The following is a 72,089-nucleotide window of genomic DNA, read 5'->3' on the forward strand; positions in this document are numbered from 1 at the left end:
GGTGCTTTATTTCTGGCCTCTGCCTTTTGATAGAATGGCCCACAATAGTCCACTCCTGTGATATGAAAAGCTGGATTGGGCTGCACTCTATTTGGCAGGCTACCCATGACGTGCTCCCATAGGCTTCATTCGGAAATATCGGACGCATTTGTTGATAACGCTAGCGACGAACTTGCAGCCTCCAATCGGCCAGTACCTTTGCCGTAATGCGGCAAGCAGCGCCTGCGATACTCCTCATGATAATAAATGATGCTCGCCTTGGTGACTGGGTATTCCTTGAGCAACAGTATCGGATGCCTCGTAGTTTGCGTTCTGAAGCCTTCCACCCACGCGAAGTAACCCATCGGAGCCGAGTATAGGCCTAAGCGAAACCAGCTTGCTTTTCTGTGGAAACGGCTGGCTAAGAGATCCATACTCCTTCGCAAAGTTAACCTGTTGGATGCTCCTCAAAAGAAGTACAGTTCCAGAGTTGATCTCCTCCACCGAAAGACGACCTTTTAACGGCGCAGATTTGGCTCTGCAATGTGAAATGAACCGATAAATGTATGCAAATACGCGCTGCAACTTACCGAAAGAGTTGAGGAATTTGCAGTTTGATGAACTGTCTATGCAAACGGTCCAATTAGAGCCACAGAACGGAGCTCTGGAAGATCCTTTACTGAGTCTAGCAGGGACCGCCAATTCGACGAGCTTTGCAGAAGGAATGGAGGCCCGTTAGCCCAAAGGGAATGTTCCAACAATTCTCTTGGGGTACATCCTCGCGATACGACGTCTGCCGGATTCAAGTTTGTAGGAACGTGATGCCAAGTCATGTCTTTCGTCATCTCCTGAATTTTCGCGATTCTGTTTGATACGAAAACGTTAAACTCCCTCGGAGGTTGCCGAATTCACGCCAACACAAAAAACGAGTCCGACCAGCAATGAAAGGTGCAATCAAAATCTATGGCTTCCTTGGCGTTTATGATTAGCTCAGCCAATAAAAGCGCTGCGGAAAGTTCTAATCTTGGAATTGTTAAGGCCTTCAATGGAGCTACCCTTGACTTGACACAGAGCAGATGTACTTTCGATTTTCCATTGGTCTCCGATCGCAAGTATAGACACGCTCCATAAGCTGACATGCTAGCATCGCAGAATCCGTGCAACTCAACGGAAGCCCTTGGTTGCAGTACGAATCGTGGAAATTTTAAGTTCTGTACGATCGATAATTGTGAGGTCAACTCCCCCCATGACGAAAGAATGGGCTCTGGCAGTGCATTTTTACAATTCACGTTCGCACTCCATAGGGATTGCAGAAAAATCTTAGATTTTGGATAATTGGAGTTATTAAACCGAGTGGATCATAGAATTTGGCAATCTTTGACAATGCAACCCGCTTAGTGGGTCGTTGATTGGTTGGCAGCTGAGAAAAATGAAATAGGAGTTGATCAGAAGATAGATCTCAGATCCATCGTGAAATTTGATTAACTGTTCCTTGTCGCATTCAGACTCTCCTTCCAGGGCTGCTGACTCATTCGAACACCATTTGCGGATTGGAAAGTGGCCTCGCGACAGTAGTTCCTTCACCTGACGACAAAATTCTCGCACCTCCTCAACTGAGTGCCCACTAGATATTAAATCATCCACATAGAAATCTCTACGAACAATTTTTGCTCCAATAGGAAATGATTCCATCTCATCGTAAGAGAGTTGATGCATGGCCCTTATACCCAAGAAGGCAGCTGGCTTGGTTTCATAAGTCACCGTGTTCAATTTAAAAACACTCAACTCTTCCGTGGAGCTCTCTCTTAAAACGATGCCCTGCAAAAAATCATCTGGGTACGAAACACACACGCAACGGTACATCTTGCAGATATCTCCACAAAGGGCAACTTTAAAAAATCGAAAGCGAAGCAGTATATTGAAAATTTTTTGTTGAATTGTTGGTCCTGCCAGAAGTATGTCGTTCAGAGAGCTACCAGAAGTTTTTTTTAGAGATCCATCAAAAACGTCACGAAGCTTCGTACTCGTGCTCTCCTGCTTATGTACGCAATGGTGGGGCAAAAAGAATTGTGCTTCTGACGGTTCCTTTGTTACAAGAGACATGAGACCTAGATCGATATACTCCCTCAAAAATGCTGAATACTGAGCTTTCAGGGCTGGGTTTCTATCTAGTTTAGCTTCCAAACTCTTGAAACGACGACGAGCCAGGCAACAAGAATCACCTAGAGACTCGAATCCGGAAGTGGACAAGAGACGAACAGAGTATTGGCCGTTTCCAAGTCTAGTGCAATTTTCAGTGAAAAGGTGATCACATCGCAAGTCTTCTGACAATAAAGATGGCTTAGACGAAGTGAAGTCCTCAATTTCCCAAAATCGCTTTACTATGGCGGCAAGTGTGTCATCGGAATGATCAGCTGGGTGCTTGATGCTGGCTTGTAAAACTGATTTATGAGTTGGCATGTTCGATGATAGCCCTCCAGAGACTATCCAACCAAGTTTGGTGTTCTAAAGAGTTTGAAAAGCCCTAATAAAATGAATTTCTCCCATAGCAATTATTTCGAAAAAAACCCAGCGCCGAGTTAAAGGTCAATTTGTTGTGATTGATTGAAATGAGGATCAGCGAGCGAAATGTTTTGCGGTATGCTCCATGATGTTGCATTTATATTGAAATGGGGCTGGTAATCAGTAATACTGTGAGTCACAACCGCTGTGAATGCCGCACGATAGCTTGCATCCCGTGATTGCACAAGAATATCGACAGCCTTATCAGAGATCATGGAAGATTCTCCTGTCCCAGAAATCGAGGTTTGCGATCATCTATGATTCAAATTTAGTTGGCTAGCTTCGCGAGAGGTTATGAAGCTTAGCTCTAAAATTGCTCCAATTCTATTTCTAACGTAGATAATAGCAGTTGAAAGCAACACGTAGTCGATCGGCAAAATATTTGAGTTTTTTTTTGGGTGGAGGGCTTAGTAAATGATGATCAGGATGCGATGATGTATGCGAACATGATACTAATGCTGATGATTTAGATGGTAATGGCTAAGAGTTCGAGGATGGATCGCATGATGGAGTTGAAAATGAGGTGGATGTTGCGGTTTGGTCATGGTTCATGTGTAATAATGAATGGTGCTTCATGCGACAATATTTGCAGTTAGTTGACTTGCATCGCTGCAAACTATGTCCCTTGCGCAAACAGTTGAGGCAAAGGTGAAACTTCTTTGCTTCTCTATATCGAAGATTCGGACTCAAATTTAAAAATCGATAACACTTTGGCAAATAATGATCCCGTGCATCGCATAAGCATATAAAATGATTTGAGTTAGTAGCAGAAGCAATAAGTGTATTTTGGTTATATTTGTGCAAGTTTTTTCCCACCTGCTGGCCTGGTGTTTGAGTTACCAAGGCTTGATCCAAGTTTTCCATCATCCTGCACCTCTTTTCCAAAAACGACTCCATAACATCCCAGGTAGACAGCTCATTGATTGACAAATTTTCTTCCATTTTTCCCGCGTCCTCTGATCCAGTTTCCGAGTGACGATGTGATTTAAAAGTCCATCCACAATTTGTTGCGTAGTGGTCAGGGTTCGATTTGCTCGCAGATGCGAATTCATGCAATCACTGAGCTCCCGAAGACCCAGTATTGTATTGACGGACAGACTCGGCTAGTTATCCTGATCAAGAATATATATACTTTATGGGGTCGGCAGCTCTTCCTTCTGCCTGTTACATACTTTCCGACGAATACAGTATACCCTTTTACTGTACGAGTAACGGGTATAAAAACGGAACAATACCCGTTTGATATTGTCTCCTCAATTTTCACATATCACCTTTTACATATCAAATTGAATTCATATCAACATGATACGGATTCATATCAACATTTCTAATTGATATGATTTTGCATCATATTAATATACATTCGTATCAATTTGATACGTTTTTCATATCAAACGTAACATCGAAAAGTCTTCGAAAAACAGTATGACTGTGCTTTCGTATTTTTTGTGTATTTACGGTATTTAGTATGGGAGGGTTGGTATGGTATGACTGAATTGCCGCGGTCACTCTAACATTCGACGAAAAGTTATTTCCGTCGAATTAGCATCGATCTAGGTAGGTTTGGGATACATCCAAAAACTCTCCTACAATGTAGCAGGGAAGACATCTCCACTCTCCTAAATGCCCTCACGGGCCACTGTCTTATAGGGACTCAGGCTGGGACTCAGTAACCACGACTTCTGCCGCAGCTGCAAACAGATAGACGAAGAGGAGAGCATCGAACACCTCCTATGCTTCTGCCCAGCGCATAACCTAAAGCGCTTTCAAACCCTAGGTAGTTACACACTTCCGAACCTTGCGGCCATTCAGGGCGTAAGCATCCAACAACTCTTATGTTTCTTAAGAAGAACAGAATACTTCGAATACTGTTCAGAGATCATGTGGTATCACAAGGGGCCCAATGTGGCCTAAGTGAGGGGATTAGTATCTAATCTCCAACCACTCCTACCTAACCTAACCTATAGCAGTATTTACACTTTTTTTGCTATTGGGACTGCCACTAAATATTAAGATAAGTCACATATTAATGTGACTGCATTTAACTTTTCTGATTTGGGTAAGGGCCCAATTGTATCTACGTTAACACAGCGAAATGCACATATTGGTGTGCCTTTGATAGTTAGGGCTGATTTTGTAAGTGTAGTTATTTTTTATCTGTGGCATTTAGACATTTACTTATGTATTTAATTTATTTGGACACACTGGTGTGGTCAAAACAGAAGGTGTAATAAGTATACTTGGCCCTCGCTTAACACGGACTCTTTTAGCACGAACTCGGTCTTACACGGTTACAAATTTGCTCCCATCCCCCTTTTAACACGCTAAAAACCTCGTTCTTACACGATTGCAAAATATCGACATATCATTTTTTTCGGAGATGACATATTTTTCGAAAAGCCACCAAAAAGATAAAAAAAAAATGTTGAAACAAACTGGCTTAAACTATAAATGCCACCAAATGCATTTCAAATTTGATATGAATAGAGACAATTGATCTCCTTACTTCTTAACATTTTTAAGTTTCTATGAAGTTTAACCTGTTAATTAATTATATGAAGCACCATTTTTATTTTTTACCAACTTTTAATTTTAAATATATGAATATTTTGCATTTAATAAAGGCATATACATAATAACTTTTGGTTAATTCTTTACAAATTTATGAGTCTTTAATAAAAACAGACCAAATTTGAACAATAAAAAATTTTTTTGCTGCCAATTTTAAATTTTGAGAACGTAACCCCTTATTTTGTACTGAATCCATGTTTCGCTTAACACGATTTCGCTTAACACGAGGATTTCTAGGAACGTAACCCCCGTGTTAAGCGAGGGCCAAGTGTAGTCATTTTCAATTTAAACCGCGCAAGCCTAGTTGGTCGGCCTACTACTTTTTTTTGAGTCGTCAGGTCTGTTAATGAAATCTGGGCCAAATATTATGCCAATGTCATTATGAGTCATATATTTACGCTTGCGTTGGCCAAACGAGCAAGAGTGCATTTTTCGACTGAAAGCGCTAAGTTTCTTGCTAAAAAACGTAGCTTTAATGCTTCCTGTCTTTCAGGACAAGCTCAAATGCATGATTACGGGAGGTGATACTTGGATTTATGCTTACGACCCTGAAAAGACCGACCAATCAAGCGAATATCGTGCTAAAGGCGAGGCCAGTCCGAAAGGAACACGTCGATCGAAGTCTTTTAAAAATCAAGGTCATAATGACAGTTTTTTTTTCGATTTTCATGGAGTGTTGCACTAAATTTCTTCCACCCGGCAAAACAGTCATAAATAGGAGTATTATTTGAGCGTCGTTTGCGTGAATCAATTCGTCTAAAAAGACCAAAACTAGGGGCCAAGAACTCTTGGTATCGATCCGCAACCACCGTATTCGCTATTCCAAAAACTCAAGAGACCACTGCGGGGATCGCGTTTCGAGTCGATTGAGGAGATAAAAGCAAAGTGGAAAAAGGCGCTGATGGCTATTCCGGAAAGGGACTATTTGGGCTTTTTCGAGGATTGGAAAAAACGTTGGTGTTTGTGGGGAAGACAACAAATATGCCACCCTTATATTTATAATTAATAACGCACGAATAGGGTATATTAAATGTAAAACGTTTATTCGAAGTGGCAGACGGACTGTGAAAAAGCTTGGCTCCAAGATCTTCATATAGATATATGCAGGCTTACAAAGTAGTTGCTGAATAGATAATGGTATAAGAAAGAAGGCGACAAAAGATAATCAAAGAGCGCTGCAGGTGCCGTCGTATCTGCGCTGGCGATCTGCTCCGAACATACTCCCCGCGTTGGAAGAGGTAAGGTTCCAACTATCTCGGAATCGATGGGCAGAACGGCTAGTTTGGCGACGGCTCTCTTGATCAGACCCGTAGCTGTACGGACCATAGCTACTCTGATGACTCCGTCCCCGCCGGGTATGACTCCCTGGATGCACCCAAGCTGCTATCTCAAGGGTGGAACGTTGTCCTCCTTCAGCAAAGCTATGCTTCCAACCTTGATGTTAGACGTTTCGACGTGCCACTTGCTCCTCTCTTGAAGTAGGGACAAATACTCGCTGCTCCACCTTTTCCAGAAATGTTGCTGTATTTGTTGCTGCCGCTGCCATCTGCTGAGGCGGTCTTCGCGAAGATGAGTAATGTCAGGCTCAGGAAACTTAGTGAAGCTGGAACCCTTCAGGAAATGCGCCGGTGCTAGCACGGCTTTCAGCATTTTCTGAAATTGGACAGAGTGGACGGGAGTTAAGGATGGCAGAAATCTCATATGCAAGACTTCTTAATTCATCGATGGCTAAGATGGATGCACCGACGACTCCGTAGAAGTGAAATTTAGCTGACTTCACAGAAGCCTCCCATAAACCACCGAAGTGCGGGGCAAGCGGGGGGATGAACTTCCAATCGATCCCATCAGCTAAACAGACGGAAGATATTGATGCTGTGTGCTGCTCGCTCAAAAAGAGGTCTTTCAGCTCGGCAAACTCGCTCTTTGCACCGGGAAAGTGTGTAGCATTGTCGCTCCAAATGGTACGCGGACTGCCTCTAACTCTGATAAATCTCCTCAGCGCTGCGATGAAAGAATCCGTCGTGAGATCTTGGACCACTTCCAGATGAGCAGCCTTCGTGGAAAAGCAGGCAAAGACGGCGATATAGCACTTGTGGGGTGCCTTATTTCTGGCCTCTGCTGATAGAATGGCCCACATAAGTCCGCTCCTGTGGTATGAAAAGCTGGATTGGGCTGCACTCTATTTGCTGGCAGCTGAAGCCTTCCACCCACGCTAAGTAACCCATCGGAGCCGAGTATAGGCCTAAGCGAAACCAGCTTGCTTTTCTGTAGAAACGGCTTGCCCTGGCTAAGAGATCCACACTCCTTAGCCAAGTTAACCTGTTGGATGCTCCTCAAAAGAAGTACAGTTCGACCTTTTAACGGCGCAGATTTGGCTCTGCAATTTGAAATGAACCGATAAATGTGTTCAAATACGCGCTGCAACTTACCGAATGAGTTGAGGAATTTGCAGTTTGATGAACTGTCTATGCAAACGGTCCCAATTAGAGCCACAGAACGGCGCTCTGGAAGATCCTTTACTGAGTCTAGCAGGGACGGCCAATTCGACGAGCTTTGCAGAAGGAATGGAGGCCCGTTAGCCCAAAGGGAATGTTCTAACAATTCTCTTGGGGTACATCCTCGCGATACGACGTCTGCCGGATTCAAGTTTGTAGGAACGTGATGCCAAGTCATGTCTTTCGTCATCTCCTGAATTTTCGCGATTCTGTTTGATACGAAAACGTTAAACTCCCTCGGAGGTTGCCGAATCCACGCCAAAACAATAAACGAGTCCGACCAGCAATGAAAGGTGCAATCGAAATCTATGGCTTCCTTGGCGTTTATGATTAGCTCAGCCAATAAAAGCGCTGCGGAAAGTTCTAATCTTGGAATTGTTAAGGCCTTCAATGGAGCTACCCTTGACTTGACACAGAGCAGATGGACTTTCGATTCTCCATTGGTCTCCGATCGCAAGTATAGACACGCTCCAAAAGCTGACATGCTAGCATCGCAGAATCCATGCAACTCAACGGAAGCCCTTGTTTGAAGTACGAATCGTGGAAATTTTAAGTTCTGTACGACCGATAACTGTGAGGTCAACTCCCCCCATGACGAAAGAATGGGCTCTGGCAGTGCGTCATCCCAATCCACGTTCGCACTCCAAAGAGATTGCAGAAAAATCTTAGATTTTGGATAATTGGAGTTATTAAACCGAGTAAATCAAAGAATTTTGCAATCTTTGGCAATGCAACCCGCTTAGTGGGTCGTTGATTGGTTGGCAGCTGAGAAAAATGAAATAGGAGTTGATCAGAAGAAAGATCCCAGACTAGTCCCAATGCCTTGGCGACATCCGATCCATCGTGAAATTTGATTAACTGCTCCTTGTCGCATTCAGACTCTCCTTCCAGGGCTGCTGACTCATTCGAACACCATTTGCGGATTGGAAAGTGGCCTCGCGACAGTAGTTCCTTCACCTGACGACAAAAATCTCGCACCTCCTCAACTGAGTGCCCACCAGATATTAAATCATCCACATAGAAATCTCTACGAACAATTTTTGCTCCAATAGAAAATGATTCCATCTCATCGTAAGAGAGTTGATGCATGGCCGTTATATCCAAGAAGGCAGCTGGCTTGGTTCCATAAGTCACCGTGTTCAATTTAAAAACACTCAACTCTTCCGTGGAGCTCTCTCTTAAAACGATGGACTGCAAAAAAATCATCCGGGTACGAAACACACACGCAACGGTACAACGGTGGTTGGTTCCATAAGTCACCGTGTTCAATTTAAAAACACTCAACTCTTCCGTGGAGCTCTCTCTTAAAACGATGCACTGCAAAAAATCATCCGGGTACGAAACACACACGCAAAGGTACATCTTGCAGATATCTCCACGGAGGGGCTCGTGCTCTCCTGCTTATGTACGCAATGGCGGGGCAAAAAAATTGTGTTTCTGACGGTTCCTTTGTTACAAGAGACATGTGACCTAGATCGATATACTCCCTCAAAAATGATTCCAAGTCTAGTGCAATTTTCAGTGAAAAGTTGCTCACATCGCAAGTCTTCTGACAATAAAGATGTCTTAGACGAAGTGAAGTCCTCAATTTCCCAAAATCGCTTTACTATGGCGGCAAGTGTGTCATCGGAATGAACAGCTGGGTGCTTGATGCTGGCTTGTAAAACCGATTTATTAGTTGGCATATTCGATGATAACCCTCCAGAGACTATCCAACCAAGTTTGGTGTTCTGAAGAGTTGGCAAATCCCTATCCAAATGAAAAAAAACGAAAATCAACCCAGCGCCGACTAAAGGTCAATTTGTTGTGATTGATTGAAATGAGGATCAGCGAGCGAAATGTTTTGCGGTATGCTCCATGATGTTGCATTTATATTGAAATGGGGCTGATAATCAGTAATACTGTGAGTCACAACCGCTGTGAATGCCGCACGATAGCTTGCATCCCGTGATTGCACAAGAATATCGACAGCCTTATCAGAGATCATGGAAGATTCTCCTGTCCCAGAAATCGAGGTTTGCGATCATCTATGATTCAAATTTAGTTGGCTAGCTTCGCGAGAGGTTATGAAGCTTAGCTCTAAAATTGCTCCAATTCTATTTCTAACGTAGATAATAGCAGTTGGAAGCAACACGTAGTCGAACGGCAAAATATTTCAGTTTCTTTTGGGTGGAGGGCTTAGTAAATGATGATCAGGATGCGATGATGTATGCGAACATGATACTAATGCTGATGAAGTAGATGATTGCGGCTTGGTCATGGTTCATGTGTAATAATGAATGGTGCTTCATGCGACAATATTTGCAGTGAGTTGACTTGCATGACTGCAAACTATGCCCCTTGCGCAAACAGTTGAGGCAAAGGACCAACTTCTTTGATTCTCTATATCGAAGATTCCATCATCCTGCACCTTTTTTCCATAAACGCATCCATAACATCCCAGCTAGACAGATCAGTGATTGACAAATCATCTTCCCATTTTTCCCGCGTCTTCTTATTCAGTTTCCGAGTGACGATGTGATTTAAAGGTCCATCCAAAATTTGTTGCGTAGTGGCCAGGGTTCGAATTGCTCGCAGATGCGAATTAATGCAATCACTGAACTGCCGAAGACCCTTCGACGATCCCTTCTCGACACCCTTTAAACCGATTATTGCTTGAACGTGTGTATTATTAAACCGATTAACCAGCAAATTCTTAGCCTTTTTATAATTAGCATTCGAGGGTGCGAGGGAGCGTATGGTTTCCAGAGCCACGCCTCCCAAACTCGAACGCAAATATTGTAGTTTTTCAATGTCGCTTAGCTCATCATCATTTCCGATGACCGTATTGAAAGTCGCAAGAAACTCCGGCCACTCAGAGTAGGATCCATGAAATCGAGCAATTTCCATATTTGGCAACCGAGGCTTCCTAGATCGAAAAGAAAGATCCGCATTATTCATGATGTCAATAGATGTTGAATTTGCAGCGCTTGAAGTCGGCAATTGTGACTTGCGATGATCAGTCAAACCTCGGCTTAGTTTTGCCTTCACATCCATGAAAACTTTGGCAAATTTAATCCGATGGTCGCTCGAGATCTCTGCAAAATCCAGTCTTTCCAACGATGTCTACGCAGAATCAAATGCCTGGTTTAAGGAATTGATCCATTCCATTTGCGCCAGCAAATCAGCTTCGTCCAACTGATTAACCGCATCCGTGTTTAAATAAGATTTCATCGAGCTCATTTGCGGCAAAATAGATTTGGCTTTGACTCGGTAGTAGTCAACGTCACTTGTGGATTCATTTTGAGCCCGAACCGAGTTTTCCGTATCAGACATTTTTCAATCACGAGAGAAAAATAAAATAAGGAAGAACGCTATAGTCGAGTACCTCGACTATCAGATACCCGGTACTCAGCTAAAGGGACCAAAGGCAAATGGAGATATGTAAGCAGCAAAGCGAGATTGAAATGCGCCACCTACCGACGATAACAGATTTCAGCGTTATGGGCGTTAGAGTGGACGTGGCAAAATTTTTTTTGGATCAATCGATAGGTATTGACGAGAGCAATACATTTCAGTTCAAATCTAGTTCAAATATCTAGCATAAGAATTGTAGGAGCCACAGTTTTGGGCGGCTTGTGGGCGTTAGAGAGGGCGTGGCACTCTGCTGAAACAATCTTGCGCTGCGTATAAAGCTCAAGCTAAGTATGTGGGCGCTATTTTGTTTTAATCGTCATGGGCGTTAAAGTGGGCGCGGCACCCTTCTGAAATAAACTTGCGCTTCTCAAGAAGCTCAAGAATCTATATCCCATATTCTAACTTTCTAGCTTTTATAGTTTCCGACATAGTTAGATCGATTTGGCTAGTTATGTTGATCAAGAACAAATCGAAAACGCTTTCTTCTACCTGTTACATACTTTCCGATGAATCTAGTATGCCCTTTTACCCTACGAGTCACGGGTATAAATAGTGAAGCCAGATAATAAAGTTTTTTGTATCTCGTTCCCATATGCGACGTCTTCATTGGAGCGAACTTTAAAAAAAAAGATTTTAAAATTGTTATAGCAGTATTTTTCGGCCAAAGAGCTAGTAAGATGGCTCGGAGGGCGCCGAGCTGAAGGCTACCGAACGGGTCGCAGGTTGCGGATAGCGAGCGCCCTGGTTATCCAGGGTAGCTACGAATAAGCGTGGAAGTTGGACACGGCCCGGCTACCGCCAAGCCCCCAACACGAAGCGTAAATAAGTTGCCCCGGACAGTCAGCGGGTATCTGCGCCGCAGCAGTAATTAATAAATAAAAGCAACAAAATAGATATCGACAACGAAAAAGATCCCGACACTCAGAAAAAATCGGAAGTCGTAACCAACGACGACAAGAAGAGCAAGATCACGGCTCCGACTACCCCAGTCCCTGTGACGTCCATCCCTGCCAAGGCCAGCGAACAACGCAGCCGGCTAAGCCCAGCTCACCACAACGACAAGCCCAAGCCTCCCACCAGCGTAGGTGTGGCTAACCAGCTACTCCAACCTGAGGGGATCGCCAAAGCCGGTCTCATGGTGAGTACCAGGGCAAAGGAGTTCAAGAGGATACCACCTAACCAGGCAGGACCTCTTGAACGAAAGAAAGCTTTTCGGATCCTCAAACGGCTGGCCACCAACCCGATACGTGAGGATCAGGCGTCAAAATTGGATTACCTAAAAATCCAAGAGGACATAGCCTGGGCAAAGGCGGTAATCCCAGACTTCGACATCGCTATGACTACCAGCACCAGCAACAAGCGAGACAGGTCGATGGAGACAGCTCAACCAGCGAGCAAGAAGGCCAGAGTAACCAATCGCGGCACATGGTCGAGATCCTTTGCTGAAGTGGTAAAGGATCGGAAGATCATTGGAGTCATCGACCAGAGCGATGAAGGCGGTAGGATCCCAAAGAACCAATGGGGTCTGGTTAGACGGGCCCTTGCGTCAGTGGCCTTGAAAGTGCTGGACGAAAACCCAGGTCCGCCACCCGATTGCACAGATGCAGGGTGGTACCAGGGCAATGTTAAGTTGATCGCCTGCGAAGACGAGAGATCGGCAGCACTTTACATGGCTGCCATTAGCAAGGTCGGTGAGGTCTACCCCGGGGCCAAGCTCAGCCTGCTGACCAGGTTCAACCCGAAGCTTCCAACAGACGGTTGGAAGGTGGTCAAGGTGGAGAAAACCGAGCGCGTCATCATAAACGTGGTTATCCTCTTGAACCAGGCCTGCTTGGAACCTCTCGCAGCCCAACAAAACCGGGTGAACTACGAGTTCGATAAGGTGCAGCCCGACCTCGTTCCCAAAGATGGTGCAGTTTCTGCAGATTAACCTGCACCACAGCAAGGCAGCATCCGCTGCCCTCCTCACCCGCCTGGCAATAGGCAACATAGACGTAGTCCTCATTTAAGAGCCATGGATTGTTGGTTACAACATCTGTGGCTTTTCAACCCCCCTATACAAGCTATTTTACACCAAGGATAAGGGTAAAACAAGAACCTGCATTCTTACAAAGACACACTTTAACACATTTCTCATTCCACAGTTTAGCGACGGCGACCTCACCACGGTCAGACTGGAGCTAAACGAACACACTCATCACACCATAGCATCATTCTGTCTAGCTCACGACTACGAAGGGCCACTACCAAACAGCACTACACAACAACTCATACATACACAGTAATCTAAGGAACTCATCCTGGGTGGGGACGCTTGGGGAATATTGGGATCGAGCACTCGTTCTCAGACCACCGATACATAGAATTTACAATAACTCTAGACTGTCCTCCCGCCGAGAACATTACTAATCTAAGATTAACCAACTGGGGATATTACAAAAATCTCCTCAACCGGAACCTACACGCTCCACCGACGCACATACGCAACGGTCAAGAATTCGATAACCTAGCTAACACTTTTACTGATACCTGCGGTGAGGCCTTAAAAAGGGCTTGCCCAAGCAGAACAGTCAAAGCAAAGCCCACTCCCCCTTGGTGGAACGCAACCCTGGCGAACCGTAAATGAGAGTGTAGAACTTACTTTAATAGAGCTAAATACAACAATAGCGAATCTTCCTGGAATTTATACCATACAAAACTAAGCCTATACAAAAAGGAAATAAGAATATCAAAACGAAGAGCTTGGGCTAATTTCTGCAGTAGCATAGAATCTACTGAGGAGGCATCCAGACTCAGAAGAATTTTAGCAAAATCTCCAGCAACCATTGGCTATCTAAAAACCAATGCTGACAGCTGGACGGAAAACAGTCAGGAAACCCTTGAACTACTGTTAGATACCCACTTCCCTAAAAACAACCAAGTAGTGGAGGACCTCTACATAGAGAAGAACTTAGACGACCAGAGTATTGACAACATCTCGAACCCTGGCCGCATTCAGTGGGCTGTCAACTCTTTTAAGTCCTTTAAATCACCCGGCCCAGATGGGTTCTTCCCGGCCCAGCTACAACGGACACTAGATATTTCCCTACCCTGGCTGACAGCCATCTTTCACGGCGGCCTTGCTCTAAACCATATTCCAACAAGGTGGCTGGACGTTAAGGTAATTTTTATACCGGAAACCGGCAAACCCTCCCACACCAACCCAAAAGACTTTCGCACGATCAGTCTCTCTTCCTTCTTGTTGAAGACCCTGGAAAGGCTAATTGACACCCATATCAGGCTAACCATCGCACAGCATGCGTACCGTAAGGGTAGATCAACAGATACCGCCCTCCACTCTCTAGTGTACAGTATAGAGAGAGGTTTCCGCAATAAGGAATACTCTCTTGCAGCGTTTCTAGACATAGAAGGCGCCTTTAACAACGTCACCCCAACGGCGATTACTGGTGCTCTGACTGAACTGGCCATTGAGCGGCCCATAGTGGGACTCATACACACCATGCTAACCACCAGAGTAGTGTACTCCACTATGGGATCGGCCCACTCGACCAGGAATGTCAGCAGAGGAACCCCACAAGGGGGCGTCAAGAAACTGCTATGACTTCTAGAAGAGGCGGGCACTAAGTGGTAGCCTACGCGGACGACGTGGTTATCCTACTGCAGGGCAAATTCCCGCAAACCCTTTGCAATCTAATGCCTTATCCTCTCCCGGTCGACGGCTGGCTGTGGACTGGGAGTTAACCCAGAAAAGACCGAACTAGTTCTCTTTACAAGGAAGTAAAAGGTACCAATTCTAATTCCCCCAAAACTACACCAAACGCGCTCTACGGGTCACTCCAATATCCTATCAAAACATACACCCTTACCACGTAGTACAGACTACGTTCCACCCATAGTCAACTTCGAAAGAAGATACACGATCTTTATACCCACCCGTACAGACTGGGACAACCTCCCACACCAATTCGAAAACGCCGTAAATATATACACAGACGGCTTCTAGCTTAACTCCCAAACAGGTGGGGGAGTCTTCTCCACCGAACTAGACATAAAAGTCTCATTCCGCCTACCAGACCACTGTAGTGTTTTCCAAGCGGAACTCATGGCAATTCAGGAAGCCATGACACACCTGGACACGTCAGTACATCATGACTTGATATCTTCATCTTCTCGGATAGTCAAGCAGCCCTCAGGGCCCTCGACTCCTACACAACGAACTCAAAAACAATCTCTGAATGCCGCAAATCTCTTAAAGAGATGGCCACTCATCTGACAATCAACCTCATCTGAGTGCCTGGACACTGCAATATTGAGGGCAACTGCATAGCAGACTAACTAGCTAGACAGGGGACAACCGCCGACATCCTTCGTGATAAGGACACGGCGGGTATGTCCATGGCTACCTGCAAGCTCCATCTCAGGCAGAGACTGTACACACTTTCCAACAACCGTTGGAACTCTATCTCAACATGCCACAGTTCTAGACTCACATGGCCAAACTACAACTCGAAAAGAACAAAAACTCTCCTACAATGTAGCAGGGAGGACATCTCCACTCTCCTAAATGCCCTCACGGGCCACTGTCTTATAGGGACTCATGCGCTCAGGCTGGGACTCAATAACCACGACTTCTGCCGCAGCTGCAAACAGATAGACGAAGAGGAGAGCATCGAACACCTCCTATGCTTCTGCTTAGCGCATAACCTAAAGCGCTTTCAAACCCTAGGTAGTTACCGAACCTTGCGGCCATTCAGGGCGTAAGCATCCAACAACTCTTATATTTCTTAAGAAGAACCGAATACTTCGCGAAAGCAGATAACCCATGAGCTAGGGAAACGGATCTGTTCAGAGATCATGTGGTATAACAAGGGGCCCAATGTAGCCTAAGTGAGGGGATTAGTATCTAATCTCCAACCACTCCTACCTAACCTAATCTACAGCAGTATTTACACTTTTTTTGCTATTGGGACTGCCACTAAATATTAAGAAAAGTCACATATTAATGTGACTGCATTTAACTTTTCTGATTTGGGTAAGGGCCCAATTGTATCTACTTTAACCCAGCCAAATGCACATATTGGTGTTTCTTTGATAGTTAGGGGTGATTTTGTAAGTGTAGTTATTTTTTATCTTTGGCATTTAGACATTTACTTATGTATTTAATTTATTTGGACACACTGGTGTGGTCAAAACAGAAGGTGTAATAAGTACACTTGGCCCTCGCTTAACACGGACTCTTTTAGCACGAACTCGGTCTTACACGGTTACAAATTTGCTCCCATCCCCCTTTTAAAACGCTAAAAACAAAAATGCATTTCAAATTTGATATGAATAGAGATAATTGATCTCCTTACTTCTTAACATTTTTAAGTTTCTATGAAGTTTAACCTGTTAATTAATTATATGAAGCACCATTTTTATTTTTTACCAACTTTTAATTTTGAATATATGAATATTATGCATTTAATAAAGGCATATACATAATAACTTTTGGTTAATTCTTTACAAATTTATGAGTTTTTAATAAAAACAGACCAAATTTGAGCAATAAAAAATTTTTTTGCTGCCAATTTTAAATTTTGAGAACGTAACCTCTTATTTTGTACTGAATCCATGTTTCGCTTAACACGATTTCGCTTAACACGAGGATTTCTAGGAACGTAACCCCCGTGTTAAGCGAGGGCCAAGTGTAGTCATTTTCAATTTAAACCGCGCAAGCCTAGTTGGTCGGCCTAGTATTTTTTTTTTGAGTCGGCAGGTCTGTTAATGAAATCTGGGCCAAATTTTATGCCAATGTCATTATCGGTAATATATTTACGCCTGCGTTTGCCAAACGACAAAGAGTGCATTTTTCGACTGAAAGCGCTAAATTTCTTGCAAAAAATCGTAGCTTTGATGCTTTCGGTCTTTCAGGACAACCTCAAATGCATGATTACGGGAGGTGATACTTGGATTTATGCTTACGACCCTGAAAAGACCGACCAATCAAGCGAATATCGTGCTAAAGGCGAGGCCAGTCCGAAAGGAACACGTCGATCGAAGTCGTTTAAAAATCAAGGTCATAATGACAGTTTTTTTTCGATTTTCATGGAGTGGTGCACTAAATTTGTTCCACCCGGCAAAACAGTTATAAATAGGAATATTATTTGAGCGTTGTGCGTCGTTTGCGTGAATCAATTCGTCTAAAAAGACCAAAAATAGGGGCCAAGAACTCTTGGTATCGTTCCGCAACCACCGTATTCGCTATTCCAAAAACTCAAGAGACCACTGCGGGGATCGCGTTTCGAGTCGATTGAGGAGATAAAAGCAAAGTTGAAGAAGGCGCTGATGGCTATTCCGGAAAGGGACTATTTGGGCTTTTTCGAGGATTGGAAAAAACGTTGGTGTTTGTTATTTATAATTAATAACAACCTTGATGTTAGACGTTTCGACGCGCCACTTGCTCCTCTCTTGAAGTAGGGACAAATACTCGCTGCTCCACCTTTTCCAGAAATGTTGCTGCATTTGGGTCACCCGCTGCCATCTGCTGAGGCGGCCTTCGGGAAGATGAGTAATGTCAGACTCAGGAAACTTAGTGTAGCTGGAACCCTTCAGGAAATGCGCCGGTGTCAGCACGGCTTTCAGCATTTTCTGAAATTGGACAGAGTGGACGGGAGTTAAGGATGGCAGAAATCTCATATGCAAGAGTTCTTAATTCATCGATGGCTAAGATGGATGCACCGACGACTCCGTAGAAGTGAAATTTAGCTGACTTCACAGAAGTCTCCCATAAACCACCGAAGTGCGGGGCACGCGGGGGGATGAACTTCCAATCGATCCCATCAGCTAAACAGACGGAAGATATTGATGCTGTGTGCTGCTCGCTCAAAAAGAGCTCTTTCAGCTCGGCAAACTCGCTCTTTGCACCGACAAAGTGTGTAGCATTGTCGCTCCAAATGGTACGCAGACTGCCTCTAAGGCTAATGAATCTCCTCAGCGCTGCGATGAAAGAATCCGACGTGAGATCCTGGACCACTTCCAGATAAGCAGCCTTCGTGGAAAAGCAGACAAAGACGGCGATATAGCACTTGTGGGGTGCTTTATTTCCGGCCTCTGCCTTATGATAGAATGGCCCACAATAGTCCACTCCTGTGATATGAAAAGCTGGATTGGGCTGCACTCTATTTGGCAGGCTACCCATGACGTGCTCCCATAGGCTTCATTCGGAAATATCGGACGCATTTGTTGATAACGCTAGCGACGAACTTGCGGCCTCCAATCGGCCAGTACCTTTGCCGTAATGCGGCAAGCAGCGCCTGCGATACTCCTCATGATAATAAATGATGCTCGCCTTGGTGACTGGGTATTCCTTGAGCAACAGTATCGGATGCCTCGTAGTTTGCGTTCTGAAGCCTTCCACCCACGCGAAGTAACCCATCGGAGCCGAGTATAGGCCTAAGCGAAACCAGCTTGCTTTTCTGTGGAAACGGCTGGCTAAGAGATCCATACTCCTTCGCAAAGTTAACCTGTTGGATGCTCCTCAAAAGAAGTACAGTTCCAGAGTTGATCTCCTCCACCGAAAGACGACCTTTTAACGGCGCAGATTTGGCTCTGCAATGTGAAATGAACCGATAAATGTATGCAAATACGCGCTGCAACTTACCGAAAGAGTTGAGGAATTTGCAGTTTGATGAACTGTCTATGCAAACGGTCCCAATTAGAGCCACAGAACGGAGCTCTGGAAGATCCTTTACTGAGTCTAGCAGGGACGGCCAATTCGACGAGCTTTGCAGAAGGAATGGAGGCCCGTTAGCCCAAAGGGAATGTTCCAACAATTCTCTTGGGGTACATCCTCGCGATACGACGTCTGCCGGATTCAAGTTTGTAGGATCGAGATGCCAAGTCATGTCTTTCGTCATCTCCTGAATTTTTGCGATTCTGTTTGATACGAAAACGTTAAACTCCCTCAGAGGTTGCCAAATCCACGCCAACACAAAAAACGAGTCCGACCAGCAATGAAAGGTGCAATCGAAATCTATGGCTTCCTTGGCGTTTATGATTAGCTCAGCCAATAAAAGCGCTGCGGAAAGTTCTAATCTTGGAATTGTTAAGGCCTTCAATGGAGCTACCCTTGACTTGACACAGAGCAGATGTACTTTCGATTCTCCATTGGTCTCCGATCGCAAGTATAGACACGCTCCATAAGCTGACATGCTAGCATCGCAGAATCCGTGCAACTCAACGGAAGCCCTTGGTTGCAGTACGAATCGTGGAAATTTTAAGTTCTGTACGATCGATAACTGTGAGGTCAACTCCCCCCATGACGAAAGAATGGGCTCTGGCAGTGCATCTTCCCAATCCACGTTCGCACCTTATGGAGATTGCAGAAAAATCTTAGATTTTGGATAATTGGAGTTATTAAACCGAGTGGATCATAGAATTTGGCAATCTTTGACAATGCAACCCGCTTAGTTGGTCGTTGATTGGTTGGCAGCTGAGAAAAATGAAATAGGAGTTGATCAGAAGATAGATCTCAGACGAGTCCCAATGCCTTGGCGACATCCGATCCATCGTGAAATTTGATTAACTGTTCCTTGTCGCATTCAGACTCTCCTTTCAGGGCTGCTGACTCATTCGAACACCATTTGCGGATTGGAAAGTGGCCTCGCGACAGTAGTTCCTTCACCTGACGACAAAATTCTCGCACCTCCTAAACTGAGTTCCCACCAGTTATTTAATCATCCACATAGAAATCTCTACGAACAATTTTTGCTCCAATAGGAAATGATTCCATCTCATCGTAAGAGAGTTGATGCATGGCCCTTATATCCAAGAAGGCAGCTGGCTTGGTTTCATAAGTCACCGTGTTCAATTTAAAAACACTCTACTCTTCCGTGGAGCTCTCTCTCTTAAAACGATGCACTGCAAAAAATCATCTGGGTACGAAACACACACGCAACGGTACATCTTGCAGATATCTCCACAAAGGGCAACTTTAAAAAATCGAAAGCGAAGCAGTATATTGAAAATTTTTGTTGAATTGTTGGTCCTGCCAGAAGTATGTCGTTCAGAGAGCTACCAGAAGTTTTTTTTAGAGACCCATCAAAAAGCTTCGTAATCGTGCTCTCCTGCTTACGTACGCAATGGTGGGGCAAAAAGAATTGTGCTTCTGACGGTTCCTTTGTTACAAGAGACATGAGACCTAGATCGATGTACTCCCTCAAAAATGCTGAATACTGAGCTTTCAGGGCTGGGTTTCTATCTAGCTTAGCTTCCAAACTCTTGAAACGACGACGAGCCAGGCAACAAGAATCACCTAGAGACTCGAATCCGGAAGTGGACAAGAGACGAACAGAGTATTGGCCGTTTCCAAGTCTAGTGCAATTTTCAGTGAACATTTGCTCACATCGCAAGTCTTCTGACAATAAAGATGGATTAGACGAAGTGAAGTCCTCAATTTCCCAAAATCGCTTTACTATGGCGGCAAGTGTGTCATCGGAATGATCAGCTGGGTGCTTGATGCTGGCTTGTAAAACCGATTTATGAGTTGGCATGTTCGATGATAGCCCTCCAGAGACTATCCAACCAAGTTTGGTGTTCTAAAGAGTTTGCAAAGCCCTAATCAAATGAATTTCTCCCATAGCAATTATTTCGAAAAAAAACCCATCGCCGAGTTAAAGGTCAATTTGTTGTGATTGATTAAAATGAGGATCAGCGAGCGAAATGTTTTGCGGTATGCTCCATGATGTTGCATTTATATTGAAATGGGGCTGGTAATCAGTAATACTGTGAGTCACAACCGCTGTGAATGCCGCACGATAGCTTGCATCCCGTGATTGCACAAGAATATCGACAGCCTTATCAGAGATCATGGAAGCTTCTCCTGTCCCAGAAATCGAGGTTTGCGATCATCTATGATTCAAATTTAGTTGGCTGGCTACGCGAGAGGTTATGAAGCTTAGCTCTAAAATTGCTCAACAAGGCATAAATGCTCCAATTCTATTTCTAACGTAGATAATAGCAGTTGGAAGCAACACGTAGTCGATCGGCAAAATATTTGAGTTTTTTTTGGGTGGAGGGCTTAGTAAATGATGATCAGGATGCGATGATGTATGCGAACATGATACTAATGCTGATGATTTAGATGGTAATGGCTGAGAGCTCGAGGATGGATCGCATGATGGAGATGAAAATGAGGTGGATGTTGCGGTTTGGTCATGGTTCATGTGTAATAATGAATGGTGCTTCATGCGACAATATTTGCATTTAGTTGACTTGCATCGCTGCAAACTATGCCCCTTGCGCAAACAGTTGAGGCAAAGGTGAAACTTCTTTGCTTCTCTATATCGAAGATTCGGACTCAAATTTAAAAATCGATAACACTTTGGCAAATAATGATCCCATGCATCGCAAAATAAGCATATAAAATGATTTGAGTTAGTAGCAGAAGTAATAAGTGTATTTTGGTTATATTTGTGCAAGTTTTTTCCCACCTGCTGGCCTGGTGTTTGAGTTACCAAGGCTTGATCCAAGTTTTCCATCATCCTGCACCTCTTTTCCAAAAACGACTCCATAACATCCCAGGTAGACAGCTCATTGATTGACAAATCCTCTCCCATTTTTCCCGCGTCCTCTGATCCAGTTTCCGAGTGACGATGTGATTTAAAAGTCCATCCACAATATGTTGCGTAGTGGTCAGGGTTCGATATGCTCGCAGATGCGAATTCACGCAATCACTGAGCTCCCGAAGACCCAGTATTGTATTGACGGACAGGCTCGGCTAGTTATCCTAATCAAGAATATATATACTTTATGGGGTCGGAAGCTCTTCCTTCTGCCTGTTACATACTTTCCGACGAATACAGTATACCCTTTTACTGTACGAGTAACGGGTATAAAAACGGAACAATACCCGTTTGATATTGTCTCCTCAATTTTCACATATCACCTTTTACATATCAAATTGAATTCATATCAACATGATACGGATTCATATCAACATTTCTAATTGATATGATTTTGCATCACATTAATATAAATTCGTATCAATTTGATACGTTTTTCATATCAAACGTAACATCGAAAAGTCTTCGAAAAAAAAGTATGACTGTGCTTTCGTATTTTTTGTGTATTTACGGTATTTAGTATGGTAGGGTTAGTATGGTATGACTGAATTGCCGCGGTCACTCTAACATTCGACGAAAAGTTATGTCCGTCAAATTAGCATCGATCTAGGTAGGTTTGGGATACATCCAAAAACTCTCCTACAATGTAGCAGGGAAGACATCTCCACTCTCCTAAATGCCCTCACGGGCCACTGTCTTATATGTCTTATAGGGACTCATGCGCTCAGGCTGGGACTCAGTAACCACGACTTCTGCCGCAGCTGCAAACAGATAGACGAAGAGGAGAGCATCGAACACCTCCTATGCTTCTGCCCAGCGCATAACCTAAAGCGCTTTCAAACCCTAGGTAGTTACACACTTCCGAACCTTGCGGCCATTCAGGGCGTAAGCATCCAACAACTCTTATGTTTCTGAAGAAGAACAGAATACTTCGCGAAAGCAGATAACCCATGAGCTAGGCAAACGGATCTGTTCAGAGATCATGTGGTATCACAAGGGGCCCAATGTGGCCTAAGTGAGGGGATTAGTATCTAATCTCCAACAAGTCCTACCTAACCTAACCTATAGCAGTATTTACACTTTTTTTGCTATTGGGACTGCCACTAAATATTAAGAAAAGTCACATATTAATGTGACTGCATTTAACTTTTCTGATTTGGGTAAGGGCCCAATTGTATCTACTTTAACCCAGCCAAATGCACATATTGGTGTTTCTTTGATAGTTAGGGGTGATTTTGTAAGTGTAGTTATTTTTTATCTTTGGCATTTAGACATTTACTTATGTATTTAATTTATTTGGACACACTGGTGTGGTCAAAACAGAAGGTGTAATAAGTACACTTGGCCCTCGCTTAACACGGACTCTTTTAGCACGGACTCGGTCTTACACGGTTACAAATTTGCTCCCATCCCCCTTTTAACACGCTAAAAACCTCGTTCTTACACGATTGCAAAATATCGACATATAATTTTTTTCGGAGATGACATATTTTTCGATAAGCCACCAAAAAGATAAAAAAAATGTTGAAACAAACTGGCTTAAACTATAAATGCCACCAAATGCATTTCAAATTTGATATGAATAGAGACAATTGATCTCCTTACTTCTTAACATTTTTAAGTTTCTATGAAGTTTAACCTGTTAATTAATTATATGAAGCACCATATTTATTTTTTACCAACTTTTAATTTTGAATATATGAATATTATGCATTTAATAAAGGCATATACATAATAACTTTTGGTTAATTCTTTACAAATTTATGAGTCTTTAATAAAAACAGACCAAATTTGAACATAAAAAAAATTTTTTTGCTGCCAATTTTAAATTTTGAGAACGTAACCCCTTATTTTGTACTGAATCCATGTTTCGCTTAACACGAGGATTTCTAGGAACGTAACCCCCGTGTTAAGCGAGGGCCAAGTGTAGTCATTTTCAATTTAAACCGCGCAAGCCTAGTTGGTCGGCCTAGTATTTTTTTTTTGAGTCGGCAGGTCTGTTAATGAAATCTGGGCCAAATTTTATGCCAATGTCATTATCGGTAATATATTTACGCTTGCGTTTGCCAAACGACCAAGAGTGCATTTTTCGACTGAAAGCGTTAAATTTCTTGCTAAAAATCGTAGCTTTGATGCTTCCTGTCTTTCAGGACAAGCTCAAATGCATGATTACGGGAGGTGATACTTGGATTTATGCTTACGACCCTGAAAAGACCGACCAATCAAGCGAATATCGTGCTAAAGGCGAAGCCAGTCCGAAAGGAACACGTCGATCGAAGTCGTTTAAAAATCAAGGTCATAATGACAGTTTTTTTTTCGATTTTCATGGAGTGGTGCACTAAATATCTTCCACCCGGCAAAACAGTTATAAATAGAAATATTATTTGAGCGTTGTGCGTCGTTTGCGTGAATCAATTCGTCTAAAAAGACCAAAAATAGGGGCCAATAACTCTTGGTATCGTTCTGCAACCACCGTATTCGCGAGATAAAAGCAAAGTAGAAGAAGGCGCTGATGGCTATTCCGGAAAGGGACTATTTGGGCTTTTTCGAGGATTGGAAAAAACGTTGGTGTTTGTGGGGAAGACAACAAATATGCCACCCTTATATTTATAATTAATAACGCACGAATAGGGTATATTATATGTAAAACGTTTATTCGGAGCGGCAGACGGACTGTGAAAAAGCTTGGCTCCAAGATCTTCATATAGACATATGCAGGCTTACAAAGTAGTTGCTGAATAGATAAGCGACAGCTTTAGTGGTATAAGAAAGAAGGCGACAAAAGATAATCAAAGAGCTCTGCAGGTGCCGTCGTATCTGCGCTGGCTATCTGCTCCGAACATACTCCCCGCGTTGGAAGAGGTAAGGTTCCAACTATCTCGGAATCGATGGGCAGAACGGCTAGTTTGGCGACGGCTCTCTTGATCAGACCCGTAGCTGTACGGACCATAGCTACTCTGATGACTCCATCCCCGCCGGGTATGACTCCCTGGATGCTCCCAAGCTGCTATCTCATGGGTGGAACGTTGTCCTCCTTCAGCAAAGCTATGCTTCCAACCTTGATGTTAGACGTTTCGACGCGCTACATGCTCCTCTCTTGAAGTAGGGACAAATACTCGCTGCTCCACCTTTTCCAGAAATGTTGCTGCATTTGGGTCACCCGCTGCCATCTGCTGAGGTGGCCTTCGCGAAGATGAGTAATGTCAGGCTTAGGAAACTTAGTGTAGCTGGAACCCTTCAGGAAATGCGCCGGTGTCAGCACGGCTTTCAGCATTTTCTGAAATTGGACAGAGTGGACGGGAGTTAAGGATGGCAGAAATCTCATACGCAAGAGTTCTTAATTCATCGATGGCTAAGATGGATGCACCGACGACTCCGTAGAAGTGAAATTTAGCTGACTTCACAGAAGTCTCCCATAAACCACCGAAGTGCGGGGCACGCGGGGGGATGAACTTCCAATCGATCCCATCAGCTAAACAGACGGAAGATATTGATGCTGTGTGCTGCTCGCTCAAAAAGAGCTCTTTCAGCTCGGCAAACTCGCTCTTTGCACCGACAAAGTGTGTAGCATTGTCGCTCCAAATGGTACGCAGACTGCCTCTAAGGCTAATGAATCTCCTCAGCGCTGCGATGAAAGAATCCGACGTGAGATCCTGGACCACTTCCAGATAAGCAGCCTTCGTGGAAAAGCAGACAAAGACGGCGATATAGCACTTGTGGGGTGCTTTATTTCCGGCCTCTGCCTTATGATAGAATGGCCCACAATAGTCCACTCCTGTGATATGAAAAGCTGGATTGGGCTGCACTCTATTTGGCAGGCTACCCATGACGTGCTCCCATAGGCTTCATTCGGAAATATCGGACGCATTTGTTGATAACGCTAGCGACGAACTTGCGGCCTCCAATCGGCCAGTACCTTTGCCGTAATGCGGCAAGCAGCGCCTGCGATACTCCTCATGATAATAAACGATGCTCGCCTTGGTGACTGGGTGATCCTTGGGCAACAGTATCGGATGCCTCGTAGTTTGCGTTCTGAAGCCTTCCACCCACGCGAAGTAACCCATCGGAGCTGAGTATAGACCTAAGCGAAACCAGCTTGCTTTTCTGTGGAAACGGCTGGTTAAGAGATCCATACTCCTTCGCCAAGTTAACCTGTTGGATGCTCCTCAAAAGAAGTACAGTTCCAGAGTTGATCTCCTCCACCGAAAGACGACCTTTTAACGGCGCAGATTTGGCTCTGCAATGTGAAATGAACCGATAAATGTATGCAAATACGCGCTGCAACTTACCGAAACAGTTGAGGAATTTGCAGTTTGATGAACTGTCTATGCAAACGGTTCCAATTAGAGCCACAGAACGGAGCTCTGGAAGATCCTTTACTGAGTCTAGCAGGGACGGCCAATTCGACGAGCTTTGCAGAAGGAATGGAGGCCCGTTAGCCCAAAGGGAATGTTCCAACAATTCTCTTGGGGTACATCCTCGCGATACGACGTCTGCCGGATTCAAGTTTGTAGGAACGTGATGCCAAGTCATGTCTTTCGTCATCTCCTGAATTTTCGCGATTCTGTTTGATACGAAAACGTTAAACTCCCTCGGAGGTTGCCGAATTCACGCCAACACAAAAAACGAGTCCGACCAGCAATGAAAGGTGCAATCGAAATCTATGGCTTCCTTGGCGTTTATGATTAGCTCAGCCAATAAAAGCGCTGCGGAAAGTTCTAATCTTGGAATTGTTAAGGCCTTCAATGGAGCTACCCTTGACTTGACACAGAGCAGATGTACTTTCGATTCTCCATTGGTCTCCGATCGCAAGTATAGACACGCTCCATAAGCTGACATGCTAGCATCGCAGAATCCGTGCAACTCAACGGAAGCCCTTGGTTGCAGTACGAATCGTGGAAATTTTAAGTTCTGTACGATCGATAACTGTGAGGTCAACTCCCCCCATGACGAAAGAATGGGCTCTGGCAGTGCATCTTCACAATCCACGTTCGCACTCCATAGGGATTGCAGAAAAATCTTAGATTTTGGATAATTGGAGTTATTAAATCGAGTGGATCATAGAATTTGGCAATCTTTGACAATGCAACCCGCTTAGTGGGTCGTTGATTGGTTGGCAGCTGAGAAAAATGAAATAGGAGTTGATCAGAAGATAGATCTCAGATCCATCGTGAAATTTGATTAACTGTTCCTTGTCGCATTCAGACTCTCCTTCCAGGGCTGCTGACTCATTCGAACACCATTTGCGGATTGGAAAGTGGCCTCGCGACAGTAGTTCCTTCACCTGACGACGAAATTCTCGCACCTCCTCAACTGAGTTCCCACCAGATACTAAATCATCCACATAGAAATCTCTACGAACAATTTTTTCTCCAATAGGAAATGATTCCATCTCATCGTAAGAGAGTTGATGCATGGCCCTTATACCCAAGAAGGCAGCTGGCTTGGTTTCATAAGTCACCGTGTTCAATTTAAAAACACTCTACTCTTCCGTGGAGCTCTCTCTTAAAACGATGCACTGCAAAAAATCATCTGGGTACGAAACACACACGCAACGGTACATCTTGCAGATATCTCCACAAAGGGCAACTTTAAAAAATCGAAAGCGAAGCAGTATATTGAAAATTTTTTGTTGAATTGTTGGTCCTGCCAGAAGTATGTCGTTCAGAGAGCTACCAAAAGTTTTTTTAGAGATCCATCAAAAACGTCACGAAGCTTCGTACTCGTGCTCTCCTGCTTATGTACGCAATGGTGGGGCAAAAAAAATTGTGCTTCTGACGGTTCCTTTGTTACAAGAGACATGAGACCTAGATCGATATACTCCCTCAAAAATGCTGAATACTGAGCTTTCAGGGCTGGGTTTCTATCTAGTTTAGCTTCCAAACTCTTGAAACGACGACGAGCCAGGCAACAAGAATCACCTAGAGACTCGAATCCGGAAGTGGACAAGAGACGAACAGAGTCTTGGCCGTTTCCAAGTCTAGTGCAATTTTCAGTGAAAATTTGCTCACATCGCAAGTCTTCTGACAATAAAGATGGATTAGACGAAGTGAAGTCCTCAATTTCCCAAAATCGCTTTACTATGGCGGCAAGTGTGTCATCGGAATGATCAGCTGGGTGCTTGATGCTGGCTTGTAAAACCGATTTATGAGTTGGCATGTTCGATGATAGCCCTCCAGAGACTATCCAACCAAGTTTGGTGTTCTAAAGAGTTTGCAAAGCCCTAATCAAATGAATTTCTCCCATAGCAATTATTTCGAAAAAAAACCCATCGCCGAGTTAAAGGTCAATTTGTTGTGATTGATTGAAATGAGGATCAGCGAGCGAAATGTTTTGCGGTATGCTCCATGATGTTGCATTTATATTGAAATGGGGCTGGTAATCAGTAATACTGTGAGTCACAACCGCTGTGAATGCCGCACGATAGCTTGCATCCCGTGATTGCACAAGAATATCGACAGCCTTATCAGAGATCATGGAAGATTCTCCTGTCCCAGAAATCGAGGTGTGCGATTATCTATGATTCAAATTTAGTTGGCTCAACAAGGCATAAATGCTCCAATTCTATTTCTAACGTAGATAATAGCAGTTGGAAGCAACACGTAGTCGATCGGCAAAATATTTGAGTTTTTTTTTGGGTGGAGGGCTTAGTAAATGATGATCAGGATGCGATGATGTATGCGAACATGATACTAATGCTGATGATTTAGATGGTAATGGCTGAGAGCTCGAGGATGGATCGCATGATGGAGATGAAAATGAGGTGGATGTTGCGGTTTGGTCATGGTTCATGTGTAATAATGAATGGTGCTTCATGCGACAATATTTGCAGTTAGTTGACTTGCATCGCTGCAAACTATGTCCCTTGCGCAAACAGTTGAGGCAAAGGTGAAACTTCTTTGCTTCTCTATATCGAAGATTCAGACTCAAATTTAAAAATCGATAACACTTTGGCAAATAATGATCCCGTGCATCGCAAAATAAGCATATGTATAAAATGATTTGAGTTAGTAGCAGAAGCAATAAGTGTATTTTGGTTATATTTGTGCCAGTTTTTTCCCACCTGCTGACCTGGTGTTTGAGTTACCAAGGCTTGATCCAAGTTTTCCATCATCCTGCACCTCTTTTCCAAAAACGACTCCATAACATCCCAGGTAGACAGCTCATTGATTGACAAATCCTCTCCCATTTTTCCCGCGTCCTCTGATCCAGTTTCCGAGTGACGATGTGATTTAAAAGTCCATCCACAATATGTTGCGTAGTGGTCAGGGTTCGATTTGCTCGCAGATGCGAATTCATGCAATCACTGAGCTCCCGAAGACCCAGTATTGTATTGACGGACAGACTCGGCTAGTTATCCTGATCAAGAATATATATACTTTATGGGGTCGGAAGCTCTTCCTTCTGCCTGTTACATACTTTCCGACGAATACAGTATACCCTTTTACTGTACGAGTAACGGGTATAAAAACGGAACAATACCCGTTTGATATTGTCTCCTCAATTTTCACATATCACCTTTTACATATCAAATTGATACGAATTCATATCAACATGATACGGATTCATATCAACATTTCTAATTGATATGATTTTGCATCATATTAATATAAATTCGTATCAATTTGATACGTTTTTCATATCAAACGTAACATCGAAAAGTCTTCGAAAAAAAAGTATGACTGTGCTTTCGTATTTTTTGTGTATCTACGGTATTTAGTATGGTAGGGTTAGTATGGTATGACTGAATTGCCGCGGTCACTCTAACATTCGACAAAAAGTTATGTCCGTCAAATTAGCATCGATCTAGGTAGGTTTGGTATACATCCAAAAACTCTCCTACAATGTAGCAGGGAAGACATCTCCACTCTCCTAAATGCCCTCACGGGCCACTGTCTTATATGTCTTATAGGGACTCATGCGCTCAGGCTGGGACTCAGTAACCACGACTTCTGCCGCAGCTGCAAACAGATAGACGAAGAGGAGAGCATCAAACACCTCCTATGCTTCTGCCCAGCGCATAACCTAAAGCGCTTTCAAACCCTAGGTAGTTACACACTTCCGAACCTTTGCGGCCATTCAGGGCGTAAGCATCCAACAACTCTTATGTTTCTTAAGAAGAACAGAATACTTCGCGAAAGCAGATAACCCATGAGCTAGGCAAACGGATCTGTTCAGAGATCATGTGGTATCACAAGGGGCCCAATGTGGCCTAAGTGAGGGGATTAGTATCTAATCTCCAACCACTCCTACCTAACCTAACCTATAGCAGTATTTACACTTTTTTTGCTATTGGGACTGCCACTAAATATTAAGAAAAGTCACATATTAATGTGACTGCATTTAACTTTTCTAATTTGGGTAAGGGCCCAATTGTATCTACTTTAACCCAACCAAATGCACATATTGGGGTTTCTTAGATAGTTAGGGGTGATTTTGTAAGTGTAGTTATTTTTTATCTTTGGCATTTAGACATTTACTTATGTATTTAATTTATTTGGACACACTGGTGTGGTCAAAACAAAAGGTGTAATAAGTACACTTGGCCCTCGCTTAACACGGACTCTTTTAGCACGAACTCGGTCTTACACGGTTACAAATTTGCTCCCATCCCCCTTTTAACACGCTAAAAACCTCGTTCTTACACGATTGCAAAATATCGACATATAATTTTTTTCGGAGATGACATATTTTTCGATAAGCCACCAAAAAGATAAAAAAAATGTTGAAACAAACTGGCTTAAACTATAAATGCCACCAAATGCATTTCAAATTTGATATGAATAGAGACAATTGATCTCCTTACTTCTTAACATTTTTAAGTTTCTATGAAGTTTAACCTGTTAATTAATTATATGAAGCACCATTTTTATTTTTTACCAACTTTTAATTTTAAATATATGAATATTTTGCATTTAATAAAGGCATATACATAATAACTTTTGGTCAATTCTTTACCAAATTTGAACAATAAAAAATTTTTTTGCTGCCAATTTTGAATTTTGAGAACGTAACCCCTTATTTTGTACTGAATCCATGTTTCGCTTAACACGATTTCGCTTAACACGAGGATTTCTAGGAACGTAACCCCCGTGTTAAGCGAGGGCCAAGTGTAGTCATTTTCAATTTAAACCGCGCAAGCCTAGTTGGTCGGCCTAGTATTTTTTTTTTGAGTCGGCAGGTCTGTTAATGAAATCTGGGCCAAATTTTATGCCAATGTCATTATCGGTAATATAGTTACGCTTGCGTTTGCCAAACGAGCAAGAGTGCATTTTTCGACTGAAAGCGCTAAATTTCTTGCAAAAAATCGTAGTTTTGGTGTTTTCTGTCTTTCAGGACAAGCTCAAATGCATGATTACGGGAGGTGATACTTGGATTTATGCTTACGACCCTGAAAAGACCGACCAATCAAGCGAATATCGTGCTAAAGGCGAGGCCAGTCCGAAAGGAACACGTCGATCGAAGTCGTTCAAAAATCAAGGTCATGATGACATTTTTTTTTCGATTTTCTTGGAGTGGTGCACTAAATTTCTTCCACCCGGCAAAACAGTTTTAAATAGGAATATTATTTGAGCGTTGTGCGTCGTTTGCGTGAATCAATTCGTCAAAAAAGACCAAAAATAGGGGCCAAGAACTCTTGGTATCGTTCCGCAACCACCGTATTCGCAATTCCAAAAACTCAGGAGACCACTGCGGGGATCGCGGTTCGAGTCGATTGAGGAGATAAAAGCAAAGTCGAAGAAGGCGCTGATGGCTATTCCGGAAAGGGACTATTTGGGCTTTTTCGAGGATTGGAAAAAACGTTGGTGTTTGTGGGGAAGACAACAAATATGCAACCCTTATATTTATAATTAATAACGCACGAATAGGGTATATTAAATGTAAAACGTTTATTCGGAGCGGCAGACGGACTGTGAAAAAGCTTGGCTCCAAGATCTTCATATAGATATATGCAGGCTTACAAAGTAGTTGCTGAATAGATAAGCGACAGCTTAAGTGGTATAAGAAAGAAGGCGACAAAAGATAATTAAAGAGCGCTGCAGGTGCCGTCGTATCTGCGCTGGCGATCTGCTCCAAACATACTCCCCGCGTTGGAAGAGGTAAGGTTCCAACTATCTCGGAATCGATGGGCAGAACAGCTAGTTTGGCGACGGCTCTCTTGATCAGACCCGTAGCTGTACGGACCATAGCTACTCTGATGACTCCATCCCCGCCGGGTATGACTCCCTGGATGCACCCAAGCTGCTATCTCAAGGGTGGAACGTTTTCCTCCTTCAGCAAAGCTATGCTTCCAACCTTGATGTTAGACGTTTCGACGCGCCACTTGCTCCTCTCTTGAAGTAGGGACAAATACTCGCTGCTCCACCTTTTCCAGAAATGTTGCTGCATTTGGGTCACCCGCTGCCATCTGCTGAGGCGGCCTTCGCGAAGATGAGTAATGTCAGGCTCAGGAAACTTAGTGTAGCTGGAACCCTTCAGGAAATGCGCCGGTGTCAGCACGGCTTTCAGCATTTTCTGAAATTGGACAGAGTGGACGGGAGTTAAGGGAGGCAGAAATCTCATATGCAAGAGTTATTAATTCATCGATGGCTAAGATGGATGCACCGACGACTCTGTAGAAGTGAAATTTAGCTGACTTCACAGAAGCCTCCCATAAACCACCGAAGTGCGGGGCACGCGGGGGGATGAACTTCAAATCGATCCCATCAGCTAAACAGACGGAAGATATCGATGCTGTGTGCTGCTCGCTCAAAAAGAGCTCTTTCAGCTCGGCAAACTCGCTCTTTGCACCGACAAAGTGTGTAGCATTGTCGCTCCAAATGGTACGTAGACTGCCTCTAAGGCTAATGAATCTCCTCAGCGCTGCGATGAAAGAATCCGACGTGAGATCCTGGACCACTTCCAGATGAGCAGCCTTCGTGGAAAAGCAGACAAAGACGGCCATATTGCCTTCTGGCCTCTGCCTTATGATAGAATGGCCCACAATAGTACACTCTTGTGGTATAAAAAGCTGGATTGGGCTGCACTCTATTTGGCAGGCTACCCATGACGTGCTCCCATAGGCTTCATTCGGAAATATCGGACGCATTTGTTGATAACGCTAGCGACGAACAAGCAGCGCCTGCGATACTCCCCATGATAATAAACGATGCTCGCATTGGTGACTGGGTGATCCTTGGGCAACAGTATCGGATGCCTCGTAGTTTGCGTTCTGAAGCCTTCCACCCACGCGAAGTAACCCATCGGAGCTGAGTATAGGCCTAAGCGAAACCAGCTTGCTTTTCTGTAGAAACGGCTGGTTAAGAGATCCATACTCCTTCGCCAAGTTAACCTGTTGGATGCTCCTCAAAAGAAGTACAGTTCCAGAGTTGATCTCCTCCACCGAAAGACGACCTTTTAACGGCGCAGATTTGGCTCTGCAATGTGAAATGAACCGATAAATGTATGCAAATACGCGCTGCAACTTACCGAAAGATTTGAGGAATTTGCAGTTTGATGAATTGTCTATGCAAACGGTCCCAATTAGAGCCACAGAATGGAGCTCTGGAAGATCATTTACTGAGTCTAGCAGGGGCGGCCAATTCGACGAGCTTTGCAGAAGGAATGGAGGCCCGTTCTCTTGGGGTACATCGATACGACGTCTGCTGGATTCAAGTTTGTAGGAACGTGATGCCAAGTCATGTCTTTCGTCATCTCCTGAATTTTCGCGATTCTGTTTGATACGAAAACGTTAAACTCCCTCGGAGGTTGCCGAATTCACGCCAACACAAAGAACGAGTCCGACCAGCAATGAAAGGTGCAATCGAAATCTATGGCTTCCTTGGCGTTTATGATTAGCTCAGCCAATAAAAGCGCTGCGGAAAGTTCTAATCTTGGAATTGTTAAGGCCTTCAATGGAGCTACCCTTGACTTGACACAGAGCAGATGGACTTTCGATTCTCCATTGGTCTCCGTTCGCAAGTATAGACACGCTCCATAAGCTGACATGCTAGCATCGCAGAATCCGTGCAACTCAACGGAAGCCCTTGGTTGCAGTACGAATCGTGGAAATTTTAAGTTCTGTACGATCGATAACTGTGAGGTCAACTCCCCCCATGACGAAAGAATGGGCTCTGGCAGTGCATCTTCACAATCCACGTTCGCACTCCATAGGGATTGCAGAAAAATCTTAGATTTTGGATAATTGGAGTTATTAAATCGAGTGGATCATAGAATTTGGCAATCTTTGACAATGCAACCCGCTTAGTGGGTCGTTGATTGGTTGGCAGCTGAGAAAAATTAAATAGGAGTTGATCAGAAATAGATCTCAGACTAGTCCCAATGCCTTGGCGACATCCGATCCATCGTGAAATTTGATTAACTGTTCCTTGTCGCATTCAGACTCTCCTTTCAGGGCTGCTGACTCATTCGAACACCATTTGCGGATTGGAAAGTGGCCTCGCGACAGTAGTTCCTTCACCTGACGACAAAATTCTCGCACCTCCTAAACTGAGTTCCCACCAGTTATTTAATCATCCACATAGAAATCTCTACGAACAATTTTTGCTCCAATAGGAAATGATTCCATCTCATCGTAAGAGAGTTGATGCATGGCCCTTATATCCAAGAAGGCAGCTGGCTTGGTTTCATAAGTCACCGTGTTCAATTTAAAAACACTCAACTCTTCCGTGGAGCTCTCTCTTAAAACGATGCACTGCAAAAAATCATCCGGGTACGAAACACACACGCAACGGTACATCTTGCAGATATCTCCACAAAGGGCAAAATCAGTATATTGAAAATTTTTTGTTGAATTGTTGGTCCTGCCAGAAGTATGTCGTTCAGAGAGCTACCAGAAGTTTTTTTTAGAGATCCATCAAAAACGTCACGAAGCTTCGTACTCGTGCTCTCCTGCTTATGTACGCAATGGTGGGGCAAAAAGAATTGTGCTTCTGACGGTTCCTTTGTTACAAGAGACATGAGACCTAGATCGATATACTCCCTCAAAAATGCTGAATACTGAGCTTTCAGGGCTGGGTTTCTATCTAGTTTAGCTTCCAAACTCTTGAAACGACGACGAGCCAGGCAACAAGAATCACCTAGAGACTCGAATCCGGAAGTGGACAAGAGACGAACAGAGTATTGGCCGTTTCCAAGTCTAGTGCAATTTTCAGTGAAAAGGTGCTCACATCGCAAGTCTTCTGACAATAAAGATGGATTAGACGAAGTGAAGTCCTCGATTTCCCAAAATCGCTTTACTATGGCGGCAAGTGTGTCATCGGAATGATCAGCTGGGTGCTGGCTTGTAAAACTGATTTATCAGTTGCCATGTTTGATGATAGCCCTCCAGAGACTATCCAACCAAGTTTGGTGTTCTATAGAGTTTGCAAAGTCCTAACCAAATGAATTTGTCCCATAGAAATTATTTCGAAAAAAACCCAGCGCCGAGTTAAAGGTCAATTTGTTGTGATTGATTGAAATGAGGATCAGCGAGCGAAATGTTTTGCGGTATGCTCCATGATGTTGCATTTATATTGAAATGGGGCTGGTAATCAGTAATACTGTGAGTCACAACCGCTGATAATGCCGCACGATAGCTTGCATCCCGTGATTGCACATGAATATCGACAGCCTTATCAGAGATCATGGAAGATTCTCCTGTCCCAGAAATCGAGGTTTGCGATCACCTATGATTCAAATTTAGTTGGCTGGCTACGCGAGAGGTTATGAAGCTAAGCTCTAAAATTGCTCAACAAGGCATAAATGCTCCAATTCTATTTCTAACGTAGATAATAGCAGTTGGAAGCAACACGTAGTCGATCGGCAAAATATTTGAGTTTTTTTTTGGGTGGAGGGCTTAGTAAATGATGATCAGGATGCGATGATGTATGCGAACATGATACTAATGCTGATGATTTAGATGGTAATGGCTGAGAGCTCGAGGATGGATCGCATGATGGAGATGAAAATGAGGTGGATGTTGCGGTTTGGTCATGGTTCATGTGTAATAATGAATGGTGCTTCATGCGACAATATTTGCAGTTAGTTGACTTGCATCGCTGCAAACTATGCCCCTTGCGCAAACAGTTGAGGCAAAGGTGAAACTTCTTTGCTTCTCTATATCGAAGATTCGGACTCAAGGCTTGATCCAAGTTTTCCATCATCCTGCACCTCTTTTCCAAAAACGACTCCGTAACATCCCAGGTAGCCAGCTCATTGATTGACAAATCCTCTCCCATTTTTCCCGCGTCCTCTGATCCAGTTTCCGAGTGACGATGTGATTTAAAAGTCCATCCAAAATTTGTTGCGTAGTGGTCAGGGTTCGAATTGCTCGCAGATGCGAATTCATGCAATCACTGAGCTCCCGAAGACCCAGTATTGTAGCTCTTATAGTTTCCGAGATCTCAGCGTTCATACGGACAGACGGACAGACTCGGCTAGTGATCCTGATCAAGAATATATATACTTTATGGGGTCGGAAGCTCTTCCTTCTGCCTGTTACATACTTTCCGACTAATACAGTATACCCTTTTACTGTACGAGTAACGGGTATAAAAACGGAACAATACCCGTTTGATATTGTCTCCTCAATTTTCACATATCACCTTTTACATATCAAATTGATACGAATTCATATCAACATGATACGGATTCATATCAACATTTCTAATTTATATGATTTTGCATCATATTAATATAAATTCGTATCAATTTGATACGATTTTCATATCAAACGTAAAGCCTAGTAGTCACATCGACGAAAACCGCTAGCTAACCATAGGAGTGAGCGAGAGGCAAACAGGCGGCTAAAGCTTTTCGTCGGGTCTGTTTTTCAGCGCGGTACTCAGATGAGCTAAGGAAATACCAGATTTCGCGAGTGAATTTTCGATGAACGCCGTTAGCCGCGGCCCAAAGAATGAGAAATTTAATCTTTGGCGGTGTTCGTGCAGAAGCGGTGGGGAATTTAAAAATTAAAAATGGAAGAAAAACACCCAAAAGGAACATGGGACATCGCTCGATCTTCGACGAGCTCTCCTCTATCTCCGCTCCATCACCAGCTGCCAAGTAGCTGGTGAAGGAGGAGTTCTCAATGGAGACATTGGAGACAGCTGCCAAGTAGCTGGTGAAGGAGGAGTCATCAATGGAGACATTGAGGACTCCTCCTTCACCAGCTACTTGGCAGCTGGTGATGGAGCGGAGATAGAGGATTTTATAGGGAGGAGGAAATAAGGTCGCCCGCTAAGGGACAGCTGGAGGAGCCATTACCAGCCATTATTGGCCAGCTCGGAGCTGGCGCGGGAAGATGGGACGAGAAGGAAGCCTTAAGCTTCTAATTTACATAAATAAAAACATTCGTTGAAAATTTAATTTATTATACCCGTTACTCGTAGAGTAAAAGGGTATACTAGATTCGTCGGAAAGTATGTAACAGGCAGAAGGAAGCGTTTCCGACCCCATAAAGTATATATATTCTTGATCAGGATCACTAGCCGAGTCGATCTAGCCATGTCCGTCTGTCCGTCTGTCCGTCTGTCTGTCCGGATGAACGCTGAGATCTCGAAAACTATAAGAGCTAGGCTACTGAGATTTGGCGTGAAGATTCCTGAGCTTCTTACGCAGCGCAAGTTTGTTTCAGTAGAGTGCCACGCCCACTCTAACGCCCACAAACCGCCCAAAACTGTGGCTCCTACAGTTTTGATGCTAGAATAATAATTTTAACTGAAATGTATTGTACTCATCAATACCTATCGAATGATAAAAAAAAAGTTTGCCACGCCCACTTTTACGCCCACAAACCGCCCACAAACTTTAAAAAATCGTAAATATGAACGTGGATATCTCGGAAACTATCAAGGATAAAGAATTGGGATCTCAGATTTAGATTCCGTAGCTTTGTGCGCAGCGCAAGTTTGTCACGCAAATATGCCACGCCCACCCTAACGCCCACAAACCGCCCAAACCTGTGGCGCCCACAATTTTCATGCTAGATACAAAATTTTAACTGAACTTTATTGGTCTCGTCAAAACCTATCGATTGACCCGAAAAAAAAATTGCCACGCCCACTCTAACGCCCATAACGCTTAAATCTGTCTACCGCTGATAGGTGGCGCATTTCAATATCGCTTTGCTGCTTGCATATCTCCATTTCCCTTTAGTCCCTTAAGGTGAGTAACGGGTATCTGATAGTCGAGGTACTCGACTATAGCGTTCTTCCTTGTTTTTATTTTAATTTCTTTGTGCATCAGCAGACTCTTCTTTTTTAAATTGCTCCTATTGATTTGTTTTCCGTTTGTCAACAAACCCAGCTGCTTGTCAGTAAGACCATGCCACATGCATAGCGGGTGAACTTTGAAAAGTTCGGTCACACTACAAAGAATAAGATTTTTCGACTAGTGAAACTCTTAGCCGATCTGAGTACTAGGCTTAACATCGAAAAGTCTTCGGAAAAAAAGTATGACTGTGCTTTCGTATTTTTTGTGTATTTACGGTATTTAGTATGGTAGGGTTAGTATGGTATGACTGAATTGCCGCGGTCACTCTAACATTCGACGAAAAGTTATGTCCGTCAAATTAGCATCGATCTAGGTAGGTTTGGGATACATCCAAAAACTCTCCTACAATGTAGCAGGGAAGACATCTCCACTCTCCTAAATGCCCTCACGGGCCACTGTCTTATATGTCTTATACTGACTCATGCGCTCAGGCTGGGACTCAGTAACCACGACTTCTGCCGCAGCTGCAAACAGGTAGACGAAGAGGAGAGCATCGAACACCTCCTATGCTTCTGCCCAGCGCATAACCTAAAGCGCTTTCAAACCCTAGGTAGTTACACACTTCCGAACCTTGCGGCCATTCAGGGCGTAAGCATCCAACAACTCTTATGTTTCTTAAGAAGAACAGAATACTTCGCGAAAGCAGATAACCCATGAGCTAGGCAAACGGATCTGTTCAGAGATCATGTGGTATCACAAGGGGCCCAGTGTGGCCTAAGTGAGGGGATTAGTATCTAATCTCCAACCACTCCTACCTTACCTAACCTATAGCAGTATTTACACTTTTTTTGCTATTGGGACTGCCACTAAATATTAAGAAAAGTCACATATTAATGTGACTGCATTTAACTTTTCTGATTTGGGTAAGGGCCCAATTGTATCTACTTTAACCCAGCCAAATGCACATATTGGTGTTTCTTTGATAGTTAGGGGTGATTTTGTAAGTGTAGTTATTTTTTATCTTTGGCATTTAGACATTTACTTATGTATTTAATTTATTTGGACACACTGGTGTGGTCAAAACAGAAGGTGTAATAAGTACACTTGGCCCTCGCTTAACACGGACTCTTTTAGCACGAACTCGGTCTTACACGGTTACAAATTTGCTCCCATCTCCCTTTTAACACGCTAAAAACCTCGTTCTTACACGATTGCAAAATATCGACATATAATTTTTTTCGGAGATGAAATATTTTTCGATAAGCCACCAAAAAGATAAAAAAAATGTTGAAACAAACTGGCTTAAACTATAAATGCCACCAAATGCATTTCAAATTTGATATGAATAGAGACAATTGATCTCCTTACTTCTTAACATTTTTAAGTTTCTATGAAGTTTAACCTGTTAATTAATTATATGAAGCACCATATTTATTTTTTACCAACTTTTAATTTTGAATATATGAATATTATGCATTTAATAAAGGCATATACATAATAACTTTTGGTTAATTCTTTACAAATTTATGAGTCTTTAATAAAAACAGACCAAATTTGAACAATAAAAAATTTTTTTGCTGCCAATTTTAAATTTTGAGAACGTAACCCCTTATTTTGTACTGAATCCATGTTTCGCTTAACACGATTTCGCTTAACACGAGGATTTCTAGGAACGTAACCCCCGTGTTAAGCGAGGGCCAAGTGTAGTCATTTTCAATTTAAACCGCGCAAGCCTAGTTGGTCGGCCTAGTATTTTTTTTTGAGTCGGCAGATCTCTTAATGAAATCTGGACCAAATTTTATGACAATGTCATTATCGGTAATATATTTACGCTTGCGTTTGCCAAACGACCAAGAGTGCATTTTTCGACTGAAAGCGTTAAATTTCTTGCTAAAAATCGTAGCTTTGATGCTTCCTGTCTTTCAGGACAAGCTCAAATGCATGATTACGGGAGGTGATACTTGGATTTATGCTTACGACCCTGAAAGGACCGACCAATCAAGCGAATATCGTGCTAAAGGCGAAGCCAGTCCGAAAGGAACACGTCGATCGAAGTCGTTTAAAAATCAAGGTCATAATGACAGTTTTTTTTTCGATTTTCATGGAGTGTTGCGCTAAATTTCTTCCACCCGGCAAAACAGTTATAAATAGAAATATTATTTGAGCGTTGTGCGTCGTTTGCGTGAATCAATTCATCTAAAAAGACCAAAAATAGGGGCCAATAACTCTTGGTATCGTTCCGCAACCACCGTATTCGCTATTCCAAAAACTCAAGAGACCACTGCGGGGATCGCGTTTCGAGTCGATTGAGGAGATAAAAGCATAGTTGAAGAAGGCGCTGATGGCTATTCCGGAAAGGGACTATTTGGGCTTTTTCGAGGATTGGAAAAAACGTTGGTGTTTGTGGGGAAGACAACAAATATGCCACCCTTATATTTATAATTAATAACGCACGAATAGGGTATATTAAATGTAAAACGTTTATTCGGAGCGGCAGACGGACTGTGAAAAAGCTTGGCTCCAAGATCTTCATATAGGTATATGCAGGCTTACAAAGTAGTTGCTGAATAGATAAGCGACAGCTTTAGTGGTATAAGAAAAAAGGCGACAAAAGATAATCAAAGAGCGCTGCAGGTGCCGTCGTATCTGCGCTGGCAATCTGCTCCGAACATACTCCCCGCGTTGGAAGAGGTAAGGTTCCAACTATCTCGGAATCGATGGGCAGAACGGCTAGTTTGGCGACGGCTCTCTTGATCAGACCCGTAGCTGTACGGACCATAGCTTATCTGATGACTCCATCCCCGCCGGGTATGACTCCCTGGATGCTCCCAAGCTGCTATCTCATGGGTGGAACGTTGTCCTCCTTCAGCAAAGCTATGCTTCCAACCTTGTTGTTAGACGTTTCGACGCGCCACATGCTCCTCTCTTGAAGTAGGGACAAATACTAGCTGCTCCACCTTTTCCAGAAATGTTGCTGCATTTGGGTCACCCGCTGCCATCTGCTGAGGTGGCCTTCGCGAAGATGAGTAATGTCAGGCTCAGGAAACTTAGTGTAGCTGGAATCCTTCAGGAAATGCGCCGGTGTCAGCACGGCTTTCAGCATTTACTGAAATTGGACACAGTGGACGGGAGTTAAGGGTGGCAGAAATCTCATATGCAAGAGTTTTTAATTCATCGATGGCTAAGATGGATGCACCGATGACTCCGTAGAAGTGAAATTTAGCTGACTTCACAGAAGCCTCCCATAAACCACCGAAGTGCGGGGCACGCGAAGGGATGAACTTCCAATCGATCACATCAGCTTAACAGACGGAAGATATCGATGCTGTGTGCTGCTCGCTCAAAAAGAGCTCTTTCAGCTCGGCAAACTCGCTCTTTGCACCGACAAAGTGTGTAGCATTGTACGTAGACTGCCTCTAAGGCTAATGAATCTCCTCAGCGCTGCGATGAAAGAATCCGACGTGAGATCCTGGACCACTTCCAGATGAGCAGCCCTCGTGGAAAAGCAGACAAAGACGGCGATATTGCACTTGTGGGGTGCCCTATTTCTGGCCTCTGCCTTATGATAGAATGGCCCACAATAGTCCACTCCTGTGATATGAAAAGCTGGATTGGGCTGCACTCTATTTGGCAGGCTACCCATGACGTGCTCCCATAGGCTTCATTCGGAAATATCGGACGCATTTGTTGATAACGCTAGCGACGAACTTGCGGCCTCCAATCGGCCAGTACCTTTGCCGTAATGCGGCAAGCAGCGCCTGCGATACTCCTCATGATAATAAACGATGCTCGACTTGGTGACTGGGTGATCCTTGGGCAACAGTATCGGATGCCTCGTAGTTTGCGTTCTGAAGCCTTCCACCCACGCGAAGTAACCCATCGGAGCCGAGTATAGGCCTAAGCGAAACCAGCTTGCTTTTCTGTGGAAACGGCTGGTTAAGAGATCCATACTCCTTCGCCAAGTTAACCTGTTGGATGCTCCTCAAAAGCAGTACAGTTCCAGAGTTGATCTCCTCCACCGAAAGACGACCTTTTAACGGCGCAGATTTGGCTCTGCAATGTGAAATGAACCGATAAATGTATGCAAACACGCGCTGCAACTTACCGAAAGAGTTGAGGAATTTGCAGTTTGATGAACTGTCTATGCAAACGGTCCCAATTAGAGCCACAGAACGGAGCTCTGGAAGATCCTTTACTGAGTCTAGCAGGGACGGCCAATTCGACGAGCTTTGCAGAAGGAATGGAGGCCCGTTAGCCCAAAGGGAATGTTCCAACAATTCTCTTGGGGTACATCCTCGCGATACGACGTCTGCCGGATTCAAGTTTGTAGGAACGTGATGCCAAGTCATGTCTTTCGTCATCTCCTGAATTTTCGCGATTCTGTTTGATACGAAAACGTTAAACTCCCTCAGAGGTTGCCAAATCCACGCCAACACAAAAAACGAGTCCGACCAGCAATGAAAGGTGCAATCGAAATCTATGGCTTCCTTGGCGTTTATGATTAGCTCAGCCAATAAAAGCGCTGCGGAAAGTTCTAATCTTGGAATTGTTAAGGCCTTCAATGGAGCTACCCTTGACTTGACACAGAGCAGATGTACTTTCGATTCTCCATTGGTCTTCGATCGCAAGTATAGACACGCTCCATAAGCTGACATGCTAGCATCGCAGAATCCGTGCAACTCAACGGAAGCCCTTGGTTGCAGTACGAATCGTGGAAATTTTAAGTTCTGTACGACCGATAACTGTGAGGTCAACTCCCCCCATGACGAAAGAATGGGCTCTGGCAGTGCATCTTCACAATCCACGTTCGCACTCCATAGGGATTGCAGAAAAATCTTAGATTTTGGATAATTGGAGTTATTAAATCGAGTGGATCATAGAATTTGGCAATCTTTGACAATGCAACCCGCTTAGTGGGTCGTTGATTGGTTGGCAGCTGAGAAAAATGAAATAGGAGTTGATCAGAAGATAGATCTCAGATCCATCGTGAAATTTGATTAACTGTTCCTTGTCGCATTCAGACTCTCCTTCCAGGGCTGCTGACTCATTCGAACACCATTTGCGGATTGGAAAGTGGCCTCGCGACAGTAGTTCCTTCACCTGACGACAAAATTCTCGCACCTCCTCAACTGAGTTCCCACCAGATATTAAATCATCCACATAGAAATCTCTACGAACAATTTTTGCTCCAATAGGAAATGATTCCATCTCATCGTAAGAGAGTTGATGCATGGCCCTTATATCCAAGAAGGCAGCTGGCTTGGTTTCATAAGTCACCGTGTTCAGTTTAAAAACACTCTACTCTTCCGTGGAGCTCTCTCTCTTAAAACGATGCACTGCAAAAAATCATCTGGGTACGAAACACACACGCAACGGTACATCTTGCAGATATCTCCACAAAGGGCAACTTTAAAAAATCGAAAGCGAAGCAGTATATTGAAAAATTTTTGTTGAATTGTTGGTCCTGCCAGAAGTATGTCGTTCAGAGAGCTACCAGAAGTTTTTTTTTAGAGACCCATCAAAAAGCTTCGTAATCGTGCTCTCCTGCTTATGTACGCAATGGTGAGGCAAAAAGAATTGTGCTTCTGACGGTTCCTTTGTTACAAGAGACATGAGACCTAGATCGATATACTCCCTCAAAAATGCTGAATACTGAGCTTTCAGGGCTGGGTTTCTATCTAGTTTAGCTTCCAAACTCTTGAAATGACGACGAGCCAGGCAACAAGAATCACCTAGAGACTCGAATCCGGAAGTGGACAAGAGACGAACAGAGTATTGGCCGTTTCCAAGTCTAGTGCAATTTTCAGTGAAAAGTTGCTCACATCGCAAGTCTTCTGACAATAAAGATGGCTTAGACCAGGTGAAGTCCTCAATTTCCCAAAATCGCTTTACTATGGCGGCAAGCGTGTCATCGGAATGATCAGCGGGGTGCTGGCTTGTAAAACTGATTTATCAGTTGCCATGTTCGATGATAGCCCTCCAGAGACTATCCAACCAAGTTTGGTGTTCTAAAGAGTTTGCAAAGCCCTAACCAAATGAATTTGTCCCATAGAAATTATTTCGAAAAAAAACCCAGCGCCGAGTTAAAGGTCAATTTGTTGTGATTGATTGAAATGAGGATCAGCGAGCGAAATGTTTTGCGGTATGCTCCATGATGTTGCATTTATATTGAAATGGGGCTGGTAATCAGTAATACTGTGAGTCACAACCGCTGATAATGCCGCACGATAGCTTGCATCCCGTGATTGCACATGAATATCGCCAGCCTTATCAGAGATCATGGAAGATCTCCTGTCCCAGAAATCGAGGTTTGCGATCATCTATGATTCAAATTTAGTTGGCTGGCTACGCGAGAGGTTATGAAGCTTAGCTCTAAAATTGCTCAACAAGGCATAAATGCTCCAATTCTATTTCTAACGTAGATAATAGCAGTTGGAAGCAACACGTAGTCGATCGGCAAAATATTTGAGTTTTTTTTTGGGTGGAGGGCTTAGTAAATGATGATCAGGATGCGATGATGTATGCGAACATGATACTAATGCTGATGATTTAGATGGTAATGGCTGAGAGCTCGAGGATGGATCGCATGATGGAGATGAAAATGAGGTGGATGTTGCGGTTTGGTCATGGTTCATGTGTAATAATGAATGGTGCTTCATGCGACAATATTTGCAGTTAGTTGACTTGCATCGCTGCAAACTATGCCCCTTGTGCAAACAGTTGAGGCAAAGGTGAAACTTCTTTGCTTCTCTATATCGAAGATTCGGACTCAAGGCTTGATCCAAGTTTTCCATCATCCTGCACCTCTTTTCCAAAAACGACTCCATAACATCCCAGGTAGCCAGCTCATTGATTGACAAATCCTCTCCCATTTTTCCCGCGTCCTCTGATCCAGTTTCCGAGTGACGATGTGATTTAAAAGTCCATCCAAAATTTGTTGCGTAGTGGTCAGGGTTCGAATTGCTCGCCGATGCGAATTCATGCAATCACTGAGCTCCCGAAGACCCAGTTTTGTAGCTCTTATAGTTTCCGAGATCTCAGCGTTCATACGGACAGACTCGGCTAGTGATCCTGATCAAGAATATATATACTTTATGGGGTCGGAAGCTCTTCCTTCTGCCTGTTACATACTTTCCGACGAATACAGTATACCCTTTTACTGTACGAGTAACGGGTATAAAAACGGAACAATACCCGTTTGATATTGTCTCCTCAATTTTCACATATCACCTTTTACATATCAAATTGATACGAATTCATATCAACATGATACGGATTCATATCAACATTTCTAATTTATATGATTTTGCATCATATTAATATAAATTCGTATCAATTTGATACGATTTTCATATCAAACGTAAAGCCTAGTACTCACATCGACGAAAACCGCGAGCTAACCATAGGAGTGAGCGAGAGGCAAAAAGGCGGCTAAAGCTTTTCGTCGGGTCCGTTTTTCAGCGCGGTACTCAGATGAGCTAAGGAAATACCAGATTTCGCGAGTGAATTTTCGATGAACGCCGTTAGCCGCGGCCCAAAGAATAAGAAATTTAATCTTTGGCGGTGTTCGTGCAGAAGCGGTGGGGAATTTAAAAATTAACAAGGAAGAACGCTATAGTCGAGTACCTCGACTATCAGATACCCGTTACTCACCTTGAGGGACTAAAGGGAAATGGAGATATGCAAGCAGCAAAGCGATATTGAAATGCGCCACCTATCAGCGGTAGACAGATTTAAGCGTTATGGGCGTTAGAGTGGGCGTGGCAATTTTTTTTTCGGGTCAATCGATAGGTTTTGACGAGACCAATAAAGTTCAGTTAAAATTTTGTATCTAGCATGAAAATTGTGGGCGCCACACGTTTGGGCGGTTTGTGGGCGTTAGAGTGGGCGTGGCATATTTGCGTGACAAACTTGCGCTGCGCACAAAGCTACGGAATCTAAATCTGAGATCCCAATTCTCTATCCTTGATAGTTTCCGAGATATCCACGTTCATATTTACGATTTTTTAAAGTTTGTGGGCGGTTTGTGGGCGTAAAAGTGGCCGTGGCAAACTTTTTTTTTATCATTCGATAGGTATTGATGAGTACAATACATTTCAGTTAAAATTATTATTCTAGCATCAAAACTGTAGGAGCCACAGTTTTGGGCGGTTTGTGGGCGTTAGAGTGGGCGTGGCACTTTACTGAAACAAACTTGCGCTGCGTAAGAAGCTCAGGAATCTTCACGCCAAATCTCAATAGCCTAGCTCTCATAGTTTCCGAGATCTCAGCGTTCATCCGGACAGACAGACGGACAGACGGACAGACGGACATGGCTAGATCGACTCGGCTAGTGATCCTGATCAAGAATATATATACTTTATGGGGTCGGAAACGCTTCCTTCTGCCTGTTACATACTTTCCGACGAATCTAGTATACCCTTTTACTCTACGAGTAACGGGTGTAAAAATGGAAGAAAAACATCCAAAACGGCTAAAGGAGGTCAGTGCAGATGAAAAAGGACGCCTAATCCAAGCTGTTGCCCGTTGTTGTGGGACTTGACCGACAGGAAGCAATACCACAACGGGGCTAATCCGCAGAATAGTTGAAGCGCTGGAGGAGATCCACTAGAGAATCTCAGTGGGAAGGAACATGGGACATCGCTCGATCTTCGACGAGCTCTCCATTGAGGACTCCTCCTTCACCAGCTACTTGGCAGCTGGTGATGGAGCGGAGATAGAGGATGCGCCGGATTTTATAGGGAGGAGGAAATAAGGTCGCCCGCTAAGGGACAGCTGGAGGAGCCATTACCAGCCATTATTGGCCAGCTCGGAGCTGGCGCGGGAAGATGGCGAATCATAATTTACATAAATAAAAACATTCGTTGAAAATTTAATTTATTTTAATTTAATTTCTTTGTGCATCAGCAGACTCTTCTTTTTTAAATTGCTCCTATTGATTTGTTTTCCGTTTGTCAACAAACCCAGCTGCTTGTCAGTAAGACCATGCCACATGCATAGCGGGTGAACTTTGAAAAGTTCGGTCACACTACAAAGAATAAGATTTTTCGACTAGTGAAACTCTTAGCCGATCTGAGTACTAGGCTTAACATCGAAAAGTCTTCGAAAAAAAAGTATGACTGTGCTTTCGTATTTTTTGTGTATTTACGGTATTTAGTATGGTAGGGTTAGTATGGTATGACCAAAGACCATAGAGTAACAAGATGCGTAACTAGGAGTAGAAAAATTTACACAGGCGGGCTAATTTTTGCAAAGCAACCCTTACACGTATAGGAATCTATTTTTAGAATGCCGTTGCTTTTCTTCCTTCTCTTTCCCTCCCTCTTGCTATCTCGCTCACGACACTTCGCGCTGTGAAAAAGTCAAAATTCAATTTTTGTCTCATTTGTCGATTCTTGAATTATGTTGACGAAAAGGAATCGATCTAAAAGACGCATTGCTCAAGCCAATTATGAGAGGGCTGTGGCGCTCTGCGTATGTTGGTGACCCGTGGATAATGGATTTGAGAACATGGAGTTCGAGTCCACTCAGAGGTTGGATTCATCTTAATTTTTTTTATAGTTTTTTTTATTTAAATATTTTTTTAGCTGTACTTTTATGATTTTTTTTTTAATAAATAGATTTTTTATTTTTTTAGTTTGTTTTTAGTTTTTTTATTATTTTAAATTATGTTTTTATAGCCGAAATTTTTTTTAGATGTACCAATTGGGACTTTAGCAATTAATCGCTCCTATAGATATTTTTTTTGTGTAAATTACATATCAAAGGCTTTAAAAAAATATCTAATAACAATAAAAACATTAACACAATAAGTAATTCACTTTGAATAAAAGCGTAATGTGTACTCGAGAAAACGATTTTTCATTATATTTTGTTGAATATGGTGAGTGCAAAATGCAAATTTTTGATAAATAGATTAAAGCTTTACTGTTCAAAGATCCCCATATTTATTTATTTTTGACGAAGTATATTTATCTTATTGCTACTTTTACATTTGTCTGGGGAGTCTAGCCACTAACAATGTTTGTACAGCAAAACTCTAATCAACTTATCTAACATTAGCATTTTATGTGAATAGCACTCATGATTTTCATTAATTTAAAAAAAAAAACGATTGCATAAAAAAAAGTTGTTCCCAGTCGGAGTTGAACTCCGACCTGCAATTCCCGCGGTTGAGCGACTAGACCCCTGGCCTACAGGCCATTGACACCTAACGTTAGTCAAATGCGAGATTGAGCCCTTATTGCAGCAGACCACACGAAATGATTCACCAACAAAACCAAAGAGCTTTACACGGACAACGCACACTAGCAAAATCGAAAATCCACATCGAAAATCCACACCAAAAATTTTGCCGTACATTCCGTTGTATGGCTGTTACGCATCTTGTTATTCTATGGTCTTTGGTTTGACTGAATTGCCGCGGTCACTCTAACATTCGACGAAAAGTTATGTCCGTCAAATTAGCATCGATCTAGGTAGGTTTGGGATACATCCGATGCCTATTAATGTTTCAAAAATGCATTTGAAAAATCGTGTCCCCACAATTTTGTTAACTGCTCCGCTCACAGAGGTTGTGCCAATATGCACGATAAGCCAAGCTATTGAGGGTTAATTCAAGCTCCTTGTCTGAAAGTTTCATCAAAATCAAACTCACAGTTTTCGAGAAAATAGCCTTACAGTGACGCAACCTCGGATTTTCCCCATACAAAAAAGGGGGACAACGGCTCCACTCCTAGAGGTTGTGCCAACATGCACGGTATATGGGTAGATAGGGGATAATCCAAGGCGTGTTCTATGAAAATTGTATCAAAATCAAACCCACAGATTTATATATATTGATGGTTGATGTCACGGGTGCATACGATTAATCGCTGGCCTTGACAGTGTGACCGCGTGGCAAAAGCCATAATTGAAAATACTTGAATTTCTCGAAAACTGTGGGTTTGAATTGCCTGTAATGTATTCAGAAATTAGCTATAATGATGCCCCTTCGAATGCGATACCGTTCAAGTTGGGACAACCTCTGTGAGAGTTGTATGAATTAATTAAAGTTTGCATATATATTTTGATGGTTGATGTCACGGGTGCATACGATTTATCGCTGGCCTTGACAGTGTAACCGCGTGGCGGAAGCCATAATTGAAAATACTTGAATTTTTCGAAAACTGTGGGTTTGAATTGCCTGTAATTTATTCAGAAATTAGCTATAATGATGCCCCTTCGAATGCGATAATAATATATATGCAAACTTTAATTAATTCATACAACTCTCACAGAGGTTGTGCCAACTTGCACGGTATCGCATTCGAAGGGGCATCATTATAGCTAATTATATTAATAATACATCGAAATCGAGCCAGTTGCTTGGTAGAATTTAACATATTATTGATTTTAGAAAAATAAAAAAATTCCCTAGAACAGCAACTAGGGAATTTTTTATATTTTTTTAAAATCAATAAAATGTTAAATTTAAAATATGCAGAAAATACAACTTAAAATTACACCCACAAAAATGTTCATTTTTTATGCATGAAGTGACCTTCCTTGGTCATAAATGCACAGACAAAGGAATCTTACCAGACGACAAGAAATATAATGTCATAAGAAACTATCCAGTCCCACATGATGCAGATAGCGCTAGACGATTTATAGCATTTTGCAATTATTATAGACGTTTCATTAAAAACTTCGCCGACTATTCACGGCACATAACTAGATTATGTAAAAAGAATGTTCCATTTGAATGGTCTCCCGAATGCCAAAAATCATTCCAATATTTAAAAGATAAACTTATAGAACCAACTTTATTACAATATCCTGATTTCCTTAAAGAATTTTGTATAATAACGGATGCAAGTAAACAAGCATGTGGAGCGGTATTAACGCAAAACCATAACGGACTCCAACTCCCGCTAGCATATGCATCACGTTCATTTACAAAAGCTGAAAGCAATAAAAGCACTACAGAACAGGAACTAGCAGCAATTCATTGGGCAATTACACACTTTCGACCATATATTTATGGCAAACATTTTACAGTTAAAACCGATCACAGACCACTAACATACTTATTTTCAATGGTCAATCCTAGTTCAAAACTCACGCGCATGCGGCTCGAATTAGAGTATCTAAAGGGAAAAGATAACTTTGTGGAAGACGCCCTTTCTAGAATAACAATTAAGGATCTTCAAAATATTACGGCAAATATATTACAAGTCACTACAAGACAAAAAAGTAGACAAAATTCCTGCGCAGGAAAAGATAAAGTAGAAGGGCCTAGGCAATCTCAAGTAAAAGCTTCTAAGCCCAACGTATATGAAGTCATTAACAATGACGAAGTACGTAAAGTAGTGACCTTGCATGTAAATAATAATCTATGTTTTTTCAAACATGGAAAAAAAATTACAGCAAGATATTATGTTGGAGATTTGTATACTAATGGAAGTCTTGACTTAGGTCAGTTTTTCCAAAGGCTTGAACTGCAGGCTTACCCAACTCAAAGTGGCACCATGGGAAAAAATCTTTGAAAATATTTCAATAGATAAATTTAAAAAAATGGGCAACAAAATATTAAAATCATTAAGAGTAGCGCTACTCAACCCGGTGACCCTAATAACAACTAATAACGAAAAAGAAGCAATATTGTCTACATTACATGACGACCCTATTCAAGGAGGACATTCAGGTATAACAAAAACCTTGGCCAAGGTCAAAAGACACTACTATTGGAAAGGAATGAGTAAAGACATAACCCAGTACATACGTAAATGTCCAAAATGCCAAATGTCAAAAACGACAAGACATACTAAAACTCCTTTAACACTTACAGAAACACCAGAAATGGTATTCGATAAGGTAATTGTGGATACGATCGGCCCACTGCCGAAATCAGATCAAGGAAATGAATATGCAGTCACCTTAATATGTGATCTGTCAAAATACCTTGTTGCCATACCAGTACCTAATAAAAATGCAAAAACGGTAGCAAAGGCTATATTCGAAGAATTTGTTCTAAAGTACGGTCCAATGAAGACGTTCATTACGGACATGGGAACAGAATACAAAAATTCTTTAATCGAACACCTATGCAAAAACTTAAATATCAAACATATAACATCGACAGCACACCATCATCAGACTGTCGGAACTGTGGAACGAAGCCACAGAACCTTTAATGAATTTATACGTACACACATCTCAACTGATAAAACGGATTGGGATATATGGCTAAAATATTTTGTTTATTGTTTCAACACGACACCCTCTATGGCACATGATTATTGTCCATATGAGTTAGTGTTTGGTAGGACTTCGAATTTACCAAAACATTTTAATAGCGTAGAGAGAATAGAACCTATTTATAATATAGATGATTACGCAAAAGAAACAAAGTTTGGATTAGAGCCAGCTTTCAAAAGAGCCAGATTAATATTAGAATCAAATAAAATAAAACAAAAATGTCACTATGATAGAAACTGTTTAGATTTTGAACTAAAAATTGGAGATCAAGTTTTATTAAAGAATGAAACAGGTCACAAATTAGAATACAAATATACGGGACCATATAGAGTAATTGGTATAGGAGATAATGATAATAGAAGAATTTCAAATATTAAAAAAAAAGAACAAAAAGATCATAAAGATAGGTTACAAATTTTTATTTCAAAATAATTTTTATACAATTTCTACGTATGGCCATACATAGAATAAATACATAGAACAAATACATAGAATAAATACCATAAATAAATATAAAAAAATAAATAAAAAAAAAATATATTAAAAAACAAGGAAGAACGCTATAGTCGAGTACCTCGACTATCAGATACCCGTTACTCAGCTAAAGGGACCAAAGGAAAATGGAGATATGCAAGCAGCAAATGCGCCACCTACCGGCGGTAGACAGATTTAAGCATTGTGGGCATTAGAGTGGGCGTGGCAAAGTTTTTTTTAAATCAATCGATAGGTATTGACGAGACCAATACATTTAAGTTAAAATTTTTTATCTAGCACGAAAATTGTGGGCGCCACAGGCTTGGGCGGCTTGTGGGCGTTAGAGTGGGCGTGGCAAACTTTTTTTTAAATCAATCGATAGGTATTGACGAGACCAATACATTTCAGTTTAAATTTGTAATCTACCATGAAAATTGTGGGCGCCACAGACTTGGGCGGTTTGTGGGCGTTGGAGTGGGCGTGGCATATTCGCGTAATAAACTTGCGCTGCGCACAAGCCTACGAAATCTAAATCTGAAATCTCGTTTCTCTATCTTTGATATTTTCCGAGATATTCGCGTTCATATTTACGATTTTTTGAAGTTTGTGGGCGGTTTGTGGGCGTTACAGTGGGCGTGGCAAACTTTTTTTTAGGTCAGTCGGTAGGTATTGATGAGAACAATACATTTCAGTTAAAATTTTTGTTCTAGCATCAAAACTGTAGGAGCCACAGTTTTGGGCGGTTTGTGGGCGTTAGAGTGGGCGTGGCACTCTTTTGAAACAAACTTGCGCTGCGCAGGAATCTCAGGAATCTGCATGCCTAATCCCAGTATTGTAGCTCTTATAGTTTCCAAGATCTCAGCGTTCATACGGACAGACGGACAGACGGACAGACGGACAGACGGACAGACGGACATGGCTAGATTGACTCGGCTAGTGATCCTGATCAAGAATATATATACTTTATGGGGTCGGAAACGCTTCCTTCTGCCTGTTACATACTTTCCGACGAATCTAGTATACCCTTTTACTCTACGAGTAACGGGTATAAAAATACATACATATAAAAAAAATATAAATATCAAAAACAACATGATATCAATATTTTCTGATTAGAACAGCATTTTTGAATAACATGTTTCCCAACTTTCTTATATTTCTTTTACGATACAAAATAATTTTTATAACTTTTAAATTTTCAAATATATAAGTACTAGAAGATAATTTTAATAACTAGAAATAATTTCATTTTTATTACATTTTAAAATTAAAAAAAAAAAAAACCAAACATATTCTTTAGAAAATAACTTCATTACATTACGTTATTTTTCAAAAGGAGGGAGATGTAGTATGCATGTATCATTGAAGCGAGTACCCACTGTACCGACACCAAGATTGTGTTACAGTGTATGTAAACTCTTGCGGCCAGCCGAAATATGAATGCGCCTCAGAGCTCAACTTATGGGAAGTGCTAGTGTCAGCATATTCCCATGGCCTGAGTGCAGGCACATACAAGGCATGCATATACAACTGCTCTCGCGCTCTTGCTGCTACCAGCACAAATACAATTGTGAGCATATACTTTGATATATAAATTATACTTTTTAGTAGCTGGCCCGGCGGCGGTACCTTGCCTGTACGGGCCAGTGGTAATATGGGGCACCGGTAGGGTGCTTGCTAAGGGTGAGGGGTACCGGCAGGGTACTTGCCGGAGGCGAGGGGCACCGACAGGGTCCTTGTCGTAGGTGAGGGGCACCGGCGGGGTGCTTGTTGTAGGTAAGGGCACCGGCAGGGTGCTTGTCGTAGGTGAGGGGCACCGGCAGGGTGCTTGTTGTAGGCGGGGTAGCCGCTGTGTAGTTATAGTTGTCCGCTAGACAACTATGGTCGCTGATGTGCTGGATGAAGAGTAACCACTGTGTGGCTGTCGTTCAAGTGGTTGGGAGTTGGCTGCTGGCAACTATAATCGCTGATGTGCTGGATGTGGGGCAGCCGCTGCGTAACTCTCTTCCGAGTGTTGGGGGTTGGCTGCTGGGCAACTATGGCCACCAATGAGTCAACTGAAGATTATGGTGAGGGGATAACTGTCCCCCTATGCCCCTGGCCTTAAGCTCAGTGGACGAATGTAAATAAGTTTGACGGCGATGGCCGGAGTAATGTTCATGAGCAGTGTGCTCTTTATTCGAGATATCAAATAGAACTGAATATGAATTCTGGACTTAAAGCTAACAGAAGCTAACTCATAGCGGCCACGCAAAAGTGCTGTGTTTGCCGGCTATGCACGAGCATCCGGTCAAATGCTGTGTCAGCGATTTGGCCGGTGCATGGTATTCGGACAGCCGGTCATCGACTCTGTCCGGTTGACTTTAGTTAACTACTCCCCCCTCAAGATTGAGGCCGCCCTCGGCCGACCCTATTTCGGCAATCACCTCCCTTAGTTGGATCGCTGATCTTCTGGCCCTGGTGAGTCGCTGATAGGTGAGACCGACACAAATCAATGCGCAAAATATTGCTCCTGCGATTAGCGCTACCATGTGTGTTCGATTGGTATTGATTTCTTCTCCGAACTTCTGAATATATTCCAAATTACGTTCATTTAAACGATGAAGGTAGGGAAGGCTCAGAGTGCTTCGACTGATGGTGATATTCAGAGAGGGCGAATTGGCTACCCCCGCAGTCCTCTTCCGGACAGTGTCGTGATTTACGAACAGGGTTTCGTTAACGGTGGTGCGTTCATCGAAAGTGACAAGGTGCGTTCCATGTACCCAGACGCTGGTTCCGTTGTCCACCTGCACTTGGGCTGACCGGTCATTGATGATGATGATTCCCTCGTCGACGTAGGTGATGGATGTAAATCACTTGGCTGGGTCTCGCAGTGCGCTATTCCACCTGCATGTAGCTCTCTTGCGCACGAGCTCTCCGCCGTTAGTCGACAAAAGGTGACTCCTGGTGCCACCGAGCAGTTCTTAATCGAGTGGACTTCTCCGTTGCACTCGGCTATTGTTTTACCAACTAATCGTAACATGACATTATGGTGTGCTACGGGGAAAATTGTGATTTTCTTACATGCTAGTTTGACCTTAGGAAATTTAATGATGAAGTGTAAAATGTTATCGGATTGTAGAACTTTTACGGACGCAACAGACAAAATGTCCCTTATGGGAGTGTCGGTGGGCTCCTCAAGCCAAACATTCTCTAAGTCTGCGTGGTCTAATATATTTGGACTAACCATATTGATTTTTGCAAGTGTAATCGCAAGTACTAAGTTCTGCAATTCCATCATGATCATCCTGTTCCGAGCAAGCAATGTCTCGTATAAATGACCAGTGTCAATTTGTGAATTTTTAGCTGATTTCAGGATTTGGTTGACTGTTGCGGTAAGCTTATTAATTTGATCTTGTACTCTATTGTTAATTTCCACTTGTCTATTGTTTGAGTTAATAAGCTGCAATTCAGTAAATTTGATCTTTTCTAAATCTTCTGCGTCTGGTGTTCCTGCCACGATTTTTAATGCTGACCCTAGAAAATCCAAACTTCTAGCCACCCTATGGTGTACGCCCAATGAGTCAAGTAGGTCTCGGAGATGAGCGGTATCCACGCTCAAAAGCTTTTTCATGTGCGATAGGAGAAACATTTCGCTCATGTTGTCCGTTTCCTCAACTACGCGCCTATATTCAGACAGATTTGCCGAGTGCCTTACGAACGCGTACTCTTCCCAAACCAGGATGCGACCATCAATGATGGGAATATATTTCGCCTGGGAATAGTCAGTTATGTGGGTCGACGCCGTAGTTAGAGACAAGATGAAGAGGACGATTTTGAACCTGTGAAATGAATTCGAAGCTATATTTTTGTTTATGACAAGGTTGCCCACCACCAACGGAAATTAGCTTAAACTTAAAAAATATGTTTTACCATCTATGCCTATAACTATTAAAAGTTGGGCCAATTGGCCACGAAAAGGATTAAAAATTTGTGCCAAGTGGCTAAACAGAAATAAAAGACATTGTTTTTTCTGGTTGGTTAAATTATTTCAGGTTGTCTTTGTGGACCACCCTCCCCTTAATGAGGACCGTGGTCCCCATGTCCGCTTCCACAGTTTTCTCCTCGCATAATGGTGAAAGCTTGTTGCCTAGCTTTTTGTTGGATTTTACCAGGACTTTGTCGCCAACCTTGAACACCCTATTTTGCCTAGAAGCATTTTCCCTTGTTCTCAGCTTGTCCTGGCCCTGTTTTATCTTATCCTGTATTTCGTACTGTGGATGACTTGATTGTGTTACAACTACGTCGGCTGGCCTCTTGTCGATGACCGAATGGATAGACTTGTTGTATTTAGCAGTGGCCAGCAAAATTAATTCAACGGTGTCGCTGATGCCTTTGTCGATTTTAAGACATCTGGCCAGCTCTACCAGAGTGCTGTGGAAGCGTTCCACTAGTCCGTTCGAGACGCTGTGGAGAGGCGGTGCATTCGAAATGCTAACGCCGAAGTGATTTTCCAGCATGGCCAAAATGGTGTGCGAGTTCAATGATGGCTCATTGTCGCAATAGATGACTCTAGCTTTGGGGAAGACGTTAAGTAGTTGTAACAGAGCCGGTTTAAGATCCTCTATGGTTCTAGAGGGAATTGGCTGGACCATTGCAAACTTTGAAAATTTGTCAATGCATGTCAGAAAATATTTTTTATCTGTGGAGAAAATGTCTATGTGTAGCATTTCTCCCACCTGAGATGGAACTGGCGTTTCGCCGAGCTCGTGTTTCTTTGGATGTCGGTCGTATTTTGCCTTAGCGCAGGTTTTACAGTTAGTGACGATTTCACTTGCTAACTTGGTCATTTTTGGAAAGTAGTATTCTGAAAGTACTTGCTTAACATTTTCCTGCGCTGACCTGTGAGCTCTATTATGCTCGGCTGTGAGGATTTCCCGTCTTTCATCGACTGCAAAAATATCCGTAACACGGTTTTTGCAATGCCAGAACTTGGTGGCTGGGAATTGCCGGACCAATACATCCTGAATCATCGCCAGCGTGTGAAGATCGCAGTGAATGGCGTTTACGCCTTTTGGGACAATCGCGTCTGCAAGCTCCTCAAGCAACGACTCCTTGCATGTGAAGTCAATGCTATGTCGTCTTTTGTTTCCGAAAAGAACGAAGCTGCGTTTAGAGGAAAAGCGTGCTTCCTCCAGAGTTATCTGGTTTTGAAAGCAGTTTAATGGCTTATCCGTAGTTTCAATGGTGTGCGTGAGTGACATTTCACTGTGAATAGTGGCCGCACACGAATAAGCTTCCTCCTGCTCCACAACGTTAAGTTGCTGTCTGGAGAGGGCATCTGCGACGAGGTTATCTTTGCCGGGCTTATAAAAGATTTTAGCGCCGGACTCGTCGATGCGAGCTTTCCACCGTTTGATTTTCGCATTTGGATTAGATTCTGCCACCGCGAAGGTCAATGGTTGATGATCAGTAAAGATGTTTATATCTTTGACTGCATATAAGTAGTGACGCAGCTTGGCCAGTGCCCAAATTATGGCTAAGAGTTCCCTCTCGTTTGTGGCGTAGTTAACCTCCCTATCTTTCAATGTCCTTGAGATCATTGTTATTGGCCGTCCCTCTTGGGACAATACTGCCCCAATGCCATAGGCCGAGGCATCTGTCGTTAGATCAAATGCCTTTTTGTAATCGGGGTACCTTAGCATCACGTTGTCGGATGCCAAGATATTTCGAAGTTTCTGGAACGCTTGTTGTTGCTTCTCACAGAACTGAACTGGAATGTTTCGTGACCTGTGTCTACTAACTGTTCCGTTTTCCCCCTTCAAGATGTCCGATATAGGCCTCGCTATTGCTGCGAAGTCCTTAATGAAACATCGATAATAACTGGCTAAGCCTAGAAATGATCGTACCTCAAAAATATTTTTGGGTTCCGGAAATTCTTTTATGGCCTTTACCTTTTCTGGGTCTGTTGTAGCACCGTTACAGGTGACTATAAACCCAAGGAAGCTCACACTTTTTTTAAAAAAGCTGGACTTTTCTCCCGATACTCTCATGTTCGCATCGTACAGGCTCTTAAGAACCCAATCCACGTGCCTAATGTGAGCGTTCTCAACCTCCGAAAAAATGATTACGTCGTCAACGTAAACATAGCAGAACTTGCCGATCTGCTCCCGTAGGATGTCGTCGATGGTCCTCTGAAAAATGCTGCCTGCATTTTTGAGGCCAAACGGTAGTCTGCGGAATTCGTACTTCCCCCCATTCACCGAGAAGGAAGTTTTCTCACGGTCTTTTTCCGCGAGAGTAATTTGGTGGTAGCCGGACTTTAAGTCCAGCGTTGAGAAATACTTGGCTTTGCCCAAGTTTCCTAATATCGTTGAAATGTTCGGCATGGGATAACGATCAGGTATTGTTCTTTCGTTCAGTTTGCGAAAGTCCAACACTAACCGCCTTTTTTTGTTCCCATCCTCATCGATTCCCTTTTTATCCACAACCCATATTGGGTTATTATAGGGGGAGACCGATTTTTGGATTATGCCGTTTTTAAGCAGATCGTCAATCTCTTTGTTGACGAAATCCGCCGCCCCCATGGGGTAAGGGTACAATTTGGTGTAAATGGGTTCTTCATCGAGAGTCCTGATGGTAGCTATTACCGACGTATTATATGGCAGGGCTTCATTAGGGTCAGCGAAGGACTTTTTTCTGTCCTTTAGCATTTTCTGAAACGCTCCCTTTACTAAAGGAGGTGCCTCTGAGCAGTCCACCTTAGTAAAGTTGACGTCTGGGCAGGTGTGGAATGAAATCTGTTCCACCTCTGTGCCCCATTTAAGTTGACCTGAAGCCAAGCATAGTGATACCCCTGCCTGTTTTAACAGGTCGAGGCCTATTATCCCGTCAAATGTTTCTAAATCCCGTAAAATAAAAAATGTGGCATCCGTGTTAAAAAAGATAAATTTAAAAAAATGGGCAACAAAATATTAAAATCATTAAGAGTAGCGCTACTCAACCCGGTGACCCTAATAACAACTAATAACGAAAAAGAAGCAATATTGTCTACATTACATGACGACCCTATTCAAGGAGGACATTCAGGTATAACAAAAACCTTGGCCAAGGTCAAAAGACACTACTATTGGAAAGGAATGAGTAAAGACATAACCCAGTACATACGTAAATGTCCAAAATGCCAAATGTCAAAAACGACAAGACATACTAAAACTCCTTTAACACTTACAGAAACACCAGAAATGGTATTCGATAAGGTAATTGTGGATACGATCGGCCCACTGCCGAAATCAGATCAAGGAAATGAATATGCAGTCACCTTAATATGTGATCTGTCAAAATACCTTGTTGCCATACCAGTACCTAATAAAAATGCAAAAACGGTAGCAAAGGCTATATTCGAAGAATTTGTTCTAAAGTACGGTCCAATGAAGACGTTCATTACGGACATGGGAACAGAATACAAAAATTCTTTAATCGAACACCTATGCAAAAACTTAAATATCAAACATATAACATCGACAGCACACCATCATCAGACTGTCGGAACTGTGGAACGAAGCCACAGAACCTTTAATGAATTTATACGTACACACATCTCAACTGATAAAACGGATTGGGATATATGGCTAAAATATTTTGTTTATTGTTTCAACACGACACCCTCTATGGCACATGATTATTGTCCATATGAGTTAGTGTTTGGTAGGACTTCGAATTTACCAAAACATTTTAATAGCGTAGAGAGAATAGAACCTATTTATAATATAGATGATTACGCAAAAGAAACAAAGTTTGGATTAGAGCCAGCTTTCAAAAGAGCCAGATTAATATTAGAATCAAATAAAATAAAACAAAAATGTCACTATGATAGAAACTGTTTAGATTTTGAACTAAAAATTGGAGATCAAGTTTTATTAAAGAATGAAACAGGTCACAAATTAGAATACAAATATACGGGACCATATAGAGTAATTGGTATAGGAGATAATGATAATAGAAGAATTTCAAATATTAAAAAAAAAGAACAAAAAGTTCATAAAGATAGGTTACAAATTTTTATTTCAAAATAATTTTTATACAATTTCTACGTATGGCCATACATAGAATAAATACATAGAACAAATACATAGAATAAATACCATAAATAAATATAAAAAAATAAATAAATAAAAAAATATATTAAAAAAAAATACATACATATAAAAAAAATATAAATATCAAAAACAACATGATATCAATATTTTCTGATTAGAACAGCATTTTTGAATAACATGTTTCCCAACTTTCTTATATTTCTTTTACGATACAAAATAATTTTTATAACTTTTAAATTTTCAAATATATAAGTACTAGAAGATAATTTTAATAACTAGAAATAATTTCATTTTTATTACATTTTAAAATTAAAAAAAAAAAAAACCAAACATATTCTTTAGAAAATAACTTCATTACATTACGTTATTTTTCAAAAGGAGGGAGATGTAGTATGCATGTATCATTGAAGCGAGTACCCACTGTACCGACACCAAGATTGTGTTACAGTGTATGTAAACTCTTGCGGCCAGCCGAAATATGAATGCGCCTCAGAGCTCAACTTATGGGAAGTGCTAGTGTCAGCATATTCCCATGGCCTGAGTGCAGGCACATACAAGGCATGCATATACAACTGCTCTCGCGCTCTTGCTGCTACCAGCACAAATACAATTGTGAGCATATACTTTGATATATAAATTATACTTTTTAGTAGCTGGCCCGGCGGCGGTACCGTTCCTGTACGGGCCAGTGGTAATATGGGGCACCGGTAGGGTGCTTGCTAAGGGTGAGGGGTACCGGCAGGGTACTTGCCGGAGGCGAGGGGCACCGACAGGGTCCTTGTCGTAGGTGAGGGGCACCGGCGGGGTGCTTGTTGTAGGTAAGGGCACCGGCAGGGTGCTTGTCGTAGGTGAGGGGCACCGGCAGGGTGCTTGTTGTAGGCGGGGTAGCCGCTGTGTAGTTATAGTTGTCCGCTAGACAACTATGGTCGCTGATGTGCTGGATGAAGAGTAACCACTGTGTGGCTGTCGTTCAAGTGGTTGGGAGTTGGCTGCTGGCAACTATAATCGCTGATGTGCTGGATGTGGGGCAGCCGCTGCGTAACTCTCTTCCGAGTGTTGGGGGTTGGCTGCTGGGCAACTATGGCCACCAATGAGTCAACTGAAGATTATGGTGAGGGGATAACTGTCCCCTATGCCCCTGGCCTTAAGCTCAGTGGACGAATGTAAATAAGTTTGACGGCGATGGCCGGAGTAATGTTCATGAGCAGTGTGCTCTTTATTCGAGATATCAAATAGAACTGAATATGAATTCTGGACTTAAAGCTAACAGAAGCTAACTCATAGCGGCCACGCAAAAGTGCTGTGTTTGCCGGCTATGCACGAGCATCCGGTCAAATGCTGTGTCAGCGATTTGGCCGGTGCATGGTATTCGGACAGCCGGTCATCGACTCTGTCCGGTTGACTTTAGTCAACTACTCCCCCCTCAAGATTCAGGCCGCCCTCGGCCGACCCTATTTCGGCAATCACCTCCCTTAGTTGGATCGCTGATCTTCTGGCCCTGGTGAGTCGCTGATAGGTGAGACCGACACAAATCAATGCGCAAAATATTGCTCCTGCGATTAGCGCTACCATGTGTGTTCGATTGGTATTGATTTCTTCTCCAAACTTCTGAATATATTCCAAATTACGTTCATTTAAACGATGAAGGTAGGGAAGGCTCAGAGTGCTTCGACTGATGGTGATATTCAGAGAGGGCGAATTGGCTACCCCCGCAGTCCTCTTCCGGACAGTGTCGTGATTTACGAACAGGGTTTCGTTAACGGTGGTGCGTTCATCGAAAGTGACAAGGTGCGTTCCATGTACCCAGACGCTGGTTCCGTTGTCCACCTGCACTTGGGCTGACCGGTCATTGATGATGATGATTCCCTCGTCGACGTAGGTGATGGATGTAAATCACTTGGCTGGGTCTCGCAGTGCGCTATTCCACCTGCATGTAGCTCTCTTGCGCACGAGCTCTCCGCCGTTAGTCGACAAAAGGTGACTCCTGGTGCCACCGAGCAGTTCTTAATCGAGTGGACTTCTCCGTTGCACTCGGCTATTGTTTTACCAACTAATCGTAACATGACATTATGGTGTGCTACGGGGAAAATTGTGATTTTCTTACATGCTAGTTTGACCTTAGGAAATTTAATGATGAAGTGTAAAATGTTATCGGATTGTAGAACTTTTACGGACGCAACAGACAAAATGTCCCTTATGGGAGTGTCGGTGGGTTCCTCAAGCCAAACATTCTCTAAGTCTGCGTGGTCTAATATATTTGGACTAACCATATTGATTTTTGCAAGTGTAATCGCAAGTACTAAGTTCTGCAACTCCATCATGATCATCCTGTTCCGAGCAAGCAATGTCTCGTATAAATGACCAGTGTCAATTTGTGAATTTTTAGCTGATTTCAGGATTTGGTTGACTGTTGCGGTAAGCTTATTAATTTGATCTTGTACTCTATTGTTAATTTCCACTTGTCTATTGTTTGAGTTAATAAGGTGCAATTCAGTAAATTTGATCTTTTCTAAATCTTCTGCGTCTGGTGTTCCTGCCACGATTTTTAATGCTGACCCTAGAAAATCCAAACTTCTAGCCACCCTATGGTGTACGCCCAATGAGTCAAGTAGGTCTCGGAGATGAGCGGTATCCACGCTCAAAAGCTTTTTCATGTGCGATAGGAGAAACATTTCGCTCATGTTGTCCGTTTCCTCAACTACGCGCCTATATTCAGACAGATTTGCCGAGTGCCTTACGAACGCGTACTCTTCCCAAACCAGGATGCGACCATCAATGATGGGAATATATTTCGCCTGGGAATAGTCAGTTATGTGGGTCGACGCCGTAGTTAGAGACAAGATGAAGAGGACGATTTTGAACCTGTGAAATGAATTCGAAGCTATATTTTTGTTTATGATAAGGTTGCCCACCACCAACGGAAATTAGCTTAAACTTAAAAAATATGTTTTACCATCTATGCCTATAACTATTAAAAGTTGGGCCAATTGGCCACGAAAAGGATTAAAAATTTGTGCCAAGTGGCTAAACAGAAATAAAAGACATTGTTTTTTCTGGTTGGTTAAATTATTTCAGGTTGTCTTTGTGGACCACCCTCCCCTTAATGAGGACCGTGGTCCCCATGTCCGCTTCCACAGTTTTCTCCTCGCATAATGGTGAAAGCTTGTTGCCTAGCTTTTTGTTGGATTTTACCAGGACCTTGTCGCCAACCTTGAACACCCTATTTTGCCTAGAAGCATTTTCCCTTGTTCTCAGCTTGTCCTGGCCCTGTTTTATCTTATCCTGTATTTCGTACTGTGGATGACTTGATTGTGTTACAACTACGTCGGCTGGCCTCTTGTCGATGACCGAATGGATAGACTTGTTGTATTTAGCAGTGGCCAGCAAAATTAATTCAACGGTGTCGCTGATGCCTTTGACGATTTTAAGACATCTGGCCAGCTCTACCAGAGTGCTGTGGAAGCGTTCCACTTGTCCGTTCGAGACGCTGTGGAGAGGCGGTGCATTCGAAATGCTAACGCCGAAGTGATTTTCCAGCATGGCCAAAATGGTGTGCGAGTTCAATGATGGCTCATTGTCGCAATAGATGACTCTAGCTTTGGGGAAGACGTTAAGTAGTTGTAACAGAGCCGGTTTAAGATCCTCTATGGTTCTAGAGGGAATTGGCTGGACCATTGCAAACTTTGAAAATTTGTCAATGCATGTCAGAAAATATTTTTTATCTGTGGAGAAAATGTCTATGTGTAGCATTTCTCCCACCTGAGATGGAACTGGCGTTTCGCCGAGCTCGTGTTTCTTTGGATGTCGGTCGTATTTTGCCTTAGCGCAGGTTTTACAGTTAGTGACGATTTCACTTGCTAACTTGGTCATTTTTGGAAAGTAGTATTCTGAAAGTACTTGCTTAACATTTTCCTGCGCTGACCTGTGAGCTCTATTATGCTCGGCTGTGAGGATTTCCCGTCTTTCATCGACTGCAAAAATATCCGTAACACGGTTTTTGCAATGCCAGAACTTGGTGGCTGGGAATTGCCGGACCAACACATCCTGAATCATCGCCAGCGTGTGAAGATCGCAGTGAATGGCGTTTACGCCTTTTGGGACAATCGCGTCTGCAAGCTCCTCAAGCAACGACTCCTTGCATGTGAAGTCAATGCTATGTCGTCTTTTGTTTCCGAAAAGAACGAAGCTGCGTTTAGAGGAAAAGCGTGCTTCCTCCAGAGTTATCTGGTTTTGAAAGCAGTTTAATGGCTTATCCGTAGTTTCAATGGTGTGCGTGAGTGACATTTCACTGTGAATAGTGGCCGCACACGAATAAGCTTCCTCCTGCTCCACAACGTTAAGTTGCTGTCTGGAGAGGGCATCTGCGACGAGGTTATCTTTGCCGGGCTTATAAAAGATTTTAGCGCCGGACTCGTCGATGCGAGCTTTCCACCGTTTGATTTTCGCATTTGGATTAGATTCTGCCACCGCGAAGGTCAATGGTTGATGATCAGTAAAGATGTTTATATCTTTGACTGCATATAAGTAGTGACGCAGCTTGGCCAGTGCCCAAATTATGGCTAAGAGTTCCCTCTCGTTTGTGGCGTAGTTAACCTCCCTATCTTTCAATGTCCTTGAGATCATTGTTATTGGCCGTCCCTCTTGGGACAATACTGCCCCAATGCCATAGGCCGAGGCATCTGTCGTTAGATCAAATGCCTTTTTGTAATCGGGGTACCTTAGCATCACGTTGTCGGATGCCAAGATATTTCGAAGTTTCTGGAACGCTTGTTGTTGCTTCTCACAGAACTGAACTGGAATGTTTCGTGACCTGTGTCTACTAACTGTTCCGTTTTCCCCCTTCAAGATGTCCGATATAGGCCTCGCTATTGCTGCGAAGTCCTTAATGAAACATCGATAATAACTGGCTAAGTCTAGAAATGATCGTACCTCAAAAATATTTTTGGGTTCCGGAAATTCTTTTATGGCCTTTACCTTTTCTGGGTCTGTTGTAGCACCGTTACAGGTGACTATAAACCCAAGGAAGCTCACACTTTTTTTAAAAAAGCTGGACTTTTCTCCCGATACTCTCATGTTCGCATCGTACAGGCTCTTAAGAACCCAATCCACGTGCCTAATGTGAGCGTTCTCAACCTCCGAAAAAATGATTACGTCGTCAACGTAAACATAGCAGAACTTGCCGATCTGCTCCCGTAGGATGTCGTCGATGGTCCTCTGAAAAATGCTGCCTGCATTTTTGAGGCCAAACGGTAGTCTGCGGAATTCGTACTTCCCCCCATTCACCGAGAAGGAAGTTTTCTCACGGTCTTTTTCCGCGAGAGTAATTTGGTGGTAGCCGGACTTTAAGTCCAGCGTTGAGAAATACTTGGCTTTGCCCAAGTTTCCTAATATCGTTGAAATGTTCGGCATGGGATAACGATCAGGTATTGTTCTTTCGTTCAGTTTGCGAAAGTCCAACACTAACCGCCTTTTTTTGTTCCCATCCTCATCGATTCCCTTTTTATCCACAACCCATATTGGGTTATTATAGGGGGAGACCGATTTTTGGATTATGCCGTTTTTAAGCAGATCGTCAATCTCTTTGTTGACGAAATCCGCCGCCCCCATGGGGTAAGGGTACAATTTGGTGTAAATGGGTTCTTCATCGAGAGTCCTGATGGTAGCTATTACCGACGTATTATATGGCAGGGCTTCATTAGGGTCAGCGAAGGACTTTTTTCTGTCCTTTAGCATTTTCTGAAACGCTCCCTTTACTAAAGGAGGTGCCTCTGAGCAGTCCACCTTAGTAAAGTTGACGTCTGGGCAGGTGTGGAATGAAATCTGTTCCACCTCTGTGCCCCATTTAAGTTGACCTGAAGCCAAGCATAGTGATACCCCTGCCTGTTTTAACAGGTCGAGGCCTATTATCCCGTCAAATGTTTCTAAATCCCGTAAAATAAAAAATGTGGCATTCGTGTTAAACAGTGCCACACAGCATTTCTCTGTGATTTTGGTCTTGCCGTGAATGGAATGAACTGAGAATTTGGATTCTACCGGGCGAACGCCTTTCAACCCTTTATGCGGTCGAATGAAATTTTTGGACGCGCCCGTGTCAATGAGGAACTTCATGTTCACCCCCGCTACTCTGCGTCCGATGACGGGTAGCAGGGATTTTCCCCTAAAAAATGTATTGTGTCTGAGTCGTACTCGTAAATTGAGTCGTCGCTTATTCCCGCAGCTGCGACAGAGGCATCATCGGCATACGATTTTACGACTTGTTCGTCGTTCTGAACGACGTGATTAACCCTCTGTTGTTTCTTTGGGTTACCCGTGCGATCGGAAGTTGCGGGTCTTCTGTTCTGATAAGTGGGGACTTGAACAGGGTGGATTACCTTGGAGGCGGATGGATCTACATCCATGGGCTCCTGCGTATTTTGAAACTTGTTGTTGCGCGGCTCATTATGAACCTGCGCTTTAAACGTTTTGCTATAGTGCGGGTTTTTACCGGCACTATTTTGTGGCTCCGCCTGTGCGGGTGTCTTGTCCTGTTGACGACTTTGAGTCTTTGGACTTGACTTTCGCTCCTCTTGGCTTCTTGCGAACGTAGTCGCGAACTGATACCTCTCGTGGTTTGATTCCACCTCTTGTGCCAGGGCTAGTGCCGATGGCATATCCTTCGGTTTTGCCGAGAAAAGCACGTCAGTGAGACTGCGTTTTAGGCCCGAAATAAATACCCTTAGCGCGTCGTCACGGAATTTTTCACATAGAATTTTCGCCATACTTTGTTCGTAGGACATGTTAACCTTGTTGGTCAATAAGGTCAGCTTTTTCTCAACCTCATCATAGTATTGTAATAGGGTTAGGCTACCCTGCCTGAGGGTGCCTAGCTCTTGTTCGATGACGTGCATCGGTCTTTTGTCGCTGTAAGTAAAGTCAAGACGACTTATGATCGCGTCAAAATTTAACACAGTTCCAAATGAGGATAGTACTGCGTCGGCAGGTCCCCTAATTTTGCTTCTAATAATAATTACCGCCTGATAGTGGCGTGAACTTCCATCATATCGTCTGAATATGTGATATGCGGCCGTGGCCGCCTGTCTCCAAGATACATACGCTTCTTGTGCCCCCGCGAATTCGGGTAGGCATTTGATTGCGTCGAGGGGCTCGCTACACTGAACGTCATCCCTGATTTGTATGGCCGCGTATACCCTAATTTCTGGGGCCGGCGCCGGTGCTTGGGCTGCGGCGGGTGCCACGCGTAACTCTGCCACCTCGCTGGCCAGTGTATTGATAGTTAACCTTAGTTGTTCCTCCTTTTGTCGATTTAAGGCGGCCTGCTCTGCCAACGCATTGTCAATGGCCGCCTGCACAACCTGCCTAAGTTGCTCGGGATCCATCCCACTACCTGCTGGGGGGTCTATTCCCGCGTTTATCGGAGTTGAAGCCCGAAGGGATTCTTCGCTATCGGAATCTGAGTCGCTCGGGTACTGGTCAGCGTTTCTATACTGACGAAATTGTGCACTCATGGGCTTAAATACCCTAACGATATGCGAACGTAAGCAATTAAACAAAAGAACAACAAAGACAAAAAGGCAACGAGGAATGCGGGGTCATATTTCTTTAAGACGGCGAACGGGTGGTTCCGTTCACTAAATTCAAAGCTAGCGAATATAGTGCTAATAGCAATAATAACTTGATATGAATTATTTGGGATATAGCGTAAATAAGAGCGATGCGTTGTATAACTCTTGTTGGGAAAAAATTTATCTGCAATACCTAAATTGTCAACCAAATTCTGATTCCAAAATTCTGAGTCTGTTGTAACTCTTTTATTTATTATTTATTAAGGCATTGATTTTTCACATGGAGTTGCAGAATTAGTTTTTATAAGTAAAAAGTTATTGTTCTTTTTAATTAAACAAATTAAAAAATTTTTTTTTTTTTTTAATTTAAAATAAGTTTTTTCTTTTTTAGAACACATATAATTTTTTTTAATTGTTTATAACCTTGTGCAGATTAGAAAATATTTAAATAAGGGGCTCACTTAGCTGGCCCGGCGGCGGTACCGTTCCTGTACGGGCCAGTGGTAATATGGGGCACCGGTAGGGTGCTTGCTAAAGGTGAGGGGTACCGGCAGGGTACTTGCCGGAGGCGAGGGGCACCGACAGGGTCCTTGTCGTAGGTGAGGGGCACCGGCGGGGTGCTTGTTGTAGGTAAGGGCACCGGCAGGGTGCTTGTCGTAGGTGAGGGGCACCGGCAGGGTGCTTGTTGTAGGCGGGGTAGCCGCTGTGTAGTTATAGTTGTCCGCTAGACAACTATGGTCGCTGATGTGCTGGATGAAGAGTAACCACTGTGTGGCTGTCGTTCAAGTGGTTGGGAGTTGGCTGCTGGCAACTATAATCGCTGATGTGCTGGATGTGGGGCAGCCGCTGCGTAACTCTCTTCCGAGTGTTGGGGGTTGGCTGCTGGGCAACTATGGCCACCAATGAGTCAACTGAAGATTATGGTGAGGGGATAACTGTCCCCCTATGCCCCTGGCCTTAAGCTCAGTGGACGAATGTAAATAAGTTTGACGGCGATGGCCGGAGTAATGTTCATGAGCAGTGTGCTTTTTATTCGAGATATCAAACAGAACTGAATATGAATTCTGGACTTAAAGCTAACAGAAGCTAACTCATAGCGGCCACGCAAAAGTGCTGTGTTTGCCGGCTATGCACGAGCATCCGGTCAAATGCTGTGTCAGCGATTTGGCCGGTGCATGGTATTCGGACAGCCGGTCATCGACTCTGTCCGGTTGACTTTAGTTAACTTATACATGACGGCCGCTGCCAATGTTTGCAGGCAGCGCAGCCGCAATTAGCTAGCTGTAAGTGACTCGAATTATGACCATCAATGAATAAAGAACAAGCTTGGCCGTTGGCCACTACAACCAAATCTTTTAATTTATTCTGAGGAAATAACACACATCTATAAATTGGATATAATTAATACACCAGCGATAAATCGTATGCACCCGTGACATCAACCATCAAAATATATATGCAAACTTTAATTAATTCATACAACTCTCACAGAGGTTGTGCCAACTTGCACGGTATCGCATTCGAAGGGGCATCATTATAGCTAATTTCTGAATAAATTACAGGCAATTCAAACCCACAGTTTTCGAAAAATTCAAGTATTTTCAATTATGGCTTCCGCCACGCGGTTACACTGTCAAGGCCAGCGATAAATCGTATGCACCCGTGACATCAACCATCAAAATATATATGCAAACTTTAATTAATTCATACAACTCTCACAGAGGTTGTCCCAACTTGCACGGTATCGCATTCGAAGGGGCATCATTATAGCTAATTTCTGAATACATTACAGGCAATTCAAACCCACAGTTTTCGAGAAATTCAAGTATTTTCAATTATGGCTTTTGCCACGCGGTCACACTGTCCAGACCGGCGAAAAAGCGAATTCAGCCAAGACATTTACCACAAAAAGGTATTTATCGATATATCGCCAAGTGCCAGGCTACGACCTACAACACTTAATTGAGCCAATCGAATACTTTTGGCCGCCAAATATTCAAAAATATATATTATTAATATCAAATCTTCATTGTGATATGTATGCACCCCCTAATTGGTATTTATTTCCTGATTATTTAAATATATAATTCATCGAAATCGAGCCAGCGGCTTGGTAGAATTTAACATTTTATTGATTTTAAAAAAATATAAAAAATTCCCTAGTTGCTGTTCTAGGGAATTTTTTTATTTTTCTAAAATCAATAATATGTTAAATTCTACCAAGCAACTGGCTCGATTTCGATGTATTATTAATATAATTAGCTATAATGATGCCCCTTCGAATGCGATACCGTGCAAGTTGGCACAACCTCTGTGAGAGTTGTATGAATTAATTAAAGTTTGCATATATATATTGATGGTTGATGTCACGGGTGCATACGATTAATCGCTGGCCTTGACAGTGTGACCGCGTGGCAAAAGCCATAATTGAAAAGACTTGAATTTCTCTAAAACTGTGGGTTTGAATTGCCTGTAATGTATTCAGAAATTAGCTATAATGATGCCCCTTCGAATGCGATACCGTGCAAGTTGGCACAACCTCTGTGAAAGTTATATAAAGTTATAGAAAGTTAGCGTCGAATGATTGTCATGGCTAAGCTATTTACATTGCGGTAAACGGCCTTTTATTAACCTTTTTCACACCACCAACTGTAAAGCAATTTTCTCAAAATCTGTGGGTTTGATTTTGATAAAATTTTCATAGAACACGCCTTGGATTATCCCCTATCTACCCATATACCGTGCATGTTGGCACAACCTCTAGGAGTGGAGCCGTAGGTAATTTTATCTTTGTCCCCCTTTTTTGTATGGGGAAAATCCGAGGTTGCGTCACTGTAAGGCTATTTTCTCGAAAACTGTGAGTTTGATTTTGATGAAACTTTCAGACAAGGAGCTTGAATTAACCCTCAATAGCTTGGCTTATCGTGCATATTGGCACAACCTCTGTGAGCGGAGCAGTTAACAAAATTGTGGGGACACGATTTTTCAAATGCATTTTTGAAACATTAATAGGCATCGGATGTATCCCAAACCTACCTAGATCGATGCTAATTTGACGGACATAACTTTTCGTCGAATGTTAGAGTGACCGCGGCAATTCAGTCAAACCAAAGACCATAGAATAACAAGATGCGTAACAGCCATACAACGGAATGTACGGCAAAATTTTTGGTGTGGATTTTCGATGTGGATTTTCGATTTTGCTAGTGTGCGTTGTCCGTGTAAAGCTCTTTGGTTTTGTTGGTGAATCATTTCGTGTGGTCTGCTGCAATAAGGGCTCAATCTCGCATTTGACTAACGTTAGGTGTCAATGGCCTGTAGGCCAGGGGTCTAGTCGCTCAACCGCGGGAATTGCAGGTAGGAGTTCAACTCCGACTGGGAACAACTTTTTTTTATGCAATCGTTTTTTTTTTTTAAATTAATGAAAATCATGAGTGCTATTCACATAAAATGCTAATGTTAGATAAGTTGATTAGAGTTTTGCTGTACAAACATTGTTAGTGGCTAGACTCCCCAGACAAATGTAAAAGTAGCAATAAGATAAATATACTTCGTCAAAAATAAATAAATATGGGGATCTTTGAACAGTAAAGCTTTAATCTATTTATCAAAAATTTGCATTTTGCACTCACCATATTCAACAAAATATAATAAAAAATCGTTTTCTCGAGTACACATTACGCTTTTATTCAAAGTGAATTACTTATTGTGTTAATGTTTTTATTGTTATTAGATATTTTTTTAAAGCCTTTGATATGTAATTTACACAAAAAAAATATCTATAGGAGCGATTAATTGCTAAAGTCCCAATTGGTACATCTAAAAAAAATTTCGGCTATAAAAACATAATTTAAAATAATAAAAAAACTAAAAACAAACTAAAAAAATAAAAAATCCATCTATTAAAAAAAAAATCATAAAAGTACAGCTAAAAAAATATTTAAATAAAAAAAACTATAAAAAAAATTAAGATGAATCCAACCTCTGAGTGGACTCGAACTCCATGTTCTCAAATCCATTATCCACGGGTCACCAACATACGCAGAGCGCCACAGCCCTCTCATAATTGGCTTGAGCAATGCGTCTTTTAGATCGATTCCTTTTCGTCAACATAATTCAAGAATCGACAAATGAGACAAAAATTGAATTTTGACTTTTTCACAGCGCGAAGTGTCGTGAGCGAGATAGCAAGAGGGAGGGAAAGAGAAGGAAGAAAAGCAACGGCATTCTAAAAATAGATTCCTATACGTGTAAGGGTTGCTTTGCAAAAATTAGCCCGCCTGTGTAAATTTTTCTACTCCTAGTTACGCATCTTGTTACTCTATGGTCTTTGGTCATACCATACTAACCCTACCATACTAAATACCGTAAATACACAATAAATACGAAAGCACAGTCATACTTTTTTTTCGAAGACTTTTCGATGTTAAGCCTAGTACTCAGATCGGCTAAGAGTTTCACTAGTCGAAAATCTTATTCTTTGTAGTGTGACCGAACTTTTCAAAGTTCACCCGCTATGCATGTGGCATGGTCTTACTGACAAGCAGCTGGGTTTGTTGACAAACGGAAAACAAATCAATAGGAGCAATTTAAAAAAGAAGAGCCTGCTGATGCACAAAGAAATTAAATTAAAATAAATTAAATTTTCAACGAATGTTTTTATTTATGTAAATTATGATTCGCCATCTTCCCGCGCCAGCTCCGAGCTGGCCAATAATGGCTGGTAATGGCTCCTCCAGCTGTCCCTTAGCGGGCGACCTTATTTCCTCCTCCCTATAAAATCCGGCGCATCCTCTATCTCCGCTCCATCACCAGCTGCCAAGTAGCTGGTGAAGGAGGAGTCCTCAATGGAGAGCTCGTCGAAGATCGAGCGATGTCCCATGTTCCTTCCCACTGAGATTCTCTAGTGGATCTCCTCCAGCGCTTCAACTA

Source organism: Drosophila subpulchrella, unplaced genomic scaffold (genome assembly GCF_014743375.2).
Source record: "Drosophila subpulchrella strain 33 F10 #4 breed RU33 unplaced genomic scaffold, RU_Dsub_v1.1 Primary Assembly Seq26, whole genome shotgun sequence".
Classification (NCBI taxonomy): domain Eukaryota; kingdom Metazoa; phylum Arthropoda; class Insecta; order Diptera; family Drosophilidae; genus Drosophila; species Drosophila subpulchrella.